The following is a 72,089-nucleotide window of genomic DNA, read 5'->3' on the forward strand; positions in this document are numbered from 1 at the left end:
AGAAAGTTGTACTACATGCTTTGAGGGTGTGATGCACACCGTATGTGGGATTAGGTGTTTGATCATAATTCATAACTAGTAAATAATCATGTACTAGATATTAAGCGTGTGAACTCACTAGCGAGTAAAGAAGGTGGAGTTATGTAAATGGGTTAATTTAGAATGTGTTGGTCAATTGGTAGGAACATGAAGAAATCACATATGTAGGATTTACTATGTGATTATATGTGGATATAACTAGGTGACCATGTGGTATGTGTGTCACCACATGAGTATGAAATGCATGCGATGTTATTACTATGGTCTACCTTATTAAGAATAACAATTTGAAGGTATACATGTAAGTTAGATCATTAACTTTTGAAAGTCAACTGTGTTTGCATGTAATGGATGGGCTTTTGAACACAAATGTTAGAGTAGAGAATTAGTGTGTCATGTACTAGATGATTTATGTGCTATGTATGATGGTAATCGGATTGCGTGAGATTTGAATAAGGTAACTATTGATATGTGTCTCATGTATGCGATAATGTGACTAATGGAAGTCAAATAATGTGTAAATAAAAGGAAATGAATGTTTGTATGTATGATCATATATGCTAACTTTGATACGAACGTGATGACATGTAAGGAAAGGAATCGTATCAATTGACTTAAGCACGGAGGGCTAGCGCGGCGAGATGAAGAAGGAAGTAAGCTCTAATACGCACGCTTAAGGTAAGTGACTTCCGACTCATTTATTAGTATGTTTAGGGAGTTATTTAATGCTTATAAACGTGAGAAGGTCATGTATGATTAATTAATAAATGGAAATGCTAAGGTAGGAATGACTGTCGGGGCTGAAAGTAGCTAGTTACGTCAGAAATAAAATGGTGGAATCGAACGGGTCGGATAATGGCATGAAGGATCTTCAAGCCTTTTTCTTATAATTCAGCTTTTGATGTGAATTAGGATGGTAAACAAATCCGTAATTAAATTACGGATGCGCAGAAACAAGAATTACACAAAATGGACGCTTAGCTCAAATGTTATGTAAGTTTCAAGTTGAGTTTTGGTTGAAAACATAGCTGGGCACTTTATGCAGCAGCAAATGGAAGTATTCTGTCGAAATAGGGCTGTCACGCTACGCGACAACAATTCAGTTTTGTCGTCGCGTAACGCGACAGATGTCGCGCCCCGCGACCGCCCGGGGCAGGGGCTGTCGCTCCCCGCGAGAGCCAGTTAGCTGGCAAACCTTGTTTTTTTTAGTTCGTTTCAGCAAGAATGTTCATTCAACAGTGGGAACGTTCACTCGTCAGCAAGAATGTTCATTCAACAGTTGGAACGTTCACTCGTCAGCAAGAAGGTTCACTCAACAGTTGGAACGTTCGCTCGTCAGCAAGAATGTTCATTTAACAGTTGGAACGTTCACTCGTCAACAAGAATGTTCACTCAACAGTTGGAACGTTCACTCGTCAGCAAGAATGTTCACTCAACAGTTGGAACGTTCACTCTTCAGCAAGAATGTTTACTCAACAGTTGAAATGTTCACTCATGAGCATGAACGTTCACTCAAAGTATGTGTGGGAAAGAATTAAGTTTGGAGATATGTATGTGTATAGATCTACCTACATGTTAGTGACGGAATCCAAGGGTAAGCATGAATAGAAATGAACATGCACGTAAGTTTGTACGTATGGGACTTATTTATATCGATGTTTGTGACTAGGATATGATTAGTAAAATCATATGGGAATGTAAGTGGTATGTAAGAGCTTGTACGTATGTATGTGTGCGTGTACGAATGTGTGCGTGTATATGTATGTGTATATGTTTGTGTACATGTATGATTTATGAATGTATGCATGTATGGATGTAATATGCTATGAATGCACATAGGAATTAGTATACATATATAAATGCGAGATGTTATAAATGTATGAAGGAATGGTTTCATTATGTTTGGGCATTGACGTTTGCTAATGGTGTGCCTTGAAGTTGAAATGTAATGCAGGTAAAAGAACATCGGGTTCATGAGGTATCGAAGTCGAACTCGGAACGAGAAAATACGAGAGGATATTGAATGATATTTGATATTAAATTACATGAGAATAATGTCGTATGATGTTGTTAACAACTAATCGTTAAGTTGTATGTGATGTCCACAGGTACTACATGGATTTCTTCTACCACAAACGAAGAGAAACAGACATAGATCGAGTCGAGAACAAGGATTGTACGGAAAAGAACGGTCACATAGCTTTAATTATGTAACGCCTTAAAGTGTTAATTGAAAGTGAATGCTCTATATTTTTTTTTTAATTTATGTTTGACATTCCGTATTTGAGCCTTTATGTAAGAAATGTGTCTAATAGAAAAAGAAATTTTTTAGGCTCTTTTTCCGCTGCGTCGTTTTTAAGTTATTACGTGTGAGGGCGTTTCATTGTTGAATACACTTTAATGTAATTTTTGTTTGTAAACAAGGCGAGTCAACAATATAAAGTTTTGTTTTTATGTACGTTTTGAGTTGCACTTTGTTTTGTCGTAAATTTTGTTTGGAAACAAGTCGAGTCAGATACAATACATTTTTTATTCAACGGTATGAATTTGGATTGCTCTATGCTTCAACGTAAATTTAGTTCGAAAACGAGCCGGCGCCGCCGCAACGCGTGACGGGTAAAAACCTAGTTAATGTGAAAGTTGAAAGGGAGGATATGTTCTGTAGAAAAGGGGTACATTTGGCTACACCATTAAAAAAAACCTTTTAACAATAAAATAAAGTCAAGAAGAAAGTTAAACTAACGTCTAAACACTTGGTACACATTTTAGTTGGTCTACAAACGAACATATTCGCTATTTTCCAAAGTCCCATTTCGACAAAATCACGAAATCTCACATCAATTATCTATATGTAACAATATACTTTCCAAAGTCCCATTTCGACAAAATTACGAAATCTCACATCAATTATGTATGTAACAATATACGAGTGTATGTAACAATAATACAAGTTCTATATATCACTAATCAGTAATCACTAATCACTAATCAAAGATAAAACAACATGGGTGTTTAAAAAAAACAAACCTGCCATGTGGCACCTGACAGACACTGTTTGGTGGGCCCACATGTGTGTATACATTAGTCAACATATGTTCTAGACTTTCCACTTTCCCCCACCTTTTCCAAATTTTCTTTTCTACCTCACTCAACCACCATGGACCCCACCACCGTTCCGCCACCGTACACACCACCACAATCGCCACCACCGCAAAACCCTCAAACCCCCGCCGGTGCAGTAATCGAAGCCGATCGGTTTCCAAAAGGCGAGCCCAGTGGTAGCCGGAACATGAAAAACTTCAAAGCACTTGTGTTTAAGCTCGCCGGACGATTTTCACCGGCTAATCAACGCCTCATTGACCGGAGATTTGATGATATTGTTCCTGATGAGCTTCTTGTTCCCGATCACCCGCCTTATGATGATGTAAGTTGTTTAATTTTGTATTGATGATGATATTGCACTGTATGGTTAAATACTTAAATGCAATTGTTATGATGATGTTGCATTGTATTGTTAACTTAAATGCATGATGCGTTGAATATGAAATGTTATTATGTTGATGTTGAACTTGAATCTGACATGAAGTATCTCAAGTAAAAGTAATAGTTAATCATTGATGTGTGTAGAAATATCATTAGCAATAATATTTGGGGGAAATGTATTAGGAGGAAGGGAAGAAGAGATGAGATCGAATCTACGGAAATTGTCGTGCTGATACCTGATTAAAACGTGGGTAGAGTCTTACTTCGACCGGTTGGATAAAGGGAAACATGACAGAAAGGGACTAAATGTAATGAGCATAACTTGGGTTTGGAGTGGAGTTATGGGGCGCATAACTAGCGGACGGAGATGTCTTGACGAGCCAGATCATTTGGCCAATGGTCATAGGCAGTTTGGCTCAAGTGCTAGATCTAAATTTCATCAATTAGGGTTTTGATTTCGTCACTTGGCCTTAAATGGAATCCTTACTAGTTAATTTGTAAGTTCGAAACGTGCATATCCTTGATTAGCACAAGACCATGCATAGGGGGGGGGTGAAGGGGCTTGATAACGCCTCCAACGCCGCCCCCCTGAGCGTTCTAGGGGCATGAAGGAGGGGCGTTTCTAGTATAACGCCAAATGAAGAGAAAAAAGATTGGAAACTAGTGATTGAAATGGAATTAAGGAGCGTTAACCATTACACATTTTTTAAAGGGCGTCATGATGCTGATACGGCGGAAAATGCCCCTTAGGAGGCATTAACCATTACAGATGGTCTAAGTCACAAAAATTATACACATCAAATAACTTGGGCAATCTTTAATCATTTCCTTTCTTTTTTGCCTCAAATGCGTGAGTCCGTGATTAACATAATTAAATCATTTATTTATAGTCTTAGTTTCAATCATTACTAGTTACTTTGTAATTTCGAAAATTTGGCAAACCTGCTAAATTTATAACTCTCTACAAAAACGACACTTCATGTATTGTTTATGGCTTTCAATTATCATATCAATCTTTTGAGAATTCCTCTCTGTTTTATTTTCTCGCTTCCGCTCCGTGTCACATGTGTACCATTCTTCCTTATGTATTCTTTGATTGTTTGTATAGATGATATTAACAACCCTTTGGGAGTTGAAAGCAGAAGGTGGTTCTAGTGAGGAAGACATTTCACACTTCATTGAAAAGGAATACCATGAATTACCATGGGCACATGCTACCATACTAAATCATCATCTTAGAGATCTTTGCATGAAAGGCAAGATTACGATGACACACGACAAATACTATTTGCGTTGTTTGCCAATCAATAAGCCCGAATCTAGTCCTAGTCCTTGCTCAAGCCCCCTGTCAAGCTCTTGTTCCAGCTCGTCGGCAAGCATTTACACTAGCCCTAGCTCTAGCTCATCCAGCTCTAGCATGAGCTGGGGTGGTTCTAAAAAAAGACGAAAGAAAAAGAATATCAAGAGAAGAAAGGGTAAGATCGTTCAGGTGAGTCGTAGGGATAGTGGCCGGCAAAGGAGCAGAGGCAGGGGTAGGGGCAGGGGTAGGGGCAGAGGTAGGGAATTCGGGCAGCCGCGTAATGCTAAGGGTCGTTACGTAGAAGAACCTGAACAGGGAACTGAAGATCCAAATGAAGTTACAAGCATGGAGGTTGAAGATAATTCAAATAAAGATGGAGATCTTCCTGATGTAATTGCAAAGGTTAGTGAAGAAGAAAATCCGCCATGTGTACAAAATAATAAAGAGCAGTCTCGACCACAAAAGAAGTATAATGTTACATGGATCGGTCGGAGAGCGCGAAAACTACAAGAAGACGAAATAGATTTTTTAAACGAACTGTTTGATGATAAGGTCACTGAGCTGGAAGCTGATGTCGGCGATGCTAAAGTAGATGAACATGTTGAACAACCGGAGCGGAAAGAAGCTGAAATTGATACTCTGAATGTAGAGTCTGATGATGATGTCACTGTGCTGGAAGTTGATGTCGGCGATGCTAAAGTAGATGAACATGCTGAACAGCTGGAACCGAAAGAAGAAAAGGGAGCCACGGATATGGAAGTGGAACATAACCGACAAGAAGAAAACCAGCAGTCTGAGATCGTTGAGAGACAAACTTTAGGGGAAGAACGAGTAAAGGATGACGAAAATCTGTTTGAAGAACAACATGGAGACACATTTGACGAACAAATTCAGCCTGAAGAAAACGAAGAGGAATGTGTTGAAAAGACCGAAGAATCTGATGAGCAAGTCGATCGTTTAACTAAAGAACAAGTAGAGACAAAAGCACAATCTGCGGATCTGCATGAGGATGATGATGTCACTGAAGAACCGACTCATCCACAAGAACAATGGGTTGAAAAGGCTGACGAATCTGATACGCAGCTCGATCGTTTAACTGAAGAACACGTAGAGACAAAAGCACAATCTGCGTATCTGCATAATGATGATGATGTAACTGAAGAACCAATTCATCCACAAGAGCAATGTGTTGAAAAGACTGTAGAATCTGATACGCAGCTCGATCGTTTAACTGAAGAACAAGTAGAGGCAAAAACACAATCTGCAGATTTGCTTGTTGATGATGATGTCACTGAAGAACCAATTCATCCACAAGAGCAATGTGTTGAAAAGGCTGAAGAATCTGATAATCAGATTGATCATTTAACTAAAGAGACAAAAGCACAATCTACGGATTTGCATGATGATGATGTCGTTGAAGAAGCTGTTCATCCACAAGAGCAACGTGTTGAAAAGACTGAAGAATCTCTTCAATCTTGCGAACAAGATCAGTCGAAAAATGTAGAAGCTGAGTCAGCTGAACAGGAACAACAACAAACCGAAGTAAATCAGAAAGAAATCGAGTCAGCTGATGTCCAACAAGAACCATTTGTTGAAATGATTGAACAAAAAAACGAGTCTTGCATACACCAAACTGAAACATCTGAGAAAGATTCATCTGAAGAAAATAACAACCCGGTGAGACAAGAAGAAAATGCGACGTCATCAGGTAGTACAAGTGAAGGATCGAGGCGGACATTGAGACAAGGGTTGAGATCGAGCAGCAAGAAAGAAGAAGCAGCTCCAAAATCCGGTTCCAAGGTACCCATCCATTAGTGTTCTATTTCTGGTAATAATATGTCACACGGCGCTCATTTAAATTTACTTTTTCTTATAGAAACAACCCGAGCTCGTGACACCTGTCCGTCGAAGCCTGAGGTCTAATAAAACAATTTCAGACGCAGCTGTAGTAACCGAGGTATGATATGCTACGAAACTGACTATGTAGTCCTTATCTTACGCTAATTTTGACTAACTAAGATGTGACGTTTTCAATTATACAGGTTGCTGATCACTCAAAAGAGCAAGTAACACATTTGGGACGAACAAGATCCTCCAAGAGGAAAACCGAAATTGCAGAAGCAGAACAGGTGTCAAACACCCGGAAAACTAGGAGAACTGGTTTATAATTCCTAGGACTGTAAGGTAGTGTTCGTTTGACAGAATGAAATGGAATCTTGAGGGAATTGGAATGTTGACTTTACTCCTTATTTTGTTGGTTTCAACAAGAAAATGAATTGGAATTGAATAACAACATAAGAAAGGGAATCTACATTCTGATTCTATCCAAATTTCATTCCATTTTACAAATCAGACACACCTAAATTACAAATCAAATTTCGATTTCCGCGCGAATTCCCATTTCAATTCCATTAGAATCCATGTAACGAACACTACCTAAGGTAATTGATATTTAGTTATGTTGTAGAATTGCATGATGTTGTACTAAATTTCATGGGAAGATTGATCTTGTTGTAGCTAATACAGTTGATGATGTTTGTAAAGTGTTGGAGATGGGTAACTTCAACCTGTGTATCAGTGTAGGTGTATCCACATCAATGTTATTAATATTTTGTCACATGATTATTTATGATAGTAACTAGTAAGTGGATTCTAATTGATAATTTACCTAAAATGCTTGCAAGTTTTACCATTAGGTAAATGAATTTCTACCTTAAATCATGGATTTAAGGTTTTTAACTTAGAAGGCTTATTAAGGCAATAGGTTTTATACCATGGATGTGAAGGGGGTTAACTACTCATATCTCTTATCTGGACCGACCGACCGAACAATATCTTTGACCACTAGTGAATGCCATGGATAACGCGCCACACCCGACGTTGCAACCAGCTGCTAGGACAATACAACTGTTAGGGGTTGTTTGTTTACCTCTTATGGTTCAGACCTGCTGTTACTGTGATTGTTTGTTTCGCGAGTAAATGTCTGAGTGGTTCAGACTCTTTAATCGCCTAAGAGTGTATGTAATAAACCCTTCCCTAACTATAAATACTTTCTTCAGGATGAGAAAGGATATTTAATTATCACTACTCAACATAGTTATCAATAGCGTCTATGGCGGCCGCTATAGCGAATAGCGTGGCGTGGCGGCCATATGCCGCTACAAGGTACATATCGACCTTATATCGACTTCCGACGTGAAATCCGGGGACAAATTCCGGCGACGATGTTGCTTTCAGCCGGAAACCAGGAAGAAGGGGGAAGAAGAAGGAGCGGCTGCGTATCTAGGCTTTTAGGGTTTTTATAAGCTTAGGTTTTTAAACATTTAACCCCTCTATCTTTCATTAGTTTACATTCAGTCCCTATAACTTGTAACTTTTTACTTAAAAAGTGTAAAGATACTTTGTCTGTTTAAACATTTAACCCCCTCTATCTTCAGTAGTTTACATTTGGTCCTTAAACTTTTTAATTTATACATAAAAGTACAAAATTAACATTATAAAATACATATGTATAATATGAATAGTGTTGTAAAACAACGGCCTAATAGCAACATCTAATATGTAAAGGATACTATAGAGAATATAGAGACAATGAGAAGTATAGAAAATGAGAGAATTCTGATTCATTGAGTGTACATATATCATATATATAGATCAATACAACAACCCTAAAGCCCATTAACATTAGGTCAGGCTTGGCCTATGGGCCTGAATGTCTGCATTCATAACACTCCCCCTCAGACATTTAGAAATACACATACAGTGTTAACATTATACTACTAGATAATGTTTATACGATTCTTCAGGACCGATGTTAATTGATACTGCAGGACCAGTTATGTTGCCTCATTAAAACCTTACTAAGAAAAACCCAGTGGGACAAAACTAAGTCAAGGAAAAAGAGTACATACACTGTGTATATTATGGGTACATTACTCCCCCTCAATTTTACTTGTATATCTTGATAATGTTGAATCCAATCTTCTGTGACAATGGCTTGACTTGATATTTGGTGTAGTCTTCTTTGATTTGAGTGTTGTTGTCTACATTGTCTTCATACAGTATGGCTTGAGCTTCTCTTGATCAACTCTAATCTACATACTTCTTAAATATGCTGAAATCTTCGACCTTCATAACTTGTATCTGGATTGAGATCGAACTCTATGCGAGTCTAATATATATCAATCATAACCCAGGACGCCATATTGTTCTTGTGGAACTATCCGGTGTCTCGAGTTTGTAAATATGTCAAATAATTATTTAATGCACTTTATAATTCTGCCTCTTTAAAAACCATGCCAGGAAAACCCAATGGGACAAAACCGTAGCTAAGGGAAAAGAGTGCACTACGCATTATACCTAATTAACAACATGATTTATGATGATGTTAAATTAGTACTTCGAGACCTATAAGATAAACTGATACTACTGGATCAGTTATGTTGTCTCGTTAAAAACCTTACCAAGAAAACCCAATGGGAAAAACTTAGTGAAGGGAAAAGAGTGCAACATTTGAGATTAGAACTGTAATCTTACCAATACATCTAGCAAGAATGTAATATCAGATGTCGTCTTGTTTGCAAGATACGCCAATGCTCTGATTGCAATTAAGTATGATACTTCTTGACTAAGTAGTTCAACAACCCTTTCTTGGGGTTGATAAGAATATTTTTTCTATGTTAAGCGATCAGACAATCGTTCATGTACTCAACGAATGAGCTTTTTCTATATAACATCTTCTAGATGTAGTCAGATTGATGAGCAAAAATAGTACATATATACTCGAACTACAGGTCGAGAATAACTATACTTTGTAAAGGTCATTCAAAATTTTCTTCTTTAGTTTGAGAGTTCCCTCTCGATGATGTTTACATTATCACTGTAAGAGTGAAATCTTGTTAAATAGACGTAGCTCATTTTATCAAAATTATACCTCCTTTTCAGAGTATAGTCGACTGTACCACATATGAGTAGTTTCCTTTAAGATTCATATATATATAACACCTATGGGGTTATTGTTTCATAATGCTTTGAGCAATTTTAATCCTTCAGGGGGTTTTCATACTGTAACACCTCGAAAATTTACGTCCAATAATGTATTGACACGTGTCATAGACTTCCGGTATGTGAAAACATACTTTAGAGGGACTAAAGTTGACAAACGGTGAAAACTATGGAACGTAAGGGTCCAAAGTGTCAACAATGGATAAATAGACTCTATGATAACCCTACATAATGTTTATAACCTTAAACGGATGGATCATGGATCATACGAAGCGGAAATTTCACGAAAGTGAGGAATTACAAACTATAGGGGCTAAAAGTGTCAACATGTTGAATTTATACCTCTGAGTGATCTTTTGGCAGACCCGAAGCTTTGTAATGCTAAAATATACTCACTAGAATATGTGGTAAAAATTTCATGAAGTTTCGTTATCGTATGAGAAAGTTATGGCCAAAACCGTACTTGAGGGGTTAAAAGCATCAACGTCGAATTTCATGACTTTTCGGGTGAGCGCAAAGTTAACCGAGGACATTACCATGTTGGTAAATGTCCCAAGGTTCCTAAAAACCAAGTTTGGGAGTTTACGAGTCAAGATAAATGGCCAAAACCTCGTATACGAAGACCAAGGACCAAAACTTCAATATTAAAGAGATTTGAGGATCAGATGGGGCTAGGTGTCACACCTAGGACCCTAGGCGTGACGCGAGGCCTGCCCAGGTGCAGAATTTCACGAATTAAGCTATTTTGGTCCGAATTTTGAGTGCATGACAGCTATGAGCACCTCCAAAACTCACCAATCAGCCCTCATGCATGTTGGGACACCTGTTGCACTCTTACAACACCTGAAACCTCCATAAATCAGATCAATTCTTCATTCTTTTGAGTTCTTGAGTAGTAACCAAGATCACCACAAACCTTCAAAAACTCACAAGGCATTCCAGGAACTTTCTGATCATCAAGGCAGCCTCATAGGGATTCCTAAGCTTCATTAGGACCTTTGTAAGCATTCATATCATTCTCTAATTCGTTCTAGCTTTGATTATTAGCCAAAAGTCAATCCATTGTTCATATAGTTTGACTTTTCGATTAAACGAAATTGGCTCTGTCATTTCTCAAATTGAAACCACTTATAAGTTGGTATTTATGTGGGAAACAAACCCTCAAAAGGGTATTCTCTGATTCCCATTCTATGCATGCTATTTGTCGAGTCAAAGATGTTCTTAAAAAGTCAACAGGAAGTGTTTTTGCAAATTATAGCATAAATGGTAATGTAGATGACATGCAATCAGTTTGATCATCAAAAATAGCTTTATAATGAATAAAAGAATATGTTTTATCATGATCAACTCGACGATCTTTAGTATAAACTCGGATCGGAACCGAAAGTCTTATAAAACGACTTTTTCTTTGACTCTCGATTCGGATCCGTGCATGCATGTTTGAGATCTGTATTAGAGTTTAGTTTTGACCATTTTTATTTAAGTTTAACTCTCTGGAATTTTGCAACTTGAGTCTATGCTTAACCGATTCATATGCATGTTTCCAATTTATGCTCAAAGTTGACTATTTTGCCCTTTTTGATATAAAACGTAATTTTTGAAAAAGTGAAAGAGTAGAAATCTTTATTTCTGATTTATAAACTTGCACCGAAAATTTGAGATCAGTTGGAGGTCCAGATTTTGAGTTATGGCCAATATCGTAAAACTATAGCTTTATGTTAAATAAACGGCGCATTTAGCGTATAACCTATTTAAGGCCACTTTTTGATATAAAACTTTTTACCCACTGATGTTATATAATATTTTGGGATTTTTGATGATTTTTATTTAATTTTTGGCTGATCGTATCATAGGTCGCTAAGTTGATTCGGTTAATGCCGGTTTTGACCGTTTAAGCCATAAAATGAGTTTTATAAATCCTTTTGACCCCAAACCTTTTTCTACTGATTTTATTTGTTAAATAAAATATTTTGAGCATTCTGGAAACATAAAAATCTCAGCTTTCTTTTAAAAACCCGGAAACGGCTTTAAATCGCACTTTTAAGCGTTTTTAACGCATAGTATGCGTTACACCCAAATTAAACATATAAGGTTCATACCTACTGATGTATTTAGCATATTTTTATAAAATAACAGTAAGTATAAGTTTTTGAACTCAGATTTCCAGTTTTGACATTTTTAGCCCTTGTGAAATTACCAAAATACCCCTAAGGTGCATAGTTTGATATTAAATGATAAGTTTTGTATATGGGTCATACCCTACTGTTATAATATGTCAAATTAAGTATAATTACTGTATAAATCAGACCTGTAACTCAGATTCCCAATATTAACTCTTTTATAATCTTTTAAATGACCAAAATGCCCTTATGAGGCGTAAATTGAGTTTAAATTCATTCGGGGCATAATAGAACATAACTTGCTGATATTATAACATATTTAAAGCATATTATCTCAGGGAACTTGCATATGACTCTTTTGGCTACCCGTAACGCTCTTTTAGCGCGCGGTTCGGTTTATGTAACTAGTTTGCATAAATTGGCCGAAACTGGTCAAACGTTATCATTTTTGTCTCAAAATCCAGAATGTATTTAGTATACCCATATTATACAAGTATTCAAACTTGTCGGGTCTAAATCACGTTCTATCCGGTCTTCGCTTAATCGTGCGCTTGAACCGTATATTTCCTTAAAACTAACCGGTCTAAGTTTAGGCTTAATTAAAGACCCGTTAGTATTCTAATTGGTTATTTATACCATCGTTCCAGACTAGAGCCTTCCAGTAAATTGTACCTACGCCTACTTAAGTGAATACGACTGAGTTATTATAATTCTTGCTATTTAAGACAGGAGCTAGCTCAGGTAAATACTCTTAACTTATTTTCCCTATTACGGGCTTGGGATACGGTAATATAAATACCGCATGGTCGGTATGGGATTCGAAGACCAATGAGTCGGGAAATCCAAATAACCTGTTTTAATTCGTATTGCTTGACTGAAACATTGGGGGTTAATGCGACCGTGTCCTGGATATCCTTGACTCATTAAATGCAATGGCCACGACCTAAGCACGGGGTGTAGGCATACACCTGACAGATGCTTTATGCTTATAAATCGATTATACCCGATAAGGGATTCCCAATAAGGGAATAGTGGTGTGTCGGTTAATCTTGAACCGGCATAGGACCGGGCCCCGTATGTAGAGCAAGTTATGTAAAACTGATAACATGAGATATAGTTTGTCCCAAGTATAAAAGATTAATCTTGCCTTGCGCATCTTAATCAAGTGTCAAAATAGTTTTGTGCCTTGTGCGCCTAAACCAATTTTCATAAACTCTTTTCAAATGAGTCAGTTGAGTGTATTTACCAGTGAAAACTGACGTATTTTCCAAAGTCTAAGTGACAGGTACAAGTACGTAATAGGCTGGAAGCTGCTCAGGGCGTAAATAAGGAATCTTGCAAGTTCTAGGCGCCTAAAGTCTGTTGAACAACATTTAAGTTTTAAGATCCGCCTGTGGATTACCTACTTTCCGTTGTAATACTTGATATTACTTTATATTCGGATTGTAATATATTTATCTTTTGCTTCCGCTGTGCATTTATAAATTGTGTTGTTTGACTATGATGTTATCAACTACGACACGATACTCCCCACCGGGCCCACCGGTGACACGTGGAAATTCGGGGTGTGACAGGTTGGTATCAGAGCCAACGCTGAGTGAATTAAACACTATCCTAATGTGTTTAATCTCAGTGACACAATTGCACATACTTGAGTCTAGACTTAACATAGGAATACTCCCGGTTCTAATCTGGAATTTATTGCTTCCAATTATTTTATATATTGGATACGTCGCCAAGCGAAGGAGCCGTAATAGGAGATCTCCACACCCGGAGCCCCGAGATGCTGAACTTCGTACCGCGGCTAAAATAAAACAAACATCCAAGGAGAAAGCATTCAGAAATAGGAGGAAGAAGAAACTCCTTTTACTGAAGATCGTTTCCTTAAAAGTCTTTATAACGATATTTATCTTTTGGTCCCTTTGAGGACAACATTATTTCCTTTAAGTTCCTTTTAGGACAATTCAGTATTTTTAAAATCATTGGAATACTTTATCAAAATTTCATTTATTCAATATATAAGAATATAATATATGAAATAAATTAAAGTAACATTCCTTTTTGCAAAGATCTACCATTATTATAAGATGGCAAAATCTAAAAAGGGACAAGACCTAGCTCAGGTGTCATTTAAGACAGAGCCAAGATGGTATCTCCATAATTAGATTCAGATCCATAATTAACGTCTCAACTTAGGATTGATCTGCGTTATGTTAAAAAGAGAATCTTAGGGTGAAACCTAGCCACGTGTCGTCGCAGACATGGCCAAGATGGTAGAACCTGTCAAAAAGATTCCAAATTTATGTAACATCTGAAAGTGTGTTAACATGCTGGGCAAATTGTAATGCAGTATAAATCACACAGGCCATATTTGAAAATTGGGATTTATTTAAAATTCCCTGTAAGTAAAACAGCCATCCATTAAGGATGAAGTGCCTACGGGTAATAAATTTGAAAATTGGGATTTATTTAAAATTCCCTGTAAGTAAAACAGCCATCCATTAAGGATGAAGTGCCTACGGGTAATAAATTTGAAAATCGGGATTTATATAAAATTCCCTGTAAGTAAAACAGCCATCTATTAAGGATGAAGTGCCTACGGGTAATAAATTTGAAAATTGGGATTTATTTAAAATTCCCTGTAAGTAAAACAGCCATCCATTAAGGATGAAGTGCCTACGGGTAATAAATTTGAAAATTGGGATTTATTTAAAAATTTCCTGTAAGTAAAACAGCCATCCATTAAGGATGAAGTGCCTACGGGTAATAAATTTGAAAATTGGGATTTATTTAAAATTCCCTGTAAGTAAAATAGCCATCCATTAAGGATGAAGTGCCTACGGGTAATAAATTTGAAAATTGGGATTTATTTAAAATTCCCTGTAAGTAAAATAGCCATCCATTAAGGATGAAGTGCCTACGGGTAATAAATTTGAAAATTGGGATTTATTTAAAATTCCCTGTAAGTAAAATAGCCATCCCTTAAGGATGAAGTGCCTACGGGTAATAAATAACGTCCTCTGGGACTAAGAGACAGTAGAAGTCTGCAACTCACTGTCAAGAAGGGTAATGAACTGTAACTCAGACCCAAATACCTTGATTCTGTGGAAATCCTGGTTATAAATTAAACTTGTCTACGTGACTAGGCTTTTTATGCCATAGTTATATTTTAAATAAATTTGGGATAATTATAATCCTGAATAAAATAAATATCATTCCTTTCCTGCCTGTAATTATATTAAAAAGAGTCTCAAAAGGTATAACCTAGCTTGAATGTCGTTAGGGACCTGGCTACGATGGTAAGACCTGCTTAAAGAGATTCAGATCCTTGTTAAACACCTGAAAACGTGTTAACACTCCTGACAGTGGGTGATACGATAAAATCACGATTGTCACCTTTATATTAGGAACTTCCAAACCCCTTAATTAGCCTATATGATCGATAGGAATCATGGCTAATAAACGTCGAACATGATGTACACATCTAAACATCCACCTGGGATGTATACCTACGGGCAAAGATGCATACATGAAAACGATAGTTTTATTTCATAACTCCTTGTCAAGACAATGAATTATGAAATTTTCCGATCCAAAGGAATCATTGATTATGTTTTAAAACTTCCCTAGTGACAAGGCGTCTGTGCCATCAAAAAGTCCTTTGGAACAAGCCGTTGTGCTATATAAGATGTCACTATGACATTGACAGTCGTGATTTATGTCCCCTGTCTAATAAATATGAAGGATTATATTCCGTTCAAACTCCAAAGATGGTTTATCTAAAAACCTAGGCAAAACATGATCAAATAAACTTAATACTATCTATTGGCCTATATGGTTTGTTTGCACCATGGCTATTTAAATTATCAAGTTCGACAATTCCCTATAATTAAGTAAGCTATTACTTCTTGGTTTGTAACCTTCAAAGCTTCTCCTCGGCTGACTCCTCTGGGGCTCACAATCATCTAGTTAGTCAGAATGATGTACATTGACTAGCCTTTGTGGCAAAATAAATTATCTTCCAAAGGATGACGGTTGTAGTCTTTGACTCTCTGTCCAAAGGTGAAGAACTATGTTCGAACCTTAAGATCTCTGATCCAATAAGATTGCGGCTTATATATTAATGCCTTAAGTGCCATATTTTGTATGTCCTTTGTGACAAGGCCTTCGGGCCTATGATTATTAATGTCCTTCGTGACAAGCCTTCCAACTATCTAAAGATTGACGTCATGACAAGGACAGTTGTGACATTGTGATCCCCAGTCAAAAGATAACGGACTCGGTCCAAACCATAAACACAATTGATGGTCCTTTTTGACCTAGGCTAAATATAATTGGCATACTTTCTAGTAGCATACTATAAGGAAGTTATAAACCTAACAGCCATTATGGTTTAGTAATACCATGACTTTATAAATCATCCATTACGATGATTCCATAATAACTTGCATCTAAGCATATGTTATTTTTGGTGTTAGTACCAAAGCTCCAGAATGGAGGTTTCCGACGAAGCACACAGCAGTACAGCGGCTAAAAACAAGGATGCAAATATAAATATAAATGTTAATGGCACTACTCTTCAGGCCTTGATTAGCGCAGCAATTAGTGAAGTTGTGGATAAGGTCCTTGAGAACAAAAAGGAACCGAGTGTCACTCACTCAAAGATCCACACGGAAACGCATACATCGGCTCGTAAGGAGAGCTCCGTTCACTCTTCAGATGAAAAGAGCGAACCTCAGGAGTTAGTACTCTATGATAAGCCCCGTTCAACTGAGGGCGGGTGCACCTACAAATATTTCGTCTCATGCAAACCCAGAGATTTCAATGGCGAAAAAGGAGCAATTGATGCTATGGAATGGCTTGGGGAGATGGAAACGGTTGTGGACATCAGCGATTGTGCTGATAAGGACGTAGTAAAATTTGTTTCACAATCTTTTAAGGGAGAGGCTCTTGTATGGTGGAGGGCCATGATGCAGTCCACGGGGAAAATTCCCCTATACCTTATGGGATGGTCCAAGTTTGTGGACCTTATCAAAGAGAACTATTGTCCACAACACGAAGTGGAAAAGGTGGAGACAGATTTTCTGACTCTCACAATGAAAAACCTATATTGTCAGCAATATGTTACCGACTTCAACTCCCTATCTAGACTGGTACCCTACTTAATTACCCCGGAACCAAAACGCATTGCGCGTTTCATTGGTGGTTTGGCACCAGAAATAAAAGGGGATGTTAAGGCTTCAAGGCCAATCAACTACAGATCAGCTGTAGATCTATCCTTGTCTCTCACTCTAGATGTAGTGAGACAAAAGTCGTTCGTGAATGAAACTAATGACAAAAGACCAAGGGAGGAGAATAACTCTCAGAATCCTAAGAAGAGCAAATCCAAGCTCAACAATAACCAACAGGATTCCAACAAAAAGCCTACATGCAAAACCTGCAAAAGAAGACATTGGGGGCAGTGTCGATTAAACCAAAAGATAAAGCAATGTGGCATCTGTAAAAGAGCTGGCCACCAGTCCCACGAATGTAGGGACATGAAGGATGCAAACTGTTTCAGCTGTGGTGAAAAGGGGCACATCAGTACTAATTGCCCTAAGGCTGCCAAGAAAGGAGCAGCTAGGTCTGGAAAGGATAAGAAAGGAACCGCCTAGACTACCGGTTGAATACCTGAGACAGTGCACATCGATAATTGCATTAGGTACGTCTTTTACCATTTAGCATTGATAGTGACTGCCAAGTATTTTTACATTGATGCAAGGGATAATAAAACCTTTAGCAAACCATAAGCTTAGCAAACTCTGGATTACATTCATGAGGACTCCATATATATTAAATATGAGGTATAATTTACCAATAGAATCTTTAATGACCTCCCTCCCATCCTCGGAGATAATCCTTTCATAAGAGTCTGGAGTACTCTCCCCCAGAAAGAGTACGACAATATATATTATTTATTTTATTTTATTATTTTTCTCATTGTTTTCTATCGTCTGCGAATGCCAAACTATGTTGATAAGAGTACCATATGAGGATCTGCGTATCCTAGTGTGTCCCATAGATTGCTTCCATGCCTGATCAGTATGGAGGTTTAATGCATGGGATCCCCGAAGATATCCCAATGGTCATATTGTACTAAAGTCGACTAGTAGTATTCAAAGAAGATATCCAATATAAAAATGTCCTTATTAGTATCTCTACTTAGGGCATCTTTGCAATGGTAAAGGGAATGTGTCATTTATCTGACACCGACAGCGATAGATGGGCCAAAGCCTGAGACTACGGAAATCTCTGACATCTCTATGTGTCATAATTAGCTTCTTTATAAGAATTACCATGTTTACCTTCTGAGAGGCAAGAGGATGTTAGGACAAACATCCCGCTTAGGGCTGCAGTTATTGTAAGAATCTTATATCTGTTATTACCAACGAAATAGGAAGAACTAAGAGCCAAATCAATAAGTTTTGGATAAGGTTTCGTAAAGCCAAGATTCAAAGTTCTAAGAACTCCGATTTTTAGTAAATAAGAAAGACGGTTCATCTTGCTTATGCATTGATTACCGCAACCCTATTTAGGCAATAACTAGGAATCCCTAATTGCTGCCAGGATCGTCGATTTATTCGACTAGCTGTAAGAACAACTATTCTTTGAGATTAGTCAAGCAGTGGTTGGAATAACCATATCGCCTTAAGATAAGCTTTTCGGTAATAGTCGTTATATAAGTATCAATGCTGCTCCTTTGGGAGACCTTGTATAGATAAGATGTTAAACATCTATTGCTAGAAAAAAAAATTGGTAAGTCCAATTATCAGGATCTAAAAGTTGCCTTGGAAACAACGAATAAGATCGAGCAAATCCATAACCATCTATAAGTTGCCAGTATTCGGCAAAGAAGCAAGGATTCATGGAAATAGCAAACCTCCTAAGTTCTTGTTAAGAAATAAGGTTCAACACAAGATATCACCCTGGAAAGGTGTGCCAATCTGTTAATTGTCAGGCTAGTAAGCTCTGAATATATGAAATCATTCGAAGTGATCGAATATATCAAGATCAAATAACTTATGAGCTAAAACCTATTTAAGGAGCTTGGTGGAGCTCGCAATGTATTACACCCTAAGGATTAAAGGATATGTTTCGCCAATAAGTCAAGAAGCACTATCACATAGCGGTTGGCAGACAGACGGACAGAGTGAGCGTACCATCCAAACATTGGAAGACATGCTTCGAGCATGTGTGATTGATTTAGGTGGCAGTTGGGATAACCACCTACCCTTGATAGAGTTCTCCTATAAAAATAGCTACCATGCTAGTATTAGGGCTGCGCCTTTTGAGGCCTTATACGGTAGGAAGTGTAGATCGCCTATATGTTGGGCAGAAGTTGGAGATGTCCAACTATCAGGACCAGAAATCGTTTTCGAGACGACGGACAAGATCGTTCAGATTTGCGATCGTTTGAAAGCTGCCAGGGATAGGCAGAAAAGTTATGCGGATCCAAAGCGCAAAGATTTTCACTTCGATGTAGGTGATAAAGTGTTACTTAAGGTATCGCCCTGGGAGGGGGTGATGCGATTTGGTAAGAAAGGCAAGCTAAGCCCGAGGTACATAGGACCCTTCGGGATTGTCGAACGTATCGGGTCAGTTGCTTATAAGTTAAACTTGCCTGAAGAACTTAGCGCTATACATAATGTGTTCCGCATCTGTAATCTGAAGAAGTGTTTCGCTGACGAATCACTGGTCATACCGCATACAGATATACACATAGATGAAAGATTGAGGTTCGTGGAAAAACCATTGTCGATTGAGGATCGACAGGTGAAGAAGCTTCGAAGAAAGCATGTGCCTATAGTTAAGGTCAAATGGGATGCCCGTAGAGGTCCCGAATATACGAGGGAAGTGGAATCCACGATGAAAGAAAAATATCCTCATTTGTTTCAGTAAATCTCGAGGTCGAGATTTCTTTTAAGGGGGTGAAGATGTAACACCTCGAAAATTTACGTCCAATAATGTATTGACACGTGTCATAGACTTCCGGTATGTGAAAACATACTTTAGAGGGACTAAAGTTGACAAACGGTGAAAACTATGGAACGTAAGGGTCCAAAGTGTCAACAATGGATAAATAGACTCTATGATAACCCTACATAATGTTTATAACCTTAAACGGATGGATCATGGATCATACGAAGCGGAAATTTCACGAAAGTGAGGAATTACAAACTATAGGGGCTAAAAGTGTCAACATGTTGAATTTATACCTCTGAGTGATCTTTTGGCAGACCCGAAGCTTTGTAATGCTAAAATCTACTCACTAGAATATGTGGTAAAAATTTCATGAAGTTTCGTTATCGTATGAGAAAGTTATGGCCAAAACCGTACTTGAGGGGTTAAAAGCGTCAACGTCGAATTTCATGACTTTTCGGGTGAGCGCAAAGTTAACCGAGGACATTACCATGTTGGTAAATGTCCCAAGGTTCCTAAAAACCAAGTTTGGGAGTTTACGAGTCAAGATAAATGGCCAAAACCTCGTATACGAAGACCAAGGACCAAAACTTCAATATTAAAGAGATTTGAGGATCAGATGGGGCTAGGTGTCACACCTAGGACCCTAGGCGTGACGCGAGGCCTGCCCAGGTGCAGAATTTCGCGAATTAATATATTTTGGTCCGAATTTTGAGTGCATGACAGCTATGAGCACCTCCAAAACTCACCAATCAGCCCTCATGCATGTTGGGACACCTGTTGCACTCTTACAACACCTGAAACCTCCATAAATCAGATCAATTCTTCATTCTTTTGAGTTCTTGAGTAGTAACCAAGATCACCACAAACCTTCAAAAACTCACAAGGCATTCCAGGAACTTTCTGATCATCAAGGCAGCCTCATAGGGATTCCTAAGCTTCATTAGGACCTTTGTAAGCATTCATATCATTCTCTAATTCGTTCTAGCTTTGATTATTAGCCAAAAGTCAATCCATTGTTCATATAGTTTGACTTTTCGATTAAACGAAATTGGCTCTGTCATTTCTCAAATTGAAACCACTTATAAGTTGGTATTTATGTGGGAAACAAACCCTCAAAAGGGTATTCTCTGATTCCCATTCTATGCATGCTATTTGTCGAGTCAAAGATGTTCTTAAAAAGTCAACAGGAAGTGTTTTTGCAAATTATAGCATAAATGGTAATGTAGATGACATGCAATCAGTTTGATCATCAAAAATAGCTTTATAATGAATAAAAGAATATGTTTTATCATGATCAACTCGACGATCTTTAGTATAAACTCGGATCGGAACCGAAAGTCTTATAAAACGACTTTTTCTTTGACTCTCGATTCGGATCCGTGCATGCATGTTTGAGATCTGTATTAGAGTTTAGTTTTGACCATTTTTATTTAAGTTTAACTCTCTGGAATTTTGCAACTTGAGTCTATGCTTAACCGATTCATATGCATGTTTCCAATTTATGCTCAAAGTTGACTATTTTGCCCTTTTTGATATAAAACGTAATTTTTGAAAAAGTGAAAGAGTAGAAATCTTTATTTCTGATTTATAAACTTGCACCGAAAATTTGAGATCAGTTGGAGGTCCATATTTTGAGTTATGGCCAATATCGTAAAACTATAGCTTTATGTTAAATAAACGGCGCATTTAGCGTATAACCTATTTAAGGCCACTTTTTGATATAAAACTTTTTACCCACTGATGTTATATAATATTTTGGGATTTTTGATGATTTTTATTTAATTTTTGGCTGATCGTATCATAGGTCGCTAAGTTGATTCGGTTAATGCCGGTTTTGACCGTTTAAGCCATAAAATGAGTTTTATAAATCCTTTTGACCCCAAACCTTTTTCTACTGATTTTATTTGTTAAATAAAATATTTTGAGCATTCTGGAAACATAAAAATCTCAGCTTTCTTTTAAAAACCCGGAAACGGCTTTAAATCGCACTTTTAAGCGTTTTTAACGCATAGTATGCGTTACACCCAAATTAAACATATAAGGTTCATACCTACTGATGTATTTAGCATATTTTTATAAAATAACAGTAAGTATAAGTTTTTGAACTCAGATTTCCAGTTTTGACATTTTTAGCCCTTGTGAAATTACCAAAATACCCCTAAGGTGCATAGTTTGATATTAAATGATAAGTTTTGTATATGGGTCATACCCTACTGTTATAATATGTCAAATTAAGTATAATTACTGTATAAATCAGACCTGTAACTCAGATTCCCAATATTAACTCTTTTATAATCTTTTAAATGACCAAAATGCCCTTATGAGGCGTAAATTGAGTTTAAATTCATTCGAAGCATAATAGAACATAACTTGCTGATATTATAACATATTTAAAGCATATTATCTCAGGGAACTTGCATATGACTCTTTTGGCTACCCGTGACGCTCTTTTAGCGCTCGGTTCGGTTTATGTAACTAGTTTGCATAAATTGGCCGAAACTGGTCAAACGTTATCATTTTTGTCTCAAAATCCAGAATGTATTTAGTATACCCATATTATACAAGTATTCAAACTTGTCGGGTCTAAATCACGTTCTATCCGGTCTTCGCTTAATCGTGCGCTTAAACCGTATATTTCCTTAAAACTAACCGGTCTAATTTAGGCTTAATTAAAGACCCGTTAGTATTCTAATTGGTTATTTATACCATCGTTCCAGACTAGAGCCTTCCGGTAAATTGTACCTACGCCTACTTAAGTGAATACGGCTGAGTTATTATTATTCTTGCTATTTAAGACAGGAGCTAGCTCAGGTAAATACTCTTAACTTATTTTCCCTATTACGGGCTTGGGATACGGTAATATAAATACCGCATGGTCAGGTATGGGATTCGAAGACCAATGAGTCGGGAAATCCAAATAACCTGTTTTAATTCGTATTGCTTGACTGAAACATTGGGGGTTAATGCGACCGTGTCCTGGATATCCTTGACTCATTAAATGCAATGGCCACGACCTAAGCACGGGGTGTAGGCATACACCTAACAGATGCTTTATGCTTATAAATCGATTATACCCAATAAGGGATTCCCAATAAGGGAATAGTGGTGTGTCGGTTAATCTTGAACCGGCATAGGACCGGGCCCCGTATGTAGAGCAAGTTATGTAAAACTGATAACATGAGATATAGTTTGTCCCAAGTATAAAAGATTAATCTTGCCTTGCGCATCTTAATCAAGTGTCAAAATAGTTTTGTGCCTTGTGCGCCTAAACCAATTTTCATAAACTCTTTTCAAATGAGTCAGTTGAGTGTATTTACCATTGAAAACTAACGTATTTTCCAAAGTCTAAGTGACAGGTACAAGTACGTAATAGGCTGGAAGCTGCTCAGGGCGTAAATAAGGAATCTTGCAAGTTCTAGGCGCCTAAAGTCTGTTGAACAACATTTAAGTTTTAAGATCCGCCTGTGGATTACCTACTTTCCGTTGTAATACTTGATATTACTTTATATTCGGATTGTAATATATTTATCTTTTGCTTCCGCTGTGCATTTATAAATTGTGTTGTTTGACTATGATGTTATCAACTACGACACGATACTCCCCACCGGGCCCGCCGGTGACACGTGGAAATTCGGGGTGTGACACATACAGATGTCATTTGCAATTGTCTCATACATGTATACGGTGATGACATCCATAAGTTGTTTTATCTGAAGTCATTCTGAGATTGTGAGGCCGCTTAAACATCTAAAGATTATCGCATCCATTACAGGGGTATACGTTTCCTCGTAATCAACTGCTGGGATTTGGGAAAAAATCTTTATGTTAAAACGCGTGCCTTACATCGCAAAAACTCATTATTTACGTTTCCTTTTATTTAAAGACACCCATTTATAACCTACTGGTTTGACGTCTATGGGTGTTCGAACTGCTGGTTTGAAAACGTTTAGTTTGTCGAGCAAATTTAGTTCAACCTTAAGTCATGTAGCCATTTTGGCTATTTGCGTGCGTACACTCTTGCACACTTTCTATATACGTAATCTTTTTTTTTTCATCGATTACATCTATTGCTATAGCATAATCAAATATATCATTTTACACGTGTTTCATTACAGTTCCGTATTGTACTTATTTTGTACATAATTCATCGCGATCTCATATTTATTTGGTACTAGAGTTTCTTTTAGAACTCCATTAGCCTCTTTTGGAGTTTTGACAACAACCTTCTTTAAGGTTTAGTATGCAACCAATTCTGGGGTTTTGTATGCAACCGCTTATGGTGTTTTATGTGCCACCTCTTTTGGGGTTACAACAACTGCGTTACTCTGCTCTTTTTGTGTTTATGGGTTTTATCTTTTTGGAACCGATTTATCTCTCACAATTTATTAATATGATAATCATTTTGTGAGTACTTCCATTCGAGCAGATAAGTTTAAGCTGGTATATGTGACTTTGTCACCTTATTTGTGTTAGTGAATGCATCTTGTATTTCATTTGTTATTATTTGCAAATACACGCTCTTTCTTTTGGACTTCAGATTTGCATTGACCACTTCAGGGGTCGATATATAATATGATGCATTTTTTTATGTTACCAGTCTTTCATTTTCTTGTCTCCCCCTAAAACTGGGAATACGATGTACATATCCCATTTTATATGTTATGGTGGTGCTATTGGTACATAGGCTGCACAACAAAATATATAAAAAATGGAAACTTGGTTCTCTTTAGGAGACCAGTTGTAATGGGGAGTATTTGTGATAAGCAGTTGGTTTTGAATTGATATAATCAATCTACGAATTCCGTCTCGACTACGTATGCCTCTCACTATATTTCACATTGTACCCAACAATGGTCCCTACAATTGGGTTGTCAAAGAACAGTGTTAAACCATGTCAAAAAACAACGTTCCATAGTGTTGGGCATATGCTACATACGGGTAGCTAAAAACTCACATGTAACCATATATGAATGCCACAATCCACACAACTGTACATATCAATGGTCCCATATAAGAGGGATTGTTTGTAGGAGTTTATTGTTTGGAAGGGATAAAAATTTATTTGCCACAAAAAAACTAACTACACATATGATAAGGCATTTTGGGAGCAATGTTTTTAGATTACTTAGAGGTGCTAAGGTGCCAGTTAGCGTGTTTGATTGTTTAGCATATCATGATGCTATTTTGATGACCTATTTGTTCATGCCATGTGGTGAACGTATAAATATTCTAGTAACTTCTGGTTACTCACCATATTTGATTTAATGGAATATTGTTGAAAATTAGTATCATTTCTAGTAACTTCTAATATAGTCTTCTGGCCATATTTGCTATAATCCCATACAACATTCATGGTGGCATCATTACAATTTTCTTAGTTATGTATATGATCATAACCTTTGAATTGATCATCATCACATTCATATTAGGGAATGGATTAGAACCACAAAACTTTCATGCTTGTTGTTTCAAACTTTATATATATTCTTTAACAATTAATGATATTTGACGATGGAAATTGTTTTGCTCAATGGATTATGATATATATTTTTCTCATCACATTCTCTTCAATGAATGGAGTCAGACAACTTTCATGGTGACTGTTTCAAACCTTATATATCAAGAGCGCATTTGAGGTTTGACAAGTGGAAATTGTTTTATTCCACATGTATAACTAATCTTTTCACCACATAACATTAATTATATGACTGAATCATTAAGATTTATCAGTCCAAAATCTTACAAGCATCAATAAATTTACAATAAGCTTTAGTGAGTTTGAAACTTCGAATGTCATACTATAAATAAATCTTGATCACTATTCAATCATGTTTATAACCTGTGATCATATACACAACTTTAATTTAGCTGTTTCATTGAAGACTGTTTATATACATAAACAATGGTATATTAATGTACAAAGTCAAATTGTACAATATATAATTGATATAAGATGTCTTCTCATCAAATACAATATAATAAAATACATATAATTAATATTTCTTACTCTCATGATTGAATATTAAAATATATCAAGAACATTATTAAAAAGGTTTATGGTAATATATAAAGGTGATGATTATACAATGCATCACTTTATATTATGTCACTATAAGAAATGACTTATGACACAACCTTATGAAATAATATTTTTTTTCATCAATTGTAAGAAATATATAATTTTTTTTATTTAACATATCATCTAAATAAATTAAAGCATATAAAAGACGCAATAAATTGCAATAGTGATAAGCCTATTATTATAGGTTATGCTCTAATTTATCGACATCGTGTGCGTTAGCTTTTAAATTAGCGGTGTTCTATAAAAGACAAAGTTGATATATGATGAAAGCCATAATAAAATCATACATCTTGATTAACTGTAAGATAACATTTATAAAGAAAGATGAGTAAATCAATATATTATTTTTTTTACTACTAAAATATAGTTATAATTTGTCATCAAGCAGATTAAAAATTATATGATAACATGTCATGTCATGTAATGTCATATAAAACATCAAATTTCTTATTCTTATATATCAAATAAGAACACTATAAACATTACACTTATCGTATTGTATTTCTAGTTAAATTGTTACGAACAATCACATTAAAATTTATATGTCAAATACAAGTATAACACATCAGAAGTGAATGTACATGAACATATTAAATACTAAACATACTTTTCATAGTATAATGATCTGTCAACTATTGTATACTACAAAATCATCTCCATCAAACGTTATTATGAAATATGATCAATGCATACATAAACATATTATCTAAACAGTATAAACTATAAAGCCAACAAGTAAGAGATATAATGTGTCTATAATTTCGCACTGCAATTTTAAAATCATCATCTCTTAAATTAAATTGTAAATCACCTAATTTTCTATAAAAAAATAGTATTATTGTGACTATCCATGTTCCTAACTCCATATCATTTAGTTTTATAAATATTATGACTATTCATGTTCATAACTCCATATCATTTAATGTCATGAATATTGGGACTATTCATGTTCATAACTCCATATCATTTAACATTGTAATTAAATGGATATTAAAAATCATTAAAAGTAATAAGAATTAATCAAATTTGTAACGTAAAATGAATTAAAATTAATAAAGAATGAATTAAACTACATGATGGGAAAAAAGATATTTAATGATTTTAATTTTTAAGCATTAACCAACATCATATATATTAATAACAATAAAAGGCTATTTAATTACTAACCATAAAATATAATAAAAACAATTAATTAGAAAAACAATAAAAGGCTATTTAATTCGGCTAGAGGGTATGGGGTTCGTCCCCACCCCCGTCGAGCTCCGGCGATGCCGGCAACCCATCCCGTCCCCACCCCCGTCGAGCTCTTTTTGGTCTGTTTTCCCAGAATGGCGAGCAGAACAAGCGGAACGTCTTCATCGCACTCAAGGAACAACCGACAGGGGAGAAGGTCATCAACGGCGGAAGACTCTCTTGTAAACTATGTTTACGTCCTAAGAGTGGCTATTGATGAAATGACGTGGGTGGAAGAAGCATTGGTCGACCGTATCAACCATCTAACGGTGGGACTGGAAGGGTGTCTCCGGGAGGTCAACCTCTTGCACCAGAGGTTGAACATTCTCGCATCTCCTCCTTTGGTGCCTATAATAACCCAAAGGGCATGGAACGTGGTGCCTGAAGTCATCATACCAGCCGAGTGGTATGCCATGCACCCAAGGCCTCCTCGAGACATATTGCAAGGAGTCCCGGTTGGTGTTTCCCCTCCTCAGCAAGATGTTGAGGAAAACGAGGCCACCTTCTTCCTCCCAAGAGAGATAGAAGAATGGCTTTAACAACATCTAGGAAGAAAACCCTCGGCTAAGAGTCCTACTGCAATACCGAGAATCTATTTCCGGGATTTTGGTTCTTAATGAGAAAATAGGACTCCTTATGATGATTTTATGTATCACTAGACCTATCTAAATTAGGACTTTTAACTTTTTATTTCTTCTTTGTTTTTAATTTCCTAGGACTATGTAATTCTCTCTATGATGGTTTTTAATGAAATGATGGTTTTAAGGTTTGGATAATGTTGTAATGAATAAAACACACTCGGGATGGTGAAGGATAACAAGGGAAATGAGAAACATCGCCCCATGCACGAAAGCAGGGACATCCGACAACAATTTCTTCATTACAGTAAGTTCAGCACGGGCCGTGTCCGCCCAACACGGCCCCGTGCTGCACACTCTGCAGAAAATTGCCCAGTTCAGGTAACTGGACACGGGCTGTGTTCGCTGAACACGCCACCGTGTCCAGGCTTCTGTTTCTCTTCTTTAATTTTTGTCACTGGCACCTGAACACGGAGCCGTGCCCGGTCACCACGGGGCCGTGTCCAAGATGTCAGTAACATAAAATTTTGCTTTTAACACCGTTTTACACATTCAATCAACCTAAAAACTTAATTTTGGGACACATTGAGGACAATGTGTAATTTAAGTGTGGGGGGGGGGGGGATGCTAAAACCTTGAATCTTGCAAGTCCTAATAACAAGCCTTACACAAAACTCTGTTGGAACCGCTAATCACCCAAAAATTTTTTCAAAAATTTTCATTTTTCTTTTTACTTGTCTAAGTTTAAGTTGGGAATTCAAGTTCTAACAAGGTTATATTTTTACAAGTTTACAACCGATAGCGTCGTGATAAAAAGAACCAACATAAGAAAATTATGAAACGGCATGACAAACTTAGTTAAAATTTAATTATATATACTTGATCACATAAAAACCCTTTCTCACATATCTTTACACTAAATGCTCATTTTTCGTTTCTTGTGTGAATAGCCGCTTGGTTCGTACGACTCTAGAACTTGCCACGACAATACATTCCCGGTCCTTACCAACTTAAACCCGAGTAAGTAAATAATGGAGGCATTAGGACTAACCCTTTTTCTTTCTACACCATAATTTTTCATTATTTTTACCACCTACCCAAAATCCCCCTAGTTAACCCCTTTAAGCCTAAACCTTTTCATTTCTTAACCCAAAACAATCACCCTTTTTACCCACCTAAACCTTTTTATTCTTACCCCTTTCTTTTAGTAACAACGTTCGGTTTTCTAATGACTTACCTTAAATATATATATATATATATATATATATATATATATATATATATATATATATATATATATATATATATATATATATATATATATATATATATATATATTGATGAAACCAAATAAACAAACAAGTTCATCAAAAATAACTTTGTTTGAAACAAATGGTTCATCAAAATAAATAAAAATGTGAAAAATAAAAAGTCTTTCAAAAACCGACGTTTGTTACGCTTTTCGCCCTTTTACTAACCACTAACCCAACCACCCACCTTTAGCCCAAGCCTAACCCTTCACCCAACAGTCCTCTTGATATTTACAAAGGTATATAGTTAAAAAGGAGGAGGATTGATTGCTTGGCAAGGTTATGGTAGGAGTAAGTTCCATGCCGCTCTCGAGTGATTCACTAAAAATACACCTTCGGCCGAGTGTTGAGTGATTCCCCGTGAGGTATGTGAACTTGTATATAAATGGAATTTTAAAAAGGTATGTTATGCCTTAATAAGTAATTTGTCTTATGAAACGTTTTTAATAAATCATGACGAATAGGATTGTAAATAAATAAAAATAAAACCTAAATAAAGAATCTTGGAAATCCCGACACTCTATGACAAGCCCAAAAACTTTCTCTTCTACCCATTCCATTTGGGAGTGAAAAAACCACATTATAAAGAGTTTTGCTTGAGGACAAACAAAGATTCAAGTGTGGGGTTATTTGATGTGCACAAAATGCAACATATAAATTACATCAATTGTGGCATAAAACTAACCCTTTTTTAGTACTAATGTTGGAAAAAGTATGCTTTTGTCTTCCTTTTGTATTTTCAGGATTAAATGAGCTCAAATTAACAAAAGAAGCAAAAAGACAGCTAAATCTAACATAAATATAAGAAAAGGAACAAAAGCGGCATGCCCGACCTCCCGACAGCATCTTCCCGAGCAAAACAAAGAAGACAGAAGACTGAACATGCCCCATGCTCAGCGAGCACGGGGCCGTGCCCAAGAGTCAGCAGAAAAGACAAACTCATAGAAGCTTCTGTTGCCCACCACGGGGCCGTGCCCAGCGGACACGGGGGCGTGGTCAGCTTCCTGCAGACGCATTTATTGGAATTGCGAATTGCAATTAATGAAGAGCAAGGTTGTAAAAGTCCCGACTAGGCTCCGAGTACTCCCCGAGTACTCGCTACAAGGTAGGTTGCCGAGGCACGAGTACTCTTCTCCCAGGCCAATTACTCCCCGAGTACTCCCGAATACTCCCGAGTACCTCCCGAGTACTCCCGAATCCGACTAGGGAGCGCCTAGCGACTTTTGCAACCATGATGAAGAGAGAGAGAGTCAATGGACACGGGGCCGTGCTCAGCGGACACGGGGCCGTGCCCGAGCTTCTGTTTAGCCTATAAATAGGAGTGTTTGGAGCTCTTGCAACTCATCCCTTGGCACACCACCCCTCTCACACTTCGCCCACTACCCACCACCACCATAACACCATCATCCACCACCATCATCCATTGTCCATCGTAGAGTGTGTGAGTCATCTCGGGATCCAAGATTGATCGTAAGAGTTCTTGACAATCAAAGGCCATGTTTGCCTAAGTCTCTTACATCACTTGGTGAAGACAAGTGTTTAGTGTAATACTTTTTATTTTTAATCTTTTGCACTTTTTAATTGATTTTGTATTAATGACTTTAATTACTAGTTTCTTATGTTGAAGGTGATTCTTCCTTATCGTTTGTCCATGGTGTCTTAGCATTATTTTACTGTCTATATAAAATAAAAGATTTTCACCATTCATATCTCCACGGTCTATATGGAGGTATGTTGGCTACCTGGTCGGGGGTTAAGGGAACGGTTTGGTAAGAGTCTTGCCATTGTTCAGTGTATAGATCCTTCAAAGGACCTGGGTCAAATTTAGTAGGACCTCCTTCAATACCCAAAGGTATTGGATGGCGGGGGTCCAAACTCTTTGATCCCCTCATAAGTTAAACTACTATTAAAACTTTAACCCGGCTACTTAGGACTGTATCCCTGCTGACTCAGACTACTTAGCCGAGGGTAACGTCGCCTTCAAAAGAGGGGCCTACCACATTATGCATTAATAACTTAATTAATTATCTTTCAATAATCCGACCTATTAGGATTGTATCCTTGCTGACTCAAACTACTGGGTTGAGGGTAACGTCGCCTTCAAAAGAGGGGCATACTACAATAACTAAGATAATCTCTTAAATAAGTGCAAAAGTGCGAAAATAATTAAAGGTTACACTACACACGAGTCGGATCCAAGTGATTCATCTTGTCTATCTGTTTTTTATTTTATTTTATTTTTCAGGATTTTAGTTAGTTTTATTTTCATAGTTTATAAACCTTTTTCTAACTTTTTGATTTGATTAGACGTTGAGGATAAACCGGTACTAAAAGCTCTTGTGTCCTTGGACGACCTCGGTATCTTACCAACACTATACTACGTCCACGATGGGTGCACTTGCCCATATGTGTGTTTAGTGTTAGTAAATATCGTGTTTTATAAATTTAAAACTTGGCTAAAAAGTGTAAAAAGGGCTTAAAATATACACCTAATATATATAACACTTCACACGCATCAAGTTTTTGGCGCCGTTGCCGGGGACACAAGGATTTTAAGAAAGTTAGGAATCAACAGCCTAATCATTTTTTTCTATTTTCTTTTTAATTTTTTAGGATGATGTCATCATGGTATTCTTAGGAACTTCATGTTTTGGCTTCAATCTTTCAAAAACAACTTGGATCTAACCGATTTCCACATAAACAAACAAAGATCTTTCATAGATCTAAACATATTCACGGTGAAAAAGATTGAGAGAAGGTTTTCCAACTTTCTTTCAACTCTTTTACACTCAATGCACTCAAAACCGATAGAATCAGAGCTTGGGCCGACTTTCTACTCATTCTTGTGGTTGTGTTGGTTCAAGATCTGGATTCTATCCACGAGACTATCGATTTCGGGTTAAACATGGAACACCGTCTCGAAAGGTTTACTGGGTGGATTTGGGTGATTCCTGTCTGATCAGGAGTACCAAGTATTGACGAGGTTTCTGTTGATTAACACGTTGTCACACCATCTCGATAAAACGACAAACTATCAAAACAACCAAGTGTAAGACGAACGGAACGATCAGGACGGAATGCCGTCCGATCGGACTACCATCCGAATGGACCGTCATCCGAACGGGTTGTCACCCGAACGATTTACACCTTGGTCCCACACTTAACTTTTGTTTTCAAAATCTTGAAGGATGAACATTGAATAAAGGGCTGACCGATCGGATTACCATCCGATCGAACTACCACTCAACCATGTAATGGTCAGACTTCAACACTTAAACAATTTTCAACATGTTCAATACCAACGGATTGCCACCCGATCGAACTACTAGCCGATCGAATGACAAACGGTGGTGAACTTGTTCTCACTAAAGTGTCCAACTAATCGGGTTGTCGTCCGATCGAACAGCCGTTCGATCGACTGACCTGAAAGGTGGTGATAGTTCTATGTTTTCAAAATGCTACAACGAAAACTTTAAAAGTCAAGCCATCATACACAAACACATCCTTCTCAAAGGAGGAAACAATCCACTCGAAAGGTCACCCGATCGGATGACCATCCGAGCGGACTGTCATTCGCATGACCCGCTGTCCGATCGGACTACCATCCGATCAAACTGTTGTCTGACTCACTTACACTTTGCATCGTTTTACGCGTCGCTTATCGTTATGTTATCGTTCTGATCAGGCTAACCCTACTCTCTAGCGCTCCCTTCAATCCATCAATCGTTGTGAGTATACTCGATCCCTTTTTGCTTTATGCACTTTTGGGTGTTACATACGTTACCTATTCTAAATCACATCGAACACACTACGCAATACTTTTAACGCTAACCGTTACCGCATGTTATACGTGACTTAATGAATGCTTATTTGTTATGTTTACACATGGAATGTTGTCTACCTGCCTTAGCAACGATAGTACTATAGTTTGGACTCAGCACCTGTTCACTCAGGGGTTGTTAAGGACAATTAGTTACATGGCTCACAGTGGTGAGTGTGTATCGCGAACTGCCTTGGGCAGTCAACCCGTAGTCATTGGTATCGATAGGTTCATGTCGATAACTAACATGCCTCATTTCACACGGTGTACGTGCTGGTTATGCGTAATCTATTATATCTATTAAACTTGTATGCTCACCTTTACACTATGTGTATTGACTTTTACTTTAATGTATGTGACAGGTGCTTAGGATGCTTATTTGCTTTCTTTGCCGTGAAATCGAGGCTAGGAAAGACCTAGGTCAAAAAAGAGTAGAAGATTAAAAAAATAAAAAACATAAAAGTGGAGCTATGATTTAGGTGTCAGATCAATGAAAATATTTTGTTAGTTTATTTGTTAAATATAAAAAAAAGTAGAAGATTAAAAAAATAAAAAACATAAAAGTGGTGGGGTAGGATCATCTAGGACCATCCTCCATACCCTCTAGTTTTGTGGGATGGACCATCCTTGGGAGGACTATGACGTGGCGTCTACGTGGCGGATCATCCTCCCTTGGAGGACTATCACCATACCCTCTAGCCTTACTATTTACTCATTTCGTAAATTGAGAAAAACATAGGTAAATATACATCAACATGAATTTATGATGAGGAAATCGGAATTAATTTTATAATTAATAATATTCAATCCACATTCATAAGTTATATATTAGAACTTTAATTGAATTTATGTTATATTAATTAAAACTAAATAATATATATAACTTTAAAATATATATAAATAATATAATCAACAAGTAAATGCAAGATCATAGATATGATAATACAACTTTTTTTTTCAAGGTTTATCTATTAAACATGCATAATTTTTTTTATCAAACTATATATCAATTTCTAAACCAAGGAATAAGCTTGCAATATAACTAGCAAATAGATAAGATTAGACTTAATAAATTAATAACAAATATTTTCTCATCGGGTTTCTGTAACAAGTGTCCATGTATATATTAAACTTATATTTCCTATTTTTTTCAATACCGTGATGATCATTTATTCTAGAAAAGGTAATTGAAAATGAAAATTATGAGTAGGATTTGAACATCCCATGTTCAACCGACTTTCAAAAATCTCATTCTGGTTAACGATTATTCTTATCATGGTAAAATCAAGTTGAAAAGATAAGGCATATTCAACAAGAAACAATATAGGTATAAGAGTAGTACCTTATGTAGATAAACATGTATGGTGGAAAAAAAACTTACCTTGAAATAAATAAAGGAAATAGTATCTCCATCACTTTTCAATCGCCATGTCTACGAAATCCAATCTTCGTTGGAAACACTTCGGACCACCAAAACTTTTATCAACAAAACATCATCAACGACATTGGTCAACCGAGACTTTAATCAACGATTAAAACCAATGATGATTCGAGCATTTTCGTGCTGATAATGTGTTGTAAAACAACGGCCTAATAGCAACATCTAATATGTAAAGGATACTATAGAGAATATAGAGACAATGAGAAGTATAGAAAATTAGATAATTCTAATTCATTGAGTCTACATATATCATATATATAGATCAATACAACAACCCTAAAGCCTATTAACATTAGGTCAGGCTTGGCCTATGGGGCTGAATGTCTGCATTCATAACAAATGGCTATTTTTTATTTTTTAAATTATCTATTACCTTATCGCTAAAAACGAAATAGCGGGAGCTATTTCATCGCTATCGCTACGTAGCATATAGGTGTCTATCGCTATTGACCGTTATTCGCTATCGATAACCATGCTACTCATATACTATTTAACATTAATTATTTTGTCTCCCAGAATACCAATACAAATTCTTACGTGAGAGGTTTCTTCTTTCGTTACGAGTGTGTGCGAAAATATCAAAGACATTTTTTTTTACAATTTTTTTAAGAAAAATTGCTACTTTTTATATATGGAAAAAAATTTTTAAAAAAAAATTTGGTTGTACTGCACATGTGCACTAATACGGAAAGCCTAAACCACTTAACCCACCCCCCAAAAACCTAAACCCCCCCCCCTAAAAAAAAAAAACCTAAATTCACCCTCCCACCAAAAGCCTAACCCCCCACCCCCCACCCTCCCGAAAACCTAAAACTAAACCCTAAACATAAACCCGAAAAAAACATAACCCCCCCACCCCCACCCCCCAAAAACCTAAACCCCCCTCCCCCCACACCCAAAAACCTAATCCTAATCCTAAACCTCCAAAAAAAAACTAACCCTAAAAGCTAAACTAGAATCAAAAAGCTAATTTTAAGCATGTAATGCACATTGTAGTACATGTTATATTGCACATGTGCATTACTATAATAATAGTATTGAAAACAAGACGACACCATAAATCTTTTTTTATGTCATAAAAAATATGCTCGAATATACTTGAATGAGAGATAAGAAAATTTGTGATCTTATGGTGCCATTTTTGTTTTAAAATGATAACGTATGGAGAAATGGGAAATGTTTGAAAAGTTATATATTTTTTGTTCCAATTTTACCCCTCCTTCATTAAAAGTCTTCCCCCCTCCTTTTTAGTGGGTTTTAGTTAGTTTTATAGTTTTCACAATAACTAGTAGTTTTCATTTGAACCTTCCCCTATAGACGTATTAACATAAGTAGTAATAATAATAAGTAATAAAAACGGTTTAAATAAATAAATATAATAATAGTTTAAAAATAATGTTGTGTTTTTAACGAATTTAATTGGTTTATTTATTTATCCTTTTACATTAACCGTTTTACATTATAACCCCTAAACTTTAACAAAGTTATAATTTTGGGTTTTTAAAGAATTCTTTTGTTACGTGAATTTTTTTTAACAATTTCATTTTTATATCAACGCTCTCCGCGATTTATTTTTATCTACGTTTGATGTGAATTTTCGCAACGTGTTAAAATTAACCGGTTGTTTTAAACATTTTTTTTAAAACCGTTAAGGTTTCTATAAACCGTTCTACACTCATCTCTAAATAGACATTGCGAGGTGCTTTTTTTTACGTCTATTTCAGATTGTAGGACTGTAGAACAAGATAAACAAGTCAGCACAAACAAGCACTACTAAAATCGAACCGTTGTAATGCTCGCCCGCCATGCTTATCTTTATATACGCTTTGACATAAATATGTTCGAATAACTTGGCTATCATATACAACAACGTAATTTTCTCTGTGACTTTCAAATATACCGTCGTGACGCAATCTTTTTTATCGTAACGTAAAACATCCCTCATGATTTGCTTAATTAAAATACGTTTTCCGTCACGAAGCTCGCTCGAGTTGTAACCCACTAATTTTATAAAATTATGGAGTTAAATACCATTTTAGTCCCTGTGGTTTGGGCCATTTTGCCAGTTTAGTCCAAAGATTTAATTTTTCTCCTGTGGGACCAATAAGGTTTCACGATTGCCATTTTAGTCCAGTTGGTTAACTTCATCCATTTTTCTGTTAACGAGAAATGCAATTCGGTCATTTTATATGTAATTCTGTTAACTAGAAGGACAATTCGGCCATATAAAATGACCGAATTGCCGTTCTCGTTAATAGAAAAAATGGATGAAGTTAACCCAGTGGACTAAAATGGCAACAGTGAAACCTTTATGGACTCACAGACGAAAAATGAAAACTTTGGACTAAACTGACAAAATGAAACCTTTGAATATACCGTCGTGACGCAATCTTTTTTATCGTCACGTAAAACATCCCATCATGATTTGCTTATTTTATATACCTTTTCCGTCACGAAGCTCGCTCCAGTGGTAACCCACTAATTTTATAAAATTATGGAGTTAAATACCATTTTAGTCCCTGTGGTTTGGGCCATTTTGCCAGTTTAGTCCAAATGTTTCATTTTTCTCATGTGGGTCCAAAAAGGTTTCACTGTTGCCATTTTTTAGTCCACTGGGTTAACTTCATCAATTTTTTCTGCTAACGAGAAAGACAATTCGGTCATTTTATATGTAATTCTGTTAACTAGAATGACAATTCGGCCATATAAAATGACCGAATTGCCGTTCTCGTTAATAGAAAAAATGGATAAAGTTAACCCAGTGGAATAAAATGGAAACGGTGAAACCTTTTTAAACTCACAGACGAAAAATAAAACTTTTGAACTAAACTAACAAAATAATCCAAACTATGGGGACTAAAATGACAATTTAACTCTAAAATTATGTATAAAATAAGGAGTAAAATGCCATTTTGGTCCCTGTGGTTTGGTCACTTTTGCCACTTTAGTCCAAAACTCAAACTTTTTACATCTGGGTTCCTGTGGTTTCAGTTTTATTGCCATTTTGGTCAAAAAATGAAATCAGATCATATTTGTCTTATAAAATCCTGCAATTTTGTCATTTTCCTCAGGGGTAAATCAGGTCATATTTGTCTTATAAAATATGGTATTTATTTATAAAAGAGAAATGATCATTTCGCCCATGCGGAAAATGACAAAATAGCAGGATTTTATAAGGCAAATATGACCTGATTTCATTTTTGGACCAAAACGGCAATAAAACTAAAACCACAGGGACCCAGATGTAAAAAATTTGAGTTTTGAATTAAAGTGTCAAAAGTGATCAAACCACGGGAACCACAATGGCAAATAAAATACTACATTTTCTAGTTTGCTACAAAGTAGGAAAAATATTTTGAAATCAATGTACTGTACTCTACAGGAAAGTCGCGGTCAAACTTTCAGCTTTTTGAAACCGTTTCACAGGTTTTCAAAAACACACACACTTATCTCGCCGAATCTTGAGATGAACACAAATATATTGTTTCCATTATCCTTACAAACAATATTTTCAAATCAAAACCCTAAAAATTTCCACGACCTAAATCTCTCAAACAACACCACTGCTGATCGATCGATCATCTTCAACCATACATGGAGAAGTTGCAAGAAGCCCTCATTCAATTTACACATTCAAACCCTAATTTATTCCCAAACGATGCTAACAATTCGTATCCTCTGTTGATTCAACACTGTTTTCCTAAGTTTTTTTCGGATTTTCAGACTCCTAATCATCCACCTTATGCAGCTGTAAGTGTAACTATTAGTTTTTTGTTTTTAATGTTTGTTGTTAGATAGAATTTTCGGTTTTAGGGTTTGTTTTTTGTGTTGAACTGGTGGAATTGTGGTATATGAAGTGAAATTAGGTTTATTATAAAATGATAATGAGTGATATTGTTGATGTTGAAGATGTTTGAATGATTAGGAATTTAGGATTGTATGAAAATGTTAGGTGAATCGGTTTTAATCGAGTGCTGGATACATGTGTAAGTAATACATAGAAAATATATTTTTACCTGTCATGTGACACCGGTAATGCCTATGTGGATTGGTTTTAAAATGTATGCATCAGGAGCGCGTAACGTGCACCATAGTTATCAAATGCGCTAGGCGCACTCTAGGCGCATAGGCCCCGCCTGTCGCCTAGGCGAGAAGCGCAAAAAAAGCGCGGGCCTGAGGAAAAAAAAGCGCAAGCAAAAAAAACATAAAAAAATAATACTATGTATTGAAAAAAAAAAAACACTCTTCAAATTCCAAAAGTATTTGAATACCATAATCCTTATAATAAAACCAAAATCATCATGAATCCTCATAATGTCGAAAAATATACTGCAAATCCTCATAAGGTTGAAAAATAATTGTAGTATTGTATGTTTTGCCAGCCAAAAAAATGAACGTTTGTTTACAACATAGGCTGTATATAACAATATATTTTTACAGAAGATATGATATCTCTCAACTTTTTTAAAATTCAAATTTGATTGAGATATAATTTCCAAAAAAATAGATAAATATCTGTAACTATAATCTAGTATATATATAAGATAAGATTTCAAAAAAAAAAAAAGTCACGTGGCTTTTTTTACCTAGGAGGGAGAAGCGCAGGTAGGTCGACTCGCCCAAAAATATCGCCTAGGCGGGAAGAGCGAGCGCTTTTGATAACTATGACGTGCACATCACATAATGTGGTGATGCAGTTGATGCTAGGTAGTTATCATGTATGCGGGCATCACATGATGCGCGTGTGATGTGGCGCCTTATGTAGTTAACTAGTACTTGAACAAATTAGAGATTCGATTGCAATGGGTTTGAGGTTTTTAAATTTTTATCATTGATTGAACTAGTCAGACTATCGATTGAGCAATGGGTTTGAGTCTATGAACAAATTAGACCGTTGATTGACAAATTTGACCGTGGATCAGTGGCGGACCCAGGAATTTTTCCATGGGGGTGCGTAACATTTTTAAAAATTTTAGGCCCCAAGGTATATAAATAAAAAATCGGTTCGTATCGGGTCGGTTCGGGTCGAGTCGAGTCATGTAAAACAAAAGAACTTAATTTATATAACCCACCGTTACATAATGAAAACAAAACGAAGCACATGTCTACTATGGTTAGTATGCGGCTATAATAGGCCGCTGGAGGTGGATAATATCAACCAAAAATCATCAAAAATAACAAAGAAACTTACCCGTGGCTGATTACGGTGGTATGCGGCTGCTGACTGTTCACTGTTGTCGTTGTTGATGTTCTGATTGCTGGCGTGCAAGGACGATAAAGAGAGCAGGATAGAATATGTAACGGTTTTGGGCTCGTTTATTTTATTTTAGTTTGAAATATTGATGATTTGTTGGGTTTGTTTATTGGGCTAAGACTTAGTAGTGGGCTAGTTAAATGTATTGGGTATTTGGGTTTAGTTATTTAGGTATTAAAAGTAAAATAATTTAGGTAGCATTTTTTATAAAATAGGAGTTTACGAAAGAATATTTTTAAAATATAAATTGAAAACGCTTTTTACCTAAGGGGTGCGGACGAAAAAGTCCAAGAGGTGCGGACAGAAAATTCCATGGGGTGCGGACGAAAAATTCTAATGGGTGCGGACGGGATTTTCGACGGAACTTAGCACTAAATTTTTTTTTTCCCGGGGGTGCGCCCGCCCACCCTGGTCCAGCCTTAGGTCCGCCCTTGCCGTGGATGATGAGAATAGCTTACATTTTAGTCTCTAGTATTTTTTTAACGAAGAATGCCTTGCATACGTGATGCTTGCACTTCGTGCATTGGCTTTTGGGATCAAAACGCATCAGAGCGTCACTCTTTTTTTGAAACCAAGTCCACTATTCATCACTACCGAATTTGTTATTAATCTAACTATATCATGGTCAACCATGGATGCAGATGATATACAAGGCGATTCAGGAACTGAACAAGAAAGGAGGTTCTAGTGAGAAGTCGATATCAGATCACATACAAAAGGAGTATACTGATTTGCCTTGGGCTCACTCGACATTGCTGAAACATCACCTTGAGAAGCTATGTGATCGAAATGAAATTTGTATAACCGACAAGCAATGCTATTTGCTTGCTGGTATAGAGTCGGAATCAAGGAACAAAAGCAGCAAGCCTAGTAAGAAACATAAGAAGGATAAAAGTCAACCCAATTCAGAGGCGTGCAAGAAAAGCAGTAGGCCCTCCAAAAAATACAAGAAAAAGGAAAAAAACCCGTCGGGTGTTCAGAAAACTAGTGCTAAGGAGCACATAGAGTTGCTTAAGAGGAAGAGGAAGCTGGGATTGAAGTCTATAAAGAAAAACAGCAAGCGAGCCAAGAAACGCTTGATTAATAATGAAGTAACTGTTGATGAGTCACATGAGCAGAAGCAGACATCAGAAATTACGATGGGTGACATACAAATCCAAGAACGAAACGGGTTACGGAAGAGGAAGAGGAAGCATGGGCTGAAGTCTAAAAGGAAAAGTAGCAAGCACACGAAGAAACACGCGATAAATGAGGATACTGAACTTCAGCTATTGGGTGAAGCAAATCTGGAACAAAATAATGAAGTAATTGATGACGTATCAGCTGAGCAGAACCAGATAGTAGAAGTTAACATGGGTGACATACAAATTCAAGAACAAAATGAGGCGGGTCAAGTGTCAGACCGTGATAATTCTGGTTACGTTAACTTAGAGCAAACTCAAACGAAGAAGAATCCCGAGCTTCTGCAGATTGAAGAATCTCCTGGTTCGAATCCCGTATTACACGGAAATGGAAAACGGGTTTGGACTAGATCACAGTGGAAGACGGTTTTAAAGAAAGATGCATTAGGAGGTAGCTCAGAGTTAACAGACTCTCTAGGTTATGCAAATATGTCAAAAGATAAGCCTGACATTGTTGAGTATTTGTCGAACGAAAAACAACAGGCAATGGAGATTATCGAAGTGAAGAGCGCGGTTGATATCGAACCACTACAGATATCAAGAAGTACAAGTTTGGATAAGCCGCTGATAGAATTCTTAAAGCCAACGTCTTCGAAGGTGATTTACCGGTTTCCTGATGATGAAACGACCACTGCTCCAAGTGCAACAGAAGTGCAGGATCCGATTAGTTTTCAGCAAGATCAGCAGCCAGAAATGCTACCGCTTGTTGATGAACGGAAATACAAACGTCGTGGTAGGCATCCGAAGCCTATGGAATCTGAGATATCAAAAGTCAAAAGTCAACAGTCACCTAAGAAGTTGATTATTCAGTTTTCTGATAATGAACCGACCACTGCTCCAAGTTCAACAGAAGCGCAGGACTCGATTAGTTCTCAGCAAGATCAGCAGACAGAAAAGCTACCGCTTGATGATAAGCCCATGTACAAGCGTCGTGGTAGGCGTCCGAAGCCTATGGAATCTGAGAAGTCAACAGTTAAGGGTCAGCAGTCAGATAAGAAGTTGATTCCCGAGTTTCCTGCTGATGAACCGACTACTGCTCCAAGTTCAATAGAAGTGCAGGATCCGATTGGTTCCCAGCAAGATCAGCAGCTAGAAAAGGTACCGCTTGACGATAAACCCAAGCACAAACGTCGTGGTAGGCCTCCAAAGCGTATGCAACGTGAGAAGTCAAAATTTAAAAGTCAACAGTTAGCTAAGAAGTGCAAAGCTGGAAAGAAAAAGGGTCAACCTAAGAACAAGGGCCATGTCAAGCATAAGATGACTAGGCGGAGCAGCAGAGAGCCAAGTTAATAGGCTAAAAGAGACCGAATCTTGAGTTTAATGTAGACAATGATTGATTGAAGAACCAGTAGATGCAACACAGAGTGTAACGGTGACATTTTTTCTTTAGTGTTTTTTTTTTTTCAAGTTTAGATTGCCCAAGGAGTTGTTCAAATGGTGATTTCTGTACCTTGTTCGATCTGTTGCCTATCTTTTTTATTTTATTTCAAATTATCTATCCGTTGTGTACTCCGATTCCTATCATTTGGTATCAGAGCCGAAGAGATCCGTTTTGACTCTTACACCTCTACGTTCACATACTATCCACTATCCAGTTTTAAAAAAAAAGGTTGTTGCATCATATCCTTCATCAGATTTGGAAATTGTTTTCTCATCATTTGGTTGCAACACTTAATCTCTACCATCCACTAATACTTATTCAGATCATTTTCATTACCTGCTGGCCTTGTATTTCAGCCACAGGAAACGAGAAACGAACCACGGAACAGCAAATATGCGCCTTACTGGGATGGCCACCAAGCACATGGGTCGAGGAGGGATTATGCATTCATGCCATACCATACGCGTCCAAGTTGCTATGCGCCATCGGATACCCACCAAAAATACCCGAGCCACCCACTAAACCGGTTCACAACTTTTTTTCGAAGATGGGGAGGATGATGTATATCGGGTCACCAAACCGGTTCACAACTAAGTTACCATCGCTTTAGTTGTTCTACTAGACCCATGCAAGGGCATTATGGTAAATTCTGGGTATGTTCTATTCTATGCAAGATGGGGTATTTGACACTATATTTATATGTAAATCCCAATTATTTAGAGCTAGTGACCGTATATTAGTGACGAATATGATTTGATGATGATATATGACAATGCCGGCTATTGGGCCGGCCAAGCGAGGCGACGGCCCGAGGCCCAAATTTTGAAAGGGCCCGAGAGGTTTTTATTAAGTTTTAGAGTTAAATGCTTGGTTGGTCCCTGTGGTTTGCGAAAATTGCAGACTTGGTCCCAGTGGTTCACTAATTACACACGTGGTCCTAATAGTTGTAATTTTTGCACTCGGGTGGTCCTTAACGCTAACGTACGTTAAATTTATCAGTTAAGTACGTGTGAAATGACGAGATTACCCTTAACTAAAAAACAAAAATACCAATAAAATCATCATCCTCATCTTCTTCACTGTGAGTCCCACCCCCTTCTTCCCCACAGGGACCAACCAAGCATGGAAAGGCGGACGAAATCCCATTCGGTCCGCAGATTTAATCACTACAGAATCAGTCCACAGATTTAATCACTGCAGAATCAGTTTAATCCGGAAATCCACACCCGGACGAAATCCCATTCGGTTGAGTATTTTTGCTGTTCATTTGAAATCAGATATTAGTTATCCGTGAAGCAGAATCACGTTTATTCGCACAAACTCAGATTTTTCGAGTTCATGTGTTGACTCATCTACTGAACAGTTCATTCATCCGCAGACCTTCATCTGTTACATTTGCAGAGTTCATCAAAATTGTCCATTTGTTGCAGGAAAAACGTTATCCGCTGTGAATCAGACTCATTCGCTGAACAGATTTTAATCACATCTGCAGAAGTATTATTTTCATCCGCAGAAATTACTCTTTCATTCGCTGGATTGAGCATAAGCTATATTGCAGAAACTGTTCATCTGTCCGCAGAATTAACAACTTCATTCGCAAGATCTGAACTTGATCCACTGCAGATTAGTCCATTTGTTGTTTTGTTCATCCGCTGAACTGAACAGCCTGTTCATAACAAGGGTCCATTCATTGATTCTCGTTTGAGTTGTTTGGAATTTGTTGATTTGCTAAAAGTGTTTATACGCTGCAAATCAGTTTAGTCATGGAAAGGCGGAGGCACGGGGAACTGTGAGAGGATGATTGTGGTGATGGTGGGTGTTCAGTGGTGGTGGTGTTTGAGAAGAGAGAGAGACATATCTGGGTAGAGATGACGGTGATATGGGGAAGAAGGGGGTGGGACTCACAGTGAAGAAGATGAGGATGATGATTTTATTGGTATTTTTGTTTTTTAGTTAAGGGTATTCTCGTCATTTCACACGTACTTAACTGATAACTTTAACATAGGTTAGTGTTAAGGACCACCCGAGTGCAAAAATTACAACTATTAGGACCACTTGTATAATTAGTGAACCACTGAGACCAAGTCTGCAATTTTCGCAAACCACAGGGACCAACCAAGCATTTAACTCTAAGTTTTATATATTATACGTACTTAAATAACCTCTACCATCGCCTATTCTAGAGCAGTTGGCAAGTGTGTTGTGTTTTGTCCTTGGGGTTTCTGGTTCGATTCCGTCATTGTGCGTTATTTTTATTTGCTTTTAGCTTTCCAGACTTTAAATGCTAAAAGTATTTATTTATGAAAGAGTTGATGAATGGGTTGTTAGTCTATTGGTTCACGAATTAAACATATACAGGATTGGTGTAGGTTCAATCCCTCCATTTCCCACATTTTTTTCTTTTTTTTTGGATTCCAGTTTATTTTAACTATGAGTTGCGTCTCCAACTTGGAAAAATATGCAATGACAATATCAATATCTGTAAGTGCATCTAATATATGCAATGGCAATGGCAATATCAACATCAATATCTTTTAAGTGCATCTAATATCAAAAGAAAATCATATAAAGGTATACCTTCATCTAAAAATGACCTTTATCGTAAAATGTAGGAGTAAAATATAAAAATGTTATATGTGATAATGTAATATGACAACTTTATTATATTACATTTTACTTATGCTTATAAAAACCTATTGGGCATAATATTTATTATTTATATCGAGTATCCGTATCGTATCTCACCGAACAAAACCAAGATTCGATCGATACCAATTATAGGGAGGGGCCCAAATTTTTTTATTTCGCACGAGGCCTAAAATATTTTTAACATTCTTGGGGACGGCTCTGATATATTTAGTTCTGGAGATGGTGAGTTTCTGTGTCTTTGACAACCTTCTTATAGAATTCCATAAGTGTGTCCGGATCAGGAACATTATGACTCAGCTTCTCGTACTCGACGGTCCATGTCACCAGGTTGTTTAAACCATGCCTGTCTACATGAAGGTGAATAACAAAGGTCTTATATTGTTCCAGAAGATTGCCTTCTAGTAACTCGAATGTGATCGACTTTTTGGCTTCATTGATGTCCTTGATTCAGGGTTTTGAAGTCTGGTCTTTTCCATCTGCAACAACAGATCATCCAAAACTTTAAATTTTAATCAAGTGATTTTGCAAAATTGATAAAGAAAGACGTTAAGTGTATGTTGTTAAAAGAACTCAAGATTTTCATACATTGATCAATCATGATTCATCACTTTAAGAGTTAAATACCCGGATAGTCTATGTGGTTTGGCCTTTTTACCTTTGGTCACTAACTTTCTAAAATTATAGCTATAGTCCCCAATTTTTTCAATTTCGTTTCCGGATAGTCCCTGTCGCGGATGGAGGTTAGTTTTTAGTGTTAAGTGGGTGTGAAATGACCAAAATGCCCTTTAGTATAAAACAAAATATATTAAAGAATTATTAATAAACATATATTGTGGGACCCAATTATAAAATGTATAAGATATACACAGACAACATATTCAGCTCTCACTTACGGGGACAGCTCACGCGTGGTTTGACAGCCTCCCCGTATGAAGAATCAAATCATGGATTGATTTCCAAGAACAATTACTTGCCCACTTGAGCCAACAAAGGCGTTACAAACGCGATACATCTGAAGTCATGAATATTTGGCGACGCGATAACGAAGGTTTGGAAGACTTTATCACTCGCTTCAACAAGGAGTATTTAGAGATCGACTACGTGAGCGAAGATCTGATGCGCGTCCACTTCAAGAAGGCAATCCGTTGTGATAGTATAATACGGACTATCACAGGTAAGAGACAACATGCCTAAGGAGTGGGATAAACTGATGGCAGTAGCCAAGGTGGTCGCGCATACTGAGGAATCACTGACTGGAGGCAAGTCCAGTTATTATCCTGATGACCATTACTCAAGAATCAACGCGCATGAGTCAAGCAGGCGCAACAAGAACAAAAACCCTGGCTGGAAGTCGAACCAGTCTAGTGGTTATGAGGAAAGGACTAGCTACAAGGAGGACGCGCGTGCCACGATTGACATAATTGGATACCGCAAGGCGGTAAAGAACGAGAACAGGGAAAAATACTGGACTATGTTGAATAAGACATCTAAAGAGGTTCTTATGACGGAGAACCACGATTTCAAAGCTCCCAAACCCATGTCAAACAAGAAGGGCCACGACCCTAATCTGTATTGTGATTTCCATAAAGACACAGTTCATCTAACAGACGACTGTATCAGTTTGCGCCAAGAGATAGAAAAGGCCCTCAAGAGCGGCAAGCTAGGGCACTTAGTGAAGGGGTATGGTCCCAAATCTTGCGCCGACCAATCAGGTCACGCGCGAGACCGTACTCCTATTAGACTAATTTGGCAGCTTTCCTAACCTCGCGCCAGCTAATCAGGTACAACCTAGGTCGCGCGCGGGGTCAGGGTAAACACAAGACCAGATTTCACACTTGGCTCCTTGGATGAAAACCCTCACTTCCTGGACCTTGCGCCGACTACATGGGATATCCCCAGTGGTCGCGCGGAGGACAGAAGCGCAGGTAATCCTGGGACAAGTACGACAGGTACAAGTGGCAGAGCAATGGACCAATGAGCGTCCAACAGCGTGTATCCGATCGTGCTCCACGATTAACAATTGTATAGGAGACAAGAAGGTACACAAGGACGCATACGTGGCACTAATCAGCGTGCGCCGACATCAGCTCCATGATCTCCACTTAGCCGCTGATGACAGACGAGACAACAAGGACAACGATCAGCCCACGTGGATCCATTCAGCGTGCGCCAGCTTACTTCGCCCAGAAACACTAACGGTCGTGATAGAGGTGACAAAACATACATTCCTTGTTGTCGACTCCAGGCCAAGGCCCATCAGCCCATCTCCTTCCACACCACTCCGGCTATAAATATGAGCCTTCATCTCCATGTTTAACCATTCTGTTTCCTTTCTTTCTCACTCTTAATCACACACTTATTAACTCAAAGCATATACTTATTCTCACGCCGGAGAGTGGTTACGAGGAGAAACCCCCTATTCCCCTCCTCGTAACGAGCTTAACGGGGTGTTTAGTGTTTTGCAGGATCAGCGTTATCACAACTTGAAGAAGACAAATAAGATTTACCTTATTTGTCGAGGCACATACCATAAACTAATCATCAGATTAGTTTGATGTTTCTTCAAGTACAAAAGAGGGGTTTCTATATTAATATTACGATTAAAACAACATGAATTTTTACAAATAGAAGCAACCAGCAAACATAACATACACAAGATGGGAAATCTCAAACAGTCAAACACAGCCAAATTCATTTATTTAGAGTCACCTATATTGGTGACGAATATGACTTGATACTTTCTTCTTCATTTAGTTCTTGAGATGGTGAGTTTCTATGTCTTTGGCCACCTTCTTATAGAATTCCATAAGTGAGTCCGGATCAGGAACATTAGGGTTCAGCTTCTCGTACTCAACGGTCCATGTGACGAGGTTGTTTACGCCATGTTTGTCTACATGAATGTGCAAAACAAAGGTCTTATATTGTTCCAGAAGATCGCCTTCAATTACCTCAAAGGTGACCGACTTTTTGGCTTCATTGATGTCCTTGACTAGGGTTTTTACAACACAGTCTTTTCCATCTGCAATAACATATCACTCAAAACCATTAATTTTAATCAAGTGATCTTGCAAATTAATGAAGAAACTCGTTTAGTATGTATTGTGGGGCTGTTAAAAAAAGCTTGTGACTCGCTCGAAATTGTAAGTAGGTCAAGCCTAAGCCAAGGTAAGCTCGCTCGTTAGCTCGATCGATAGGCTTATTTAAAATAAAGCCTAGATTTTAATGTACACAAACTATAACCAAGTTAGAAATGAGCCCACAATTATGTATTGGACTTGGATTATAAACTTTGAGTATGTTAAAAATATTATTTTTTGTTTTTTATATACAGATCAATACGTGTAGAAATATTAATATTTTAAATTAAATTAAAAATAAACGAGCTGGTTCCACTAGCCACGAGCTGACTCGAACTTTTTACGAGCCATATTCAAGCTCAACATTTCAGCTCGTAAGATAAATGAGCCGGGCCAAGCTAGCTCGTTTATCTTCGAGCATGAGCCCAATATGGCTCGGTTGACTTGGCTTGGCCAGCACTAGGATATTGTTTACCAAGAGAATAGTTCCAGAAGAGAACTGAGCCCACGGATCCAACTTCACCGTCATGGGTTTGACAGTTTTGGATGTTGGTGGGGGTCAAGCTCGGAATTTGGTGTGGGTTGGACTTCCATAACTCGTGAAAAACATCACCCCTCGACTTGATCTCAACCTGAACAACTCTTTTACCACTCAATGACATCTCTCTCTCTCCAACTTGAACACAAAGATGAGAATTGCTTGTAGTTGTATTTATAGATATGTTCTCTACCCCACACCATAAAAGCTAGCTTAACCACTCTTTGAGTCATCGGGTTTTAAATATTTTATTTTCTCAGGTGCCTATTTATTAGAAAATAGCAAGAAAAAACCATATGCAAAAAACATGATTTTAAAAAACAAACCGTAGCAAGTCAAATAAACAAAACCGGGCACTACCTATTCGTAGCTAAATCTACGATCACAACACAACTAGTGGCGTACTCAAGATTTTTTTCAAGAGGGTGCGGAATATTTTTAAAGATTTTAGGCCCTTAGGTATATGAAAAAAATTCAGTTCATATCGGGCCGTATCGGGTCGGTTCGGGTCGAGTCATGTAAAACAAAAGAATATTAAGCTAAAATTTATATAATCAAAAAAACACGTTAAACGCCGTTACAAACATATTTAAAATGTCGCCCTATAGGTTTTTATTTTTTAAAATCTATACAAACATCATTTAGAGCTAGTTTTCTAAGCAAGTCTTTCTCTATATAACATATACATTTTTAACACTTAAACAATCATCACCAGACTTCATAATTTTTAACTTTAAAATCAAACCCTAGTTTTAATTGTTGATTCTTTGTAACTAACCATTTAAACACACTAAACTTTAACTAAAACAACAAAATCAGCCAACTAAAGTTTCAAAAAAACAACAAAACAACTAAAATTTCAAACATTTTTAACAATTTTATTTCTTCTAAAAATCCAAATAAAACAAGAAAACAACAAAAAATAATCGAACCATACCCGGAAAGAGTGATGAAGATGCTGTTTTCGTGAGTTTGGTGGCCATAATTTACTATTCTCCGGCGAAATCCGAAGCTGTTGCTGCTGCCCGATGAAGACCCGTTGTGCACTGTTGTTGGTGTCGTGGGCCTGGATCACAAAACAAAGAGCGGGACGAGAGAAGGGGAAAGGACGGTGGGTTGGGTTATCATATTTTAGGTCAAATTATATTATTAATTGGGTTGGACTTGGGTTATATGGTTGTCATCTGGGATTTTGTACCACCTCCCCCCCCCCCCCCCTCTCCGCGCATGGGTATTGAAGGTGCTCTTTAGCAATGTGGAATCTGTAATAACTAAGGTCGTGTAGGTCATTTTGGGTTGGCAACGTTGTTGGTGTCAAGTTGTGTTATTAATTAGCAGTATTTAATTTTAAATGTTATTACTACAATTACTGTGGATTGGATATGATATTTGCAATATGGTTTTGAAAATTTGTGATGGCTTAACAAAAAGAAACTGGTGAAAATCATATATCTGAGCCAAAAATATAATAAAATCTTTTTGGAATTATGTTTTTTTGTTAAGTTCAAGTAGATTGTGTATGTTTTGGTGTGTGTTTGTGTGTTTTGGTCTTTTGTTTTGTGTATTCTGGTTATATCATTATTGGCGAAGACGAACAAGCAGTTGCATCAGTCTTTATGACCACCATGCCATTGACATAACAAAGAAGTCATTTTTAATGGACTTAAATCAAATGGATTTTTGTTTCTCTTTGAAATTGTCTCATCTGTAATACTTTATGACGTCTCTAGATAAAATAATGGTTTATCTACATTTGTGGAAAAAGTCTAATGGATTTTTGAGATGTTTGTTTTTGTATACAAATTTATACACTTCATATGAAGTAAAATTAAGTGTTGAGTGTCGTGACTCTCGTGAGGTGAAGTCGAGAATGTGTGGATGCATGGTAGATTCCTCCTTCTACATTGTAGAGAGAGATTGAAAAGTGACATGTATTGCTACAACAGAGTTTGCTATTGTGTTGATTTGTAAACTATGAAAGTTTGGTGATTGGATGCATTAGCTTACAAGGGAGTTTGTTGCTGACGGAAGTTGTGGAAGTTGAAGCTATCTAAAGATCAAAGACTGCAAGATGATTGAAGACAAAGTTACCCTATGCAACTATTGTCAAAGGGAGTCTGTTGGTGCATATTGTGACAACAACATCATACTTAGGTCTTTTTAATATATAAATGCCAACAATTTGCGGGCTTAGCGTTGCATACTGAGTTTAGCTTTGTATGGGCTAAACTAAACCGACTTACTAGTCTTAAAGGTTTACAGGTTTGGTTGTGGTTGTAGGCTTAGCCTAGTCTGCTATACATGTGGTATATAAACATGTAATTGCATTAGGATTGAGGTTAGCCACTCCAAGAACTTCCAGAGAAAGAGAGATTTCGAGATAGAGAGAGAGAGAGAGAGAGAGAGAGAGAGAGAGAGATCAAGTCTTGAATAATCGTGTGTTGGATAATCAACATAAGACAATTTGTGAGTAGTTATATTTGCAGTTCTACTACTTTCTAGGTTCGTCTGATCAAGAGGATTCTGCACTCTTGATTGGATTATCATTCTTGTCAAAATCCACGGTGAAAGGGACCTACATGTAATTGATTTGTTATTTCCTTCTTCATTAGTATGTAAAGCTCGAACGATGAGGTGAATGTCTAGGAAAGGCTTACTCGGCTACTGAGGAGGTTATCAGTTCGGATCTCCGAATAAATAACAAGCTTAATGAGCTAACTAAAAGAGTTAGCAACATACAAAAAAAACCAGGCAAACCTATAAGTTGAATTAGGCGCCCTTATCACACTTTTTGCATTGCTTAACAATGTTAACGAAATAAATTTAGATGTATTAACAGTTTAAATAGTTGATTGTAAACTTTGTTATGGTAATGTAAATAATCAACATTACTAAATATATTTAGTAGTTTATCTTAATATAATTCGACATAAAAAAATGCGTTGATGCATTTTAATACTCCGCGGTATCACGGCGGGCTCCCGACTAGTTCATACTTATTATAAAATAAAAACTGTATTTGAGTAAACAAATGAAGTATAATCGGAGAAATAATATAAGAATCAAAGTTTTGGGTCCATTTTGATTTTAAAAACTATGACACATATCTTCCAAATCTACTATAAGATTATGTTAAATAAAATATTGTATCAAAAGTCAATTAAGTTTAACATCAATTATAAAGGGTTTCTTTTATAGGGGAAAATTCAAATGAAAACCATGTGAAAACTCGAAAACTAATTAAAAAAGCCAAAAAAATATACCAATTTTTTTTTTGGCATAATAATTTTCGCTACTTTTAGTATATAAAAAAATTTTCAAAAAAAAAAAAAAAAAATTTGTAGTGCACATGTGTAGTACACATACACATGTGTAGTATTACACATGTGTAATACAAAAAAAAAATTGTTTTTTGAAAAAAAGTTTTTTTATATGCAAAAACCTACGATTTTTTATAAAAAAAATTGATTTTTTTTTGTGTTTTTTAGGATTTTTTTTAGTTAGTTTTCGAATTTTCACAATAAAAGTGGTTTTCATTTGAATCATCCCCTTCTTTTATATATATTTATAGTTTTAGTCACTCAATATATACAAGTGACTAAAACTTACACATCATAGTGATCCAAGCCTTAACCTTCTACTATCTTAAATTTTATCTTACTCATCAATTTTACTGGGCTATTCCCAAATGAATGGTTTCTTATATTAAATGTCAAAATATACACCTGAATTATTATTATTATACATATTAATTTAAATTCCTCATGAATAGTGATTTCACATTTTAAAAGTTTCTTTGAAAGTTTAATTTAATTTTTATTCTATTTTCAACATTTATTTATTTTTCTATAAAATATTTTATTCATTATTCAATTTTTATTAATTTTATTAATCATATGTGTTCATTAACTTTTTTAAAACATTAACTCTGCACCTATGTTTTCTTTTCAACATTATGATATAAGTATTAATGGAAATGGATAACGTGCCGCTTTCATACCAAACTGAACCGAAACCGACAATGAATGGTAATTTATTATTTGAAGCATTTATTTTTCATTTATACAACTCGGTACTTATATTTACTTTTATTGTTTTTGTTTTAGATAAGCATATCGCTACCGTACTATACCTAACAAAATCGATACATGTATCTGTACATGTATTCATTTTGATGGTTTCTGGTTTCAATAATTTTTCATTTATAGAACTTGTCTACGACGATAAATGAATATCTATACGAGTTTTGTGATGATCTGAACCAATCAATACCATTTGAACAATATCCATGTAAACCCATGTTGGTTTTTATATCAAGTGCAATTGTCCCGGTACTGTAACGAATCAAATCGATGCCAATCTAATGCTCACGGTAGTGTACCACCGCAACGCGCGTTCAAATAACCTAGTTGTTATTATTTGATAATTACTATAGAGTAAATTGCCAAATTTGTCCCTCAGGTTTGGGTGTCTTTACCAGTTTCATCCAAAACAACTTTTTTGTACTATATTGTCCCTCACTTTTATATTTTTTGCCATTTTCATCCAAACGTCTAACTTTTTTGCCAAAATCATCACTGAGATTTGGGATTTTTTGTCATTTTTATCCAAATATTTGATAGAAAATATAAAGCAAATTAGACATTTGGATGAACATGGCAAAAAATCTCAAAAGTGAAGGACAATATTGTACAAAAACGTTGTTTTGAATGAAACTGGCAAACATGTCCAAACCTCAGGAACGATTTTAACAATTTACTTATTACTATAAGATTAAAAGATAAGTAATAGAGACCACAAGATCATAACACATAACACAACACTTCCTAGGGTGTTAAAAGATCCTGTAAGACTGTAAGATATATAGTTGAAGGTCTAATGATCAAGAGACGCAATACTAATTTTATCGCCGATGGGCACATCCCATTATGAGACAATTCTAACGCATTATATGCATGGTTACAAAAGTTGCTAAGCGCTCCATAGTCAAAGTTAAGAGTACTCGGGAAATACTATGTCTAGGCGAAGAGTACACGGACCTCGACAACCTACCTTGTAGCGATTACTCGGGGAGTACTCAGCCTCCGAAACCTTATTTTACAACAATGATTATATGTTGTGTATTGAAACTAGATTCTCACATCACATGTTACGGATATTCATGACCCATAAATAAATAGTGAATAGATCACAAATAGAAGATGTAATGATTAGTCATCTAATAAGTTTGCCTAATGTCTCAATTTAGTTAATAAAAATTATAACTTGTCATTTATATCTAACTAGGGTTAAGACCCGCCCGCGTTGCGGCGCGGATACATCGTAAACATTGAATGGATTACTCCAAACGTTATATGATGCATTAACCATATGAAAACACACATTTCGACGTATTCAGTTGAACTCAATGTAACATGTATAAGCATTGTGATTGGATCAAACGTAAAGTAAATCAAATTCATATCGAACAATCGTAACGTATTATATATGACCCAACTCATACATAGAAAACGTAACGGGTATGAATGAAAATATGCACATGTAATCGAAAGAGATTAATTAGAGCTTTCGAAAAAAAGAGGAGAAAAACAAACCATAATTTGACTCCACTCGGTTCGAAACAAACTTTACGAAACATACATAAAATAAACACGAAAACATATTATATTTGACCTGAATCATTTCTCAAAAAAGTTTACGTCGAAACATAGAACAACTTGAATTTATACCAAAACGTACATAAAAATATGCACGTAAAAATGGTTTCTTTAAACGAAAACGTATTATATTTGACCTGACTCGTCTATAAAAAAAGTTTACGTCGGAATGTAGAACAAATATACGTAGGTGAACAATAGTTTTTAAGTAAAGGAAGTATAAGGGTAAACCGAAACAAAATATTAGTAAAATATTTAATAGGTTAAAAACGTTCGTAAAACCGTGCCAAGTAGCACCAATGCACAACGACATCGACTCTCAACATCGTAAAAATAAAAGAGATAAAATGGTAAAAATTACATTGAACGAAAATCAGACTAAAATCGTTGAACCACGCACACCCGTTACAGTGTGTTAATGCGAAAAAAATTAACCAGAAACGTAAAATGTAGAAAATAATAACTTAGTCGATCTAGGACTCGCCTATTGCGACGAACTTTTCAAAAGGGAAAAAATGGATGCGTTGCAACGGGTCTATCAAATATGAAAAAATACAGCAAAAAACGTTGAACCTCACATGCACGCTACGACATGTTAACTCGCAAAATTTAGAACGAAACGTAAAACGAAAAACTTAGAAAATATAAAAAGTATGGGGGACCAAAGTTGTAAATAATAAAGTGTTGTGTTGAATTATAAAAAATGGAAAACTTTGGGTTAAAAGTAACAAAATTTAAAGGGGTTAAAAAACAAAATATGAAATGTTTGGGTTAAAAGTGAAAAATCAAGTTTTTTTTTTTTTTTTTTTTTGGAAAACTCCCAAAGCTTTGAGCACAACTCTTAATGCACAAAAAAGTTGCTAATTTATATATGGAATAATAATAATTTCACAATAATGATAAAGTTGGATGGTAAAAAATAAAATAAAATAAATCTTGCTAATTCTTAAAACATAAAAAGAACCTCTAAATGAAACAAAAGGACCGGAGACAAATAGACAGACAATTGAAAAAAAAAAGGTTTTATTTAACTAGTAAAATTTTCCACACGTTGCAGCGAAGATTGGGACAATATCAGTTTGGTTTATTACGATATCGGTACAACAACGCCACTCGGTATAACAACTTAAAGAGAAAAACCAAAAAAATAAAGTCGTCATATGTCAAAAAGGATACCAACACATTTTTTACATTGATCGAGAACCATAAAAATGAATAACAAGAGGCGGTAACGATCTTGTAGTACCGTCAGTTTAGTTTGACACGGCACCGATACATTACCGACAATCGATATATCTTAAGATACAAAAGCAAATCTATTTTGATTGTTCAACTGAAATCAGTTCAACCTTACTACGCGATGGGAACTCAGTCGAGGTTTTGGTCTACGACGTCAATTTAGGAAGAAAAAATCTGGATGTGAAATATCTTTGATAATATGTACGTTTATGCTTTGATTAATTGTACATTACTGCTCACAACTCGGTTTCAAAAAAAATTATATTGGTAGGTAGATAAAAATAGGCAAGTCATAACGACATACTCCAAATTTTATAAAATATTGTATTTTAAAAGTTATAAGAGAAAAACAAAATATACTTAAAAAAATTATATATTTATTTAATATATATAATTGAAAGTGGCTATGAATAGCGATTTTATTATTATAATGATATATAGCTTTTTAACATTTTATTATTAATATTATAATAATTTATTATTATATTTGTTTTAAGTTTTAACATATTTATTTTCTTTTTTAAAATCATATTTCCTGTATCATATGTTTTTTAATAATTCTTTTTTTGTTTTTTAATATATTTCCTTTATCAATTAATTTGATATCTTTTTAATAACTTTCGTTCCTTAAATTTTTTCCCTTGACATTATGGTATAAGTGTTGGTAAAAATGAATTTGTATTTAAACTTAAGTATTTATTTGGTATCATAAAGTAAAATGCTACGATGATAAACTGAACTGATTCCAGTAGTTTGGCTTTCTAAACAACATTATTTTATTTCAAATAACGTTTGTTTTACATTATTATTTGTTTTGCTTTGCCACAACGCGCGACGTCAAAAAGTATAATTGAAAAGTGATCATTAATAGAAATTTGATTTTTATAAAAGGACCTTTTTTCGTGAGAAGTGTGAGAAGTCATAGAAATTGACATGTAGGCATCATGTTTTGAACTTAGTCATGATGTTTTGGGTTATTTTGTCAAGAAAAACATCAAACATAACAATTTAAAACACAATGCAACGTATTATAGGCGTGGAATTTAAAACACACTGCTTAACACTTAAAACACACTACTTAACGTTCTTGGCATGGTGTTTTAAGTTTTAAGCCTAAAATTCATTGCATTGTGTCTTAAATTGTTATGCTTGGCGCTTTTTTTTACCAAAACAACTCAAAACATGTAGGATCGTTGACCTAACATGAATGAGTCGTTCAGAGAAGTTCTACTCTGTTTCAGGTGCGGAATAACAAGAAACAAAGCTAGAAACAGCTGATTCTTCACTTTAACTACTGATTATATTGATTTGAATGCAAATACAAGCAGTCTTCACACCGGCAGCACTTCGGCGTGGAATACAAGGCATTCAATACTGATTTCGCCCGAGAGACACCTATATATAGTGTTGTGATTTTGCCCCAACATACATAGGACCTTATGAGCGAAATCCCAACTTGATCACATAAGCGAAATCACCTACCTAAGACCTTATGAGCGAAATCAGCATCTAAGATACATACATTCTCCTATTTTCTCGTAAAACGTGCCCTAATCTATACAATGCAATCTAAGACTCGATCCAAGACGAAGTCGACAGATGTAGTGCACCAACAGACTCCCCCTCAGATGTTGACGAGTCGCAATCGAGTCTTGACAGTACCATGTCTTTTCATCTTCAATCTTGATCAGTCTCTGGGCTTTTCTCTCTCTCTCTCTTCATCAACAGACTCCCCCTAACAATGTGCTGGTATTTCTTTGTTCTTCAGCGGCATCTGTATCAGGATCGTTGTCTGGCTTTCACAGATCCAAGATTGTTGCCTGGCTTTAACTTTGTCCACAGAATCGAAACTTGGCTCACGCTCTATTCACAGCGTTTTCAGGATCGATCAGCCTGGCTCTAACTTTGACTTCAGAGTCTACAGGAATCGGAAACCTAGCTCTCGTTCAGCTTGGATCTCAGGATTGAATTAACCTGGCTCAACTTTACCCGCATAAACTCTTCCTCAAAGTAATATTTACATTTAACAATTTGAGTATAAACGTATGCATCAACAACGACTCCCTCTCATAAAAACTTCCTCTTTGATGAACCACTTGTTGATTTAAAAACACATTTGATGTTCAATATACACTACCCCTCACAACAATGTCATCATGTTTAGCACTCGGAATTTAGAAAATCAGCTTTCCAACATCAGTTGTCGAAAATCTTTTTTTAATTTTCAAAAATTTATGCTAAAACACACACAAAATCTTTTTGGATTTTCTGAAAGACAGTAAATGACACCACTTGTAGAATCAGAAAATGCAGAAATGAAATATTTACAAACAATATTTTTGTGAGTTTGCGTAAGAGGATCATATCAGTTATGAGATGATGGAGGGTGTGAAACCCGAGTGTTAACGTGCTTATCTTGTGTGATTTATTACCGTTTACGTGATTATATACTTTAAATATGTTCACTACGAGCTTTCGTAAATTTACAGGTTAATCGCGTAATTCGGTGAAGTTAGAGGCATTGAAGGCAGCCAACATCTCTAATTTTTAGGGGTCACGTGGACTTTTGGCAAAACAATTGTTTTTGGAGGTGATTAATTATCAAAATTAAATCATATGATCCATCATCCAAAATATATACACATATTTTGAGGAGAGGCAGCCGACATATGCCCAATAGAGTCTAGAGGGTTTTGACTTGATGTCAACACAAATCATCCATCACTTACGGTGGACTTTAGACACACGTGGACCCGTTGACTTGCAGCCATAGTGGGCTTTGTTGAATTGTTATTATTTTTAATAAAACATCATTCATCATTGGATAATTGAAGACACACGCATATGTTTATTGGGCCGATAACAAAGGACATCATCATTGGGCTTGAGTTTTGGTGGCACAACTTGGGATCCATCATATAAATGATTGACGGCAGGAAGCATAAGGGGGATCGAACATCATCAACCATCCACGCAACACATCGACTCAATCATGAATTCGTTATTCTTTCAAGCTTCTCAGGATTGTTCGACCCTCATGAGCGGCTAAATTTCTCGTGGACACTTCGGGTGAATGATTCTTGTTAGACACTTTTAATTCTAGTTTTTGTTTTGTATTAAGATTTGGATTTGTAGTCGGGTGACAACCGACTATTTACATGATTATATTATTTGTGTGACAGACAAATCCTGACTGACAGTCAGAGTTATAGTTACGTGTTGAATCCAATTATGCTTTTGTTGATTGAATGATTTCTATGTATGTTTGTTTTAATATTTATCTGATCAATTAATATTAAGATTTTGAACTGCATAGGTAATTGGTAGATGTGACAGATTTACTATTCAATCAATAGCATCCAATAAAATCAGAACTAGCTTATTAGTAATTACAGAATCTGAATCCCGGAGTGGTCACGTTCCTATCTTTGTTTTCTCATTTTCACAATACTTATTCATAAAAATTACAAAAATAGATAAACTAGCAAATTTCATAAAGTAAGTTTAGATTAGTTAAACGGTATTACACTGACCACATGCTCCTCTGGATTCGATACCTGACTTACCCTGTCTATAGGTAATTTTAGGTTTTTGCATAGACCCGACGACAGTCTATCAAAATGGCGCCGTTGCCGGGGAGCTAGTGCGCTTAGTGTTATATCTTTTATTTGATTTTTTTTTATTTTATTTTATTTCAGTACTACTTTTAGTTTGTTACTTGTGCAGCAACTATGGAATGGGATTATGATGTTGAAGCATGCTCATGTTGCGGGAGTCACAATCACTGGGCTCAAGATTGTCCACGTTCTTACCATCCGGATCATGGCTCCAGAGGATATCAAAATTACAATCAATCCAATAAAGGCGGTAACGAGCAGAATCGAAACGCAATTGAGGAAGATAAGATTTTAGAGTTATTCAAAACCCTCCTCAAGCATGTAGAGGAACTCACCCAGTCTCTCAAGGAACAGCAAAATATTAATGAATCACTTAACCAGCAAATTGAACAACTAACTAATCAGTTTGACAATTTTGCAGAAAGAAAAGCTACAGTTAGCCTGGTTGAGGATGCTGGATCAGAGACAGATAGAGATCCATGGGAACCGCTCATCCCAATTCAACTTGGGGATCTCAAGACAGATAACGCTTCATTGAATTTTGGAGTTAGTATGAGTGTTCTTCCCGGGTATATTTATGACAGGTATGATTTGGGCCCATTGCAACAGGTTAATGATCCTATGGTTTTAGCTGAATATTCACGAGGAAGGCCCCGAGGGATTTTGAAGGGATTGACTGTAAAGGTAGGTGACTTTTATTATCCTGAAGATTTTGTTGTCTTAGATCCATATACAGAGAAGGAACAATTGAGGGTGATACTTGGCAGACCATTCTTGGCCACTGCAGATGCTCAGATCTGTTGCTGGAAAGGTACAGTTGATATGACATACGGGAGCCGTAAGCTTTCTATTGACTTCCTTTCACATTCTTTTGATTATTCATTTATAAATACTTGTTCATGGGATTTTGTTACTAACACGAGTTATTCTCGAGTATGTGACGATGGCCCGAAAGAGAGTGTTGCTATGATTGACAGGTCTAAAGATGACAAGATCGTGAAGGATAAAGAGGCCAAGTCACCTTGGTGGCTCAAATTGAGAATTAAAAAGCAATTAGCCAAGCGAAAAAAGATGCCACCAAAGGAAGCAACCAAATCCAAGAAGAATCCCATAGAGACACGTACGGGCGAGTTATTATATTCTTTCGATGATACAGATCCAGATAACCCGGATCATTGGGATGCCATAAGAGATGATGGATGGATGTGGGATGATAACCATGTGTTTCATACACAGGGGATACTATATGAACCACCATGAGCTTAACCAGATACGGTCTGGCTGAAGACTATAAACTTAGCGCTCTCGGGAGGCAGCCCGAGGATGTAGAGTAGTGTATTATTATTTTTTTTTTGTTTTTCTGTTTTGCGTGATTATTGTTGCAGGTTACCAGGTTAATAATTTCTACGGATGCAATGGTCCAAGTGTGGGGATGTTTGGTGAAATCCCAATACGTCCTAGTTGCAGTGGCGGACAATGCACGGATTAGAGTCAGTCAAAACTGTCCATACTCAATCTCCATTTGGACGGGGATGATCTGAACACTAATCGTAGAGATTGACCCGAGTACTTGTTGGACACGGCCGCGAATGAAATGCTATACGGTCGTGGTGGAACATGACGCATGAGGATTCTACGCTTTAAACCAGGGGAGTCTGTTCCACTTTTATTATTGCATTTTTATTTTTGTTTTTGGTGGTGTTGAACTATTTATGTTTAGGGAATGTGTTTACGTTATTTGTGCTAGGGATAGCCACTCAGGGGGTTGTTAGTTGGTATTCCCGGGTTTTGTTTTAAAAGCACTATACATTGGGGACAATGTCGCCCAAGTGTGGGGATATGGGAAACCCGGGAAGGGAAAGGTTTGAAAGAGGTTAAAAGTGATTGAGAACGATGAAAAGTGAAAAAAAAAATTTAAATTTTGAAAAATTTCATCACCTTAAATAAGCTAAACGGATAAAAAACCGAACGTTTCAATCACTAATGGGTTCCTTGCCGGTAGTAAACTAACATAGTCCCTTGTCATGGTCGTTCCTTTAAGTTTCATGAGAGTAGGTCTGACAGATGTTTTTAGGATAAAAGAATTGAAAAGAGATGTCTATTTAGGGGTAACATGCTTTAGATTGCATATGCTACGTGTCGGCAGCCTTTTTACCCTTTTCTTGGTGAGAATTTTGAGCCTGTAGAATGATAGAATGATTTACATTATGATTTCATTTGTTGAGAGCAGGCCGCATGTTATTCTGTGTTAGAACTTGTATGATTTGATGCATGCTGAGACTGTGGTTTGATACGTGCACGTAAATGATAAAGGCATTAGGATATCCCGTACACCGTTTGTTTGTTTTGTGTTTACCTAGTTATCACCCTTAGTAGCCCTGTTGAGCCTATTTACCCTTTCGTTTGTCCACCCAATGTGAATCGTTTGATACCGACCGTGAACAACAAGTTTTGAATAATTGAAAAAAAAAACAAAGAAAAAAAATATAGAAAAAGAAAAAGACAAAAAGAAATTATTGTGAATATCGTCTATGTTCTTGGGTAGAAACCAACCCAAAAGTTGTTTTGTGTGCGAATAAAGTTGTCATGGTTTGGTCGTTTGTTTGTTCGCCACATAAAAATCTATAAATATAAGCCTAAAATCTTCCTACCCTTAGCCTAAGCCCAAAACCGAAAGTCCTTTTGATGCGTGCCGTGTTATATGATACAGTGGAGGTTTGATTGTCATACAAGCCTATGACTACAGAATTGCATGTTTGGTTTTGAGTGTTATACATACTAGCACATTACACGCTAGTTCAGTTTTTAAACCGAGAGGAGAGTTGATTGTGAGGGGCGTGTAGCATGTGTTGGAATCCTAAGCATGTTAGTTTTAAATAGACAAGTCTTAAGTTTTATAAACTGCATCAATTGCTTGTCGGACTGTCAATCTCGATTGTGTCAGTCTATGGAACGGGTATGACTTGGGACTTAAATTGTTGCATCGGTATAAGGGGTTTAGAGGTGTTGTTAATATAGTGAGTAGTTCCGTATCGGTTTGCTTGAGGACAATCAAAAGTAAGTGTGGGGATGTGATGGAGGGTGTGAAACCCGAGTGTTAACGTGCTTATCTTGTGTGATTTATTACCGTTTACGTGATTATATACTTTAAATATGTTCACTACGAGCTTTCGTAAATTTACAGGTTAATCGCGTAATTCGGTGAAGTTAGAGGCATTGAAGGCAGCCAACATCTCTAATTTTTAGGGGTCACGTGGACTTTTGGCAATTGTTTTTGGAGGTGATTAATTATCAAAATTAAATCATATGATCCATCATCCAAAATATATACACATATTTTGAGGAGAGGCAGCCGACATATGCCCAATAGAGTCTAGAGGGTTTTGACTTGATGTCAACACAAATCATCCATCACTTACGGTGGACTTTAGACACACGTGGACCCGTTGACTTGCAGCCATAGTGGGCTTTGTTGAATTGTTATTATTTTTAATAAAACATCATTCATCATTGGATAATTGAAGACACACGCATATGTTTATTGGGCCGATAACAAAGGACATCATCATTGGGCTTGAGTTTTGGTGGCACAACTTGGGATCCATCATATAAATGATTGACGGCAGGAAGCATAAGGGGGATCGAACATCATTAACCATCCACGCAACACATCGACTCAATCATGAATTCGTTATTCTTTCAAGCTTCTCAGGATTGTTCGACCCTCATGAGCGGCTAAATTTCTCGTGGACACTTCGGGTGAATGATTCTTGTTAAACACTTTTAATTCTAGTTTTTGTTTTGTATTGAGATTTGGATTTGTAGTCGGGTGACAGCCGACTATTTACATGATTATATTATTTGTGTGACAGACAAATCCTGACTGACAGTCAGAGTTATAATTACGTGTTGAATCCAATTATGCTTTTATTGATTGAATGATTTCTATGTATGTTTGTTTTAATATTTATCTGATCAATTAATATTAAGATTTTGAACTGCATAGGTAATTGGTAGATGTGACAGATTTACTATTCAATCAATAGCATCCAATAAAATCAGAACTAGCTTATTAGTAATTACAGAATCTGAATCCCGGAGTGGTCACGTTCCTATCTTTGTTTTCTCATTTTCACAATACTTATTCATAAAAATTACAAAAATAGATAAACTAGCAAATTTCATAAAGTAAGTTTAGATTAGTTAAACGGTATTACACTGACCACATGCTCCTCTGGATTCGATACCTGACTTACCCTGTCTATAGGTAATTTTAGGTTTTTGCATAGACCCGACGACAGTCTATCATGAGACATGTCACTAACACCGTTAAGCTGATTACATTTTAAGTTCTATTTAATTCACCTAGATTGTCAGTATATTGGTCCACTTTAAATTTTCACACAAAGTTCAATTGATCCGAGATACGATATTAGTGTTTTAAGCTCTTGAACTTGTTCGTGTGTCCCACTACTTGAATATACTCTCGTATCCAGATCCCAATATTCAGTCTTACAGGTGAGTATACCACAGATGATATCTGTCAGGAGTTTAATTGCGAGGGCCGTGAGAGCTCAGGTCGATACTTCCGTATACGCAAAGAGATAACGGCTTCGACTTTTGGGTGTGTCCCCTTTAGAGGATCTTTTGATTACAACAACAGCGACTATCAATTTTATTGTTTTATCAGCATGCTGAGAGTGAAGCTATGTTTCAAGCTTTTGCGGAAAGCATTATCCGGGGACTAGGTCAGTACTTCCATACAGCAGAAGTCCCTGGATAATACCCCAGATATCACTGAGCATAAAGACCTAGTATCTCAGAATAAGGGACCTTTCAAACAAGATTTCAGGGGTGACCTATATATCCAAGAAGTTGTTAACCCACAGAACAAGCAAGTTTGATTTTTAGGTTTATATCTCGTCACAATTTACTAAGTGTGTAAAAACCTACTGACACATCCACCGCGAGATTGTTTATCACATTTTACATTCCAATTTTTTAGCATGTTGTGGCAGTCCACTGATGTACTATCATTTCCTCTTTTATACAGCAAAACTCTATTTTGAATTTATCATGTTTTTGGCTTTTTTAAATTTTCTAATGTTTTTGGATTTTCTGAAATTTTCTACTCCCCCTAAAATGCAAACAAATTAAAGAAATTTGAAAATAAACTGTACAGAAACATGACAACCGACATCGAATCGCATCAATTCGCCATTCACTAGGCATAAACAATCGGAACTCCCCCTTTCACAAACCATTTTCTCATTTAGATTTCAAAACACTAAAGTTTGTTTTAATCAAAATGATTTTTCCGGAAAATGAGTTTGTTTTAACCACTTGTAGGTGTATCACATGTTAAGTACGTGGATATGGTTCATCATCTTGTCTATTTTTATCATGTGTAGTAAATCAAGTACAACTTAATGTCCTTGATTTACCGTTTTCGATTAAGCAACCTCAGTACCAATTGTAAGAATAACCACTTGCAGGTATAATCAAACAATACCAATTGTAGGAATGTTACGTCTACATAAATCACTTTATCAACCAGGATGCCGATTCCTGCTTCACACTTACCAACCTGGAAGCTCCGGCGTAGTCCTATCACCTGTAAAATTTTAACGATTTCAACAAACTTTCATACAAACTTATTAAACATGAAGAATGCCGATTCCTGATCCACGATATAAACTTGGGATCTCCGGCATAGTCATTAGACTTCAAGGAAAACAAACTTCCATCCAAGTCTTTTCAGACTTGATGGCTTTCAATTCTTGCGCAGTGGGGTTGTATGTTGCCTTTTTAGTTGCATAAAAATCTTTAACCCCCTTAGCTTTCCCATTCAACATTTTCCCAAAAATTTTCTTTACATTCCCATTGAATGTTTTCTCGACATCAAACTTATTTTTCTCAGTGTAAAATTGATTCGAGATTTCAACCTTACCAACCTTTTGTTTAACCTCTTCAAACTTTAGTGATGGAAACTCATCACCATTCACTGAAATTTTCACTTCATCCTGTGGCTCTTCTGGCTTTGTGGAACCAGATTCATCGCCGACTTTCTCTTCAACCTTTTTAACAACCCACACTTGGTTGTTTTTCTCTTTCTTTTTGTAAAAATTCTTTTTAGAACACTCACCAATCTCATAAGTTGAATTTTCAAAAATCTTAAATTTCTCAATTGGTGGTTCAACCTCAACAAGCTTTTCTTTCAATTTCCTAGAAACTCCCTGTTTTGTTTTGGCATTTTTTTGACAGTTCCATGCAATGTGACCAGCTTCATTGCACTTGTAACAGGTTCGAGTTTCCTTTGGATGAAACACTTCAGTTCCATTCTTCTTCTTTTCAGCAAGAAACTCTTGATTTGACTGTCTCTAGAATGGTTTCTTCTGTTCATCTTCAGCACTTCTACCTGACACAAATTCTGTTTTTGTTTTAGAATTTTTCATATTTTTATGATTTTCTGGTGGAACAAATCCTAAACCTTTCTTTTTGTAGCTACGATTTTGGTTTGGTTTCTTTTGAAAACCAGAACCAGAATTGTAACTTTTTTTCTTGTTTAGACGTTGTTGAACTCTTGAAGTGTATTTTCTAGGTTTTTCAGTAAGATTTAAATCTTTTATTTCAGAAATATTAATTTCTGTCATTTTGAAAACCTTTTTGATCATGTCAAAACAAACACTTCTTATTGGAAACTCTTTGTCAGAGTATAATTTGTCAGAATCATTTAGAGTGTATGCTACTTCAAATGTTTCATTATCCAAATTTGTTTTTGATAACAAAAATTCTTTACTATAAGACCGTTTAACCAACGACTTTGGACTGCTGACTGACGAATTTGACCCTCCAGACTCAGACTTTGACTCGGACTCCTCATCAGTATCCAACACCTGATCGACCACCTTTTTGATTAACTCAGACTCATGATCAGTGTCAGACGAGGTAAACGTGACGTCAATGTTTTCTGGTAATTCATCAGTTGTGTCGGTTTTAAGCTTTATATTGACTGCTTTTTCAAGTTGCTCCTCGTTTGGTTTTCTAGGAGAATACCCTTCCCAAATTGGAGGTGGACACTTGTTATAGCTAACAGTCGGTTTCTTACCACTATCTTTCTTCTTTGGCTTGTTATCTTGAAAAGCTTCCATACCTGCAACAGTTGGGTAAATATGATCAATGAGATAATCAGAACTAGAATAACTTTGTAGTAAACGTCTAATTCTCTCATTCTCAATCTTTTCTGTCTCCAACTCTTGCTTCCACTTAGCACTCTCTTCGATGTAAAAGTTGATAGCTTTCTGCTTTGACATCATGACCGCATTCATCATCGTTAGTGCCTGTTCTCTTTCAGAATTTGTCTTTTGAAGACCAGTTACTGTTTTGTTCAAGACATCATAAGATTCTTTCACATAGTTGAGATTGAACAGCAACTGCTCCTTCTTCTTTTCATACTCTGCAATTTTCTCATTCTTTGCTGCACATTCCTTGCATGCTTCCAAACATTTTTCACAAGGCTTAACAACTTCAACAATCTTTTCAACTTCGATTGTTTTTACCACTTCAACCACCTTTTCTGCTTCAATCACCTTCTCAGCTTCTGCAATCTCCTCAGCAACACTTTCAATATTCACATTCTGAACAACATCTTCAGTTTTCATTTGTTGTTGTTCTTTAGCAGCTCGTTTCTCCTTCAGTTTCTCCATGCGATCTGCAAAATAAAAATGAAAACTTTCAGGAGAAAGATGAGATTTAGCAACATTGATATGTTTCTCTTCCTCATCATCACTACTATCATCAATTGGTGATTGATCAAACTGTGCAGACTTTTCAGAACTAGCATCTGATAAATCAGATGGTGTTTGATCAAAGACAACTTATTTTTCTGAGCTAACATCGTTTTGTACACTCTCATCTGAACTCTGTGAGTTTTCATCAGCACTTTCTGAGCTTTTGTCAGATGTAATAGACTCTTCCGCCACACTCTTCACAGTCTCACCAATCGACTTCATCCACGTGGCAAACATGTCTGGTTCTCTGACAATTTTAGTGATGAAAGCTTTGTACTCTCCTTTTTCATCAACAAACATATCCCAGCTGAAGCCTTCAGGTAGTCTTTCATCATCTTGATCGACTATACATGCTTTGCTTTCAGGTGATATGTAGTTGTTCCAGTTGAAATCTACTAAACACGCTCTCTTTGAATCCTCAATCTTTCTACCATGAGCCGTCTGTGAGTCTTGTGATTGACCGACCTGTTGATAAATGGCTTTCCGGTAGTAATCGTCTTTTCCGAACGGATTCTGAGCACCACTAGCTTCCCTGTTCTTGCACTCTCGCTTGAAATGGCCCTTCTCCCTGCATCGAAAACAAGTAACTTTAGATTTATCAAAACCTAAAGTAGATACATGTGCATCGAGAAAGTCATTTCTCCCAGTAATCAGTTTAAACTTTTCAGCTCGTCTAAGAACACTCGCTAGACACCATTTAATGTCCATCAGTTCCATCTCTTCGGCGTCTATTTGATCGTAATCCTCCTTTGTGAGCATAGGATTCCCGATCCAACCAGCAACTAAACCTTCATATGAAAGTAACACAGATCCAAGTAAAGTCATGTGATCTTTAGCGGTTTCTTCCAAAAAACTTTGACCTTTTGGAAGATTTAGAGCGATGTTGCACTGAATCACATAACCATTTCCTGTCTTTGTACTCTGAGAATGAAAACTTGTATTTGACTCTTTAGGATTGACACTTGGAAATGATGAGAATCCGCTACTGTAACACCTCGAAATTTTGTGTCCAATAATGTATTGACACGTGTCTTAAGTTTACACGTGGCGTATTATATTTAATAAAGGACTAATGTTGACAAACCTTGAAAATATATAAATTCGAGGGTTATAAATGTCAAACAAGGGTAAGTATACTGTATAGTAACCCTAAATGGTGCTCGTACCTTCAAACGAATAAATCATGGATCGTACGGAAGCGAAACGCGAGAGAAAGTGAGAGATTACAAGCTGCGGGGGTTAACTGTGTCAACATGTTTAATTATACCTCTGAGTGACCCTTTGACGTACCCGAGGCTTTGTAACAGTAAAATACGCTCACTAGAATATAATGTATAAATTCCGCGAAGTTCAGTTTTAAAACGAGAAAGTAATGATCAAATTCGTACGAGAAGGGTTAAAAGCGTCAACAATGAAAGTCAAGGCTTTCCGAATAATTAACAAGATAACCGGGGACTTAACAATGCGGGTAAATAACACGAGACCCTTAGTTGTAAATAATCAAGGGCCAAATCGCAAAGTTACCCCTTCAAACCCGAAAGGTAAGGTAATTAATTACCGAAGATTTCGTTATTAATTACCAGGATTTTGTCATGATTACAAAAGATTTAAAAATCCTGAAAATCTGACATCACGCGGGCCGCGTTAAGAATTGGAGTAAGTTAACGCGGGCCGCGAGCCTTCTATTTGTACGCGTCTGATATTAGAACTCAGGCGGCCCGCGTAAAAAGTGCATGGTTCTTCCATGCGGGCCGCGTGAGACGCCCAGATGCAGAATGTTTGGACAGACTTGCCTTTTGAGCTAGTGAACGACCAAATGAGCAATAAGTGAAGCATGGTTGCCCTCTACTCGACCCATAGCACTCTAGGCCACCTGCCCATCATCCATACTCACTTGTAGGCTGAGTTGTAAGGATCTTAAGGCCTTTCTTTCACTATAAATAGGCTACAATGTGCATAAGTTCATCACACTTCAAAACACATTCCCTTGATCATTTCTGAAGCTCCCAAGTCTTCTTCTAGAATTCCAAACAGTGCTCAAGCTTCTGTAAGCTATTTAGAACATTTATGGTTTAGTTTTGCTTAGTTAAATAGCTAAAAATCAAACCGTCGTAACCACGGTTTGACTTCGAGATAAGTTCTCAATGGCTCAGTCCTAACTCGAATCAAAAGTAGCTCTGTGTTGGTATTTATGTGGGTAATAAACCCCTAAAAGGGTTCCCACTGATCACCACTCTAACTATGTCGAATGTCGAGTCAAACGTGCACTTAAAAAGTCAACAGAAAGTCATTTTGCAATTTGGTACATAATCTGTAATGTATATGCTATGAAACCTATTTTGATGATCATAAAACATGATATTAAGTATATAAACTTGTCTAAGCTCGTTTGATTCGGCCATTTGCTATATTGACCCGGTTCGGAGCCGAATGTCGCAAAAGTTTGACTTTTGCTTTAACTTCAGTTCTGACCCGTTTTAGTGCAATGTAGATATGCCTTAGGACTCTCTTAGGACCAGGTCACGTGATGGTTTCACCCTCTGTGACCGGTTCATTGTTTGTCCGAGTCTTCTACGCATTTCCGTTAGTTACTTAAAAGTTGACCATAACGCCCTTTGTAAAATAAAACGAGTATTTCGGACACGTGAAGGGACCATAACCTTGCTTACTAAATTCTAAGCATGTCCCTAAAGTTTCACGCCAATCCGAGGTCTAGAATGGGAGTTATGCTAAATAGCGCATTTATAAGAAACTTTTGTAATAAACAGCGCAATTAGCGTAACGCCTACCTAAACCAAGATTTCGTCACCAAAACTTTTACCCACTGTAGTAAAATAATATTTTGGGATTTTTAAAGATTTTTAATTAATTTTAACCTGCTCATAACCTGCGGTTATGGCTACGGTTCGGTAAATACCAAATATGCCCTTTTCGGCCAAAACTTAAGTTTCCTGTAGAACTCAGAAATCCCTTTAAAAGTCTTTAAAATGACCGGAAAACCCCTACGGGGCGTATAATGAACAAAAACTCGTTACGGGCATTATGGAAGGTATCCTACTGATACCACAACCTCTTTAAAGTATATTGACTTAGGAAAACAGTGTAGGACTCCTACGGTTGCCCGTTGCACCTATTGCGCTCACGGTTCGGCTTATGTAACTAGTTACATAAATTAGCCGATGCGGGTCAAACCATATCATCTTGACCACAAAATCCAGAGTGTGAATATTAAACCCATATAAAACAAGTCTCCGAACTTGTTGGGTCAGAATCACATTCCGTTCTCGGTTTTCGCCTTTCACGCGATTAAACCGTACCTATCCCTCGAAACTGACCGGTCTAGGCTACGGCTAATATAAAGACCCGTTAGGATTCTAATAGGTTATTTTAAAACCTTCGTTCCAGAATAGGAGCCCCAGTAAAAGATATCTGTGATTTAACCGATTAAAGACAATACTTGCAAAGGTAAATACTTTTAACTTATTTTCCGTATTACGGGCTTGGGTTACGGTATATATAAAATACCGCTTGATTGAGCATTAAATCCTCCACGCTGAGTGGGTATTAAATTTGATCGGCTCATTTAAACAGTCTTGTTACTTAAAAGCCTTTGGGGGGTTGTAGGTCCCCTTGATGTATGGATCTTTCACAGAATCGTCTATCTAACCTAGAGTGCGGAATCCTCTAGATCAGATTGTAGCAGAAAAGTGTAGAAACAGAAATCAGCAATCACTTTCAAACCGGGTTTCTATTGATTATCAAACAAACGTATTACAATCAATCAAACCCTAACCCTAATTTTCGTCCAAGCCTAATTGCTCTCACGAATTTACTCTCTCAAACACTGTTTTTGGCTGATTAACCTTAACCCTAATGTCTAACCTTGTTTATATAACACAAGGTTCACAACTGGGCTAGGTTAAAGACTCCTGGGCTGCGAATTGGACAGGCCCAATTCGCCCCCATCACCCAATTCCTTGGGTTTAGTTAGCCCAAACATAACAACTAACTATTACAAAGCTAAACCCGCTAACTGTTTATCGTTTAACTAATTACAAGATATCCAAAGACCAAATCTAAGCTGTTGTCACAAACATGCACCAACAAACTCCCCCTTGACAATAGCTTCATAAAAACTTTGTCTTGAGTCAAAACTTTGTCTTCGGTCTTCTTGCAATCTTCATGCAGTCTTGCACTGTCTTTGGTCTTTGGATAGCTTCAGCTTCAATAGCTTCTGTCAGCAACAGACTCCCCCTAAGCTGATGCATCCAATCACCAAATCTTCAACACGTTAGCACTTGAATAAACTCCAGTTTAGCATTTGCACAGCAATCTTCAACTCTTCAATCTTGTCTGCAATTTAGAAAGGAGGTTCTACCATGCAGCAAATCAAACTCTCATCTTCACACGTCACAGCAACTTCTCAGCAACAAACTGCTTCAATCTGTATACTATAAAACAAACATCTCGAGAAACCATAAGAATTTTTCAACAAAGTTAAATAAATTATTATTTTTCAAGAGATTTGTTAAACTGTATAACAGATTAAGCTTTTTCAACTTATCACCAACACGCAAAACATTTTGTCCAACACAAAAGAACCTGTCTGATTTAAAATTTTGAACTCACTTTCTAACACCGTCTCCCCCTATCAGTAACAATTCCTCCAAGAATAACAGTTTTTCGTACGTTAAGAATTTTAAACAGAAAATGACACTATTTTTGGATTTTTATATTTTCTGAAAGCAAGTAAATAACAAAAACAATAAACACTCTATTTTTGTGAGAATCACTGGTAAGAAGATCATATCAGCACAATCAAACTGTTTCACACAATTAGATAATTCTTTATTCAATTTTTTCGTGAAAAACAGTTCAAGACGATTACCAGTATGTTTGTCCACTTAAACAAAATGCATGAACATTTCAAGTACCTTCACCGTATGATACATTAAGGTAATTTTATTTTCTGAAATACGAGCGTGTCCCACTTCAGGATATACCCCCACGATCAAGGTATGCACAAAGGTTCATCGTAGTAGGTGAGTATACTGATATCATCCTTCAAGATATCCTGACTGTGTCCAGTTCTGCATATAATCTGTTTTATCATGTTTTGATTTCTTAACAATGAACACCCAAATAAATACTAATCAAATCCTGGAAATATAAACAACACACTCTATCATGCAAGTATCTTCCCTACCACATATTTCACAAGTCCAATCCAGATTTCTGAAATCTTAACTGGGAATAGGTTGAGAAGAGAACAGAATAGATCTTTAGTAGAGATGGTATAATATACAGATCAAATGAGATTTTCTCAGTTTGATA

At 36.6% G+C, this 72,089-nt stretch overlaps 3 protein-coding genes across 3 annotated transcripts; 2 read left to right on the forward strand and 1 right to left on the reverse strand.

Moving 5' to 3' along the window:
- Positions 1-3,131: 3,131 nt before the first annotated feature.
- Positions 3,132-7,439, forward strand: LOC110911415 (interaptin). Its single transcript, XM_022156019.2, has 4 exons — positions 3,132-3,463; positions 4,631-6,622; positions 6,699-6,779; positions 6,865-7,439. Exons 1-4 carry the CDS (start codon positions 3,197-3,199, stop codon positions 6,988-6,990), a joined length of 2,466 nt encoding a protein of 821 aa, XP_022011711.1. The 5' UTR covers positions 3,132-3,196; the 3' UTR covers positions 6,991-7,439.
- Positions 7,440-37,742: 30,303 nt separating this feature from the next.
- On the forward strand, positions 37,743-42,305 carry LOC110911414. Its single transcript, XM_022156018.2, has 2 exons — positions 37,743-38,122; positions 40,268-42,305. Exons 1-2 carry the CDS (start codon positions 37,967-37,969, stop codon positions 42,095-42,097), a joined length of 1,986 nt encoding a protein of 661 aa, XP_022011710.1. The 5' UTR covers positions 37,743-37,966; the 3' UTR covers positions 42,098-42,305.
- A 5,099-nt stretch (positions 42,306-47,404) lies between these two features.
- Positions 47,405-48,595, reverse strand: LOC110911412 (kirola). The gene is made up of 2 exons (XM_022156017.2): positions 48,390-48,595; positions 47,405-47,856 (listed from the first exon to the last, which is right to left on the reverse strand). Exons 1-2 carry the CDS (start codon positions 48,574-48,576, stop codon positions 47,588-47,590), a joined length of 456 nt encoding a protein of 151 aa, XP_022011709.1. The 5' UTR covers positions 48,577-48,595; the 3' UTR covers positions 47,405-47,587.
- Positions 48,596-72,089: the final 23,494 nt, after the last annotated feature.

The sequence above is a fragment of the Helianthus annuus genome, chromosome 15 (genome assembly GCF_002127325.2).
Source record: "Helianthus annuus cultivar XRQ/B chromosome 15, HanXRQr2.0-SUNRISE, whole genome shotgun sequence".
NCBI lineage: Eukaryota > Viridiplantae > Streptophyta > Magnoliopsida > Asterales > Asteraceae > Helianthus > Helianthus annuus.

Bases quoted from the DNA above. Each gene is read 5' to 3' on its own strand.
- LOC110911415 (XM_022156019.2), top strand. From the start codon at position 3,197: ATGGACCCCACCACCGTTCCGCCACCGTACACACCACCACAATCGCCA. The intron at 6,623-6,698 runs GTACCCATCCAT...TTTTTCTTATAG, and splicing joins CTCCAAAATCCGGTTCCAAG to AAACAACCCGAGCTCGTGAC. The intron at 6,780-6,864 runs GTATGATATGCT...TCAATTATACAG, and splicing joins ACGCAGCTGTAGTAACCGAG to GTTGCTGATCACTCAAAAGA.
- LOC110911414 (XM_022156018.2), top strand. From the start codon at position 37,967: ATGGAGAAGTTGCAAGAAGCCCTCATTCAATTTACACATTCAAACCCT. The intron at 38,123-40,267 runs GTAAGTGTAACT...CCATGGATGCAG, and splicing joins ATCATCCACCTTATGCAGCT to ATGATATACAAGGCGATTCA.
- LOC110911412 (XM_022156017.2), bottom strand. From the start codon at position 48,576: ATGTCATTGAGTGGTAAAAGAGTTGTTCAGGTTGAGATCAAGTCGAGG. The intron at 47,857-48,389 runs GTAAACAATATC...ATGTTATTGCAG, and splicing joins CTTCTGGAACTATTCTCTTG to ATGGAAAAGACTGTGTTGTA.